We start from the raw sequence: 72089 nt of genomic DNA on the forward strand, positions 1-72089 counted from the left end.
GGAATTGATTTCTTTTAGAGAGAGTTTTTGAGAGGAAGAAGAATTACAGAGAAGAAAATAACGTACTGTCTCTTCTCAAAACTTTATGCAGAATTATGTGAAAGAGAAGGAGGGAGGAGTTATCCTCCACTATCATGATGAAATAACTCTCAAGGGAGTTATTCCTTAACTTAATTTAAAGAGTTACATTAATACTAACTTTAATGTAAAGAACTTTATATTAAATTAAAACTTTGTATTATACCATATATAATATAATCACCACAAGTTTAAATCATATTCAAACTATATTCTCTCACAAAACCTAGTTTTAATATGAATCATATTCATATTAATTTTAACCTTTAGTTTTATTTGAATCTCATTCATATAATTAGTATTTGAATCATATTCAAATATTTATCTCTCTCATTAAACTTTATATTATAAAGTATCCATATACATTATATTAATTGTATCTCATACAATTAATTCCCTTTAATTAATACGAATAATTCAAATTAATCCAAAATTAATTGATTATTATATAACTTTTATTGAGGTAGTAAGGGGACCTCATGAACCTAGAAATTAGAAGCTCCAACGATACGAGATTAATTAATTAAACCCTTTAATTAAATTAATCAAAATTCATTGACTGTGGTCACTTCATTAAAGATTGACAGTTGTACTCTTCACATTGTAGATATATTTTGGTGTCCATGGATATAACCAAGTAACAATAAATTGACCCTTCACAAATTGCTCGTAACTACAACTGGGTCAAATTATCGTTTTACCCCTGTAGTTACATTTAACTCTTTAAGTACCACTGATCCCTCTAATGAACAATTAATTATAGTCCAACTATAGACTATACCCCTCTCTGGCTAGTAAATAGTGAAGGCTTTCATTGTTCAAGATCCAGAATCAACCCTTAAGGGAGTAATTCATCTACTTTTCCTATGATTGAGAAGAAGTGAATTCCGCCTTGTGTAGCTGTGTTCCTAGTTCCCTACTCGAATAAATCTCCAAAATGGTAAGCATATTTATGTTGGCAAAGCTAGCCAGTCTCACCCATACAAATCAAAAGATTGCCTTTATAGGCAGAAGTTCACAACTCACTCAGGATTAAGGTTAAGTTACCTATGGTCATCATAATAAAATGTAAGTCTTTTCAAGTAATGGCGTTATAAAGAAAGACTAGTCATTTCATGGTCCAGTCTTATAGAAACTCTTTGTATAAAATACGTTGTACTCCTGAGAAGAGATTGTGTCGTTTGTGACTTGGAGAGGAAACATCATGAAGAGAGGTCTTCAAAGGTGAGTTCCTCATGATCTCTTATTTTTCTATCAGTAGTATACTTAAATTAGCATGTTTGTTATGTTTAATTTCTCTATATTTTATGTTTTTAAAATTGATCTCCAGATGCATGGTTCACACTTTTCTGCGAGGAATTCGATTCCCTCACTGTAGTATATGGATAAAGTTAAATGTCTTATCCTTGTGACACTACGGATGTGACCCACTTTGTAATTGTTACAATTATTGTAAAGTATTACAAACGAGATCTTAATTGCTCACGTGGAGACATGTGAGTGGGGGTATTCTGTACAAAGAGTTTGTATAAGACCGAACTGCAAAATGATTAATCTCTCTTTATAACACTATTGACTGAACAAATTAACATTTTATAGGATGACCATAGGTGACTCGACCTTAATTTTGGGTGAGTTATGAACTCTTGTCTATGAAGGCGATCCTTTGATTTGTATGTATGAGAGTGGCCATACTCACCGACTCAATATATCTACCATTTTGGGGATTTGTCCTTGTAGGGAGCTGGGAGCATAACTACACAAAATGGAATTCATTCATTCCCGTCTTTTGGGTAAGTAGACGAATTGCTCACTTGAATTCTGACTCCAAGTCTTGAACAATGGGACTTCTCCCTCTCACTAGGCTTGGAGAGTTTTGTTTGTGGTAGGACCATAAATAGGTTATTTATTAGAAGATCAATGGGACTTAAGAAGTTGATGTAATTACAGGAGTAAAACGATAATTTTGACTCGAGGATAATTTTGATCCAGTTGTAATTATGAGTGTTCGTGAAGGATCGACTTACTGACGATTGGTTATATTCCTAAATAACTAAGCAAAACAAGTGCATACCCACCCTAAATCACCCAAAACACATATAAAAATGATTTGGAGTTAGACATTTCAAGTTCGAAGTTAGAACTTGAAAGATAGTTCCGAGATGTTGTGAGATAAAAGCCAGTACCTAAAAAGCTAACTAAAACATGTGCATACTCACCTTAAGTCACATATAAAAATGATAGTATCTAAAAAGCTATTTAAATCATACGTAACCCCATCCCTAAATCACTTAAAGCACATAGAAAAATTATTTGTGACATATTTACGAGATGAAAACATGATTTCGACCTAAAAACAATATCTTCAAAAACTAGTTAAAACACGTTCATCCCCACTCTAAATCACCTAAAACATATATAAACATGATTTTGACCTCTCAAAGACCCCAAAAGTCTCTAACCCTTGAAATTTGTCTTATTTTTGGCAATTTTCTAATCAACAAGTGGATTGGAGAGAGGATAAAGCACAGCACACTCATGAACGGAAACGTCGAGATCTTCAACAATTTACCAAAAACATAACCAAATTTGGAAAAGAAAGAAGAAGAAGAAGGAAAAAAAGAAAAAAAAAACTTCCGTCCCACCTTTGTTTACCCCGAAAGCTTCTACATTCTTTCTCTCTTCCAATCCCTCACCCATGGCTGAACCGTTTCGATTGGAAGAAGATCTCTCCACAAAATGGATTATGGAATTGAAGACCAAAGTTGTTCATATTAAGATCGCCGCCTCCGATCTCAATGCTACATAATTTCTGATCCCTTTCTGATTTCTTATCCGATTCAACCACGCTGGATAATTCTCTAATCTTTTCTCGCCGTTGGATTTGCATCACACGGTGCCGGTGCCGCCGTCGCGGTCGTACTATACCCGACCCGAGAGTGGAGTAATATATATATATATATTGCCGCTGTTGAAAATTCCGGATGGTGTCTCTGTTTGTTTGACTAATGATCATGATGGAAGAGCGAGGAGAGGGAGCTAAGGTTAGGGTTTTGATCGAGAAGGCTACGAACTCCACGGATTCGGAGGTCCATCCTCGGCTTCTCAAGGCTATCAAATCGGTTGTTCGGAATTCCGATCCAGAGCTTCGAGTCGCCGCCCAAACTCTTATGGACCTTATGAAGCGCGACCATTCTCAGGTTTCTTGTCTAATTTTATTATTATTATTATTTTTTTTTTTTTTGAATTTTAGATTTTATGTTCATGAGTTACAATTATTTGATGCAGGCTTGTTTTATGGCATATACGGTTCATTAGATTTTACCTGAAGTTTGTATTCGTTCGTTTCGGAATTTTCTTTTTGGTTTTTGCGTTCATTAGGTTCTCTGCCTTGGAATTGGATTGAAGTTTAGCTTAATTGACATCTTGACTTATGTAAGGACTGTTCATAGATGGAATAAGAAAAGAAATATTTTAAGAGAATTGCGTTAATTAGGGTCCTGCGGGCCATCGTAAATCTCCTTCTAAGAAAGGGGTTTCTTCTTTACGTGTTTTTTCTCTAAGCAATATCTCAAAGCAATAGGCGTAGTTACTGCAATCGTTGTTTGATTACAGTGCTTGGATTTTCAAGCCTTTTCAATGCACCATTGCCCTGGAATGATGTGCTTTGGCAAAATTTTTAGCACTATAGTTCATAAATTAGTGAAGAATTGAGTTTTGATGTTCTTGTGAGTTGCCACCCAGCTTGTAGATTTTGTACTGCAGGCTGCTTCACTGTCGTTCCTCTCTAGTTTACATGTGTTGTAAAATTGTTTCTTGACTGACTGCAAATTTTAATTTTCAAAACTAGTAGAAAGTGGATGACAAAATCGAAGAAACTTATATGGTAGAAATAGTGTTTAATGTTTATTAGCCTAATTTTTTAAAACTAAAAATAAAAAATCAAATGTTATCAAATGCGCTCTGTTGCATAAATCTCAGTTATAGGATTGACTTGTTCATCAAGATAAGCTCACGACGAGGAGTTCAGTAATTTTTATTTTGTTTAGGAGATCAGAAGTATTAGAGGTTATTACGCATATTTATTTATTCTGTAGTATAACGCAATATCTTTTGCTTATTTTTTTTTCTCTCTCATTGACTGGGAAGGTAGTGGAACTTTGGAGGGACCGAAGTGGTATAAGTGCTTGAGTTTGTCTTATTCGAGGCGTCGAGTGTTATTATCTTGATATGTCTTCTTTTTACAGTAGTATAGGACAAATTATAGGACTCAGAAAGAACCAAATGTCCTCTTTGTTACCGTGGTCTCATTGTTTCATCTTTTTGAGCTGTTGCAAATCATTGTGAAGAGAATAGCAACAGAGATTAGCCTGATAGCAATGGTCGAATTACATGAATCTTTGATCCCTTTTCTTTTTTGGCAGGTCCGCTATCTTACACTTCTGGTAATTGATGAACTTTTCATGAGATCAAAGCTTTTCAGATCTCTTGTCGTTGAGAAATTAGATCAACTGTTGACATTAAGTGTTGGATTCAGAAGAAATATGCTACTTCCTGAACCAGCAGCTGTGGCATCTATTTTGCGTTCAAAGGCAATAGAGTTTTTGGAGAAGTGGAACGATTCTTTTGGTATTTACCACAGAAAGCTTAGATTAGGTTATGACTACCTGAGGAACACTCTTCGACTCCAGTTTCCAAATATACAAGCAAATGCAATGCGGCTACAGCAAGAGAGGATGGAAAGAGAAAGAAGGTCAAAAGAGATACTGCTTGGCAAGTTTGAAATGTTGAAAGGGAATTTTTCTTCTATCAAGGAAGAAATTCAGTCGACTTTAGACGAGATCAAGGAGTGTTTGGATATTGTTCATTCTAAAGAGGATACCATTGCCATGATTCCTTTGGACGATGGCACTACGGAAGAGTTTCGATCCGTTGAGCTGAGACAGATCCGTCTTGATGCACTGAAAGAAGGAGAAACGGTTCATGAGAATCATGATAATAAAGTGATTTTTGATGCATTAAGGGAGCTTTATAAGCTCATGTCAAAACATCTGGTTTCCATCCAAGAGTGGACCTCTGTTCTTGTTAGGGTTGACTCAACGGACATAAGATTCAGGGATTCAGCCTTAAGGGAGTTCATCGATATACGAAATAGTCTACGTGCAGTGAAGAAGAGATGTGAAGAATTGGGTTCTAACTTTGCAGAAAGTGCAAACCATGATGACGAAGACGAAGATTTCTGGGAAGAAGGTCCGGTCGGAGTGATGGAGAATGGAGGTTCAAGGAAAAATGAAGATCTTGTTGTCGCGCCCACATCCAATGTGATTAAAAATGCAGACACTAAAACCAGTAGAGAAGCACATGTTGGCAATGCGGTGCCAAATGGTGAAGTTTGTAGTAGTAATCCATCCTCCTTGAGGAACAAGCTCTTAGCTGATGCTCCAGTTATTGAATGGGGGTCTTTCTTAAATACTTGGGATTCAAAGACGGAGATTCTAGCTAACCAGCGAGGATTAGAGCTTGAAAGCCACTGGGGTCGAGTAGACTACGATGCAACTATTCCTGCCGAGAAAATTGCAGAACTGAATGTCCGGGCTACACTTTACAAGGAAGATCAACCCGAAATTCAACCATGTCGTGCTCCTTTAAGGAAAGGAGGACTTTGTCCGAGAAGGGATCTAAAAGTGTGCCCATTTCATGGACCTATTGTGCCACGTGATGATGAAGGACGACCTTTGAATGTGAGCTCTTCATTGGATGAAACAACTCCTGATCTGGATATTGGATCTGTTGAAAAGCTAGCGAGACAGGCTGTGAAAAATGTACGTGCCCGAGATAAAGAGGCAGCAGAGAAGAGAGAACGTGACAAAAAAACACTGAAACGAGCCAAACTTGCAAAAATTAGAGAGCACAATGAAGTTGTTTTGCGCGACGCTGCATTGGCATCGACGTCAAGATCTTCTGCTCTGGGCGAACATATGGAAACAACCAGTGAAGGGACCGGATCAGCTCGGAATGAGAAGAAAACACTTGCGTCGATGCTGCGTAAGAAAGCATCGACGAAAGATAGGTTATCACAGAGACTGTTGGGTGCAAGGTCCAGGGCTTTAACTAAGAGGGAGCTTACACTGAATGAAGAGGCAAACTATAGAGAAGCATTTCCAAATCAGTGGTAAACTCACTCTCCCTCTCTTGTGGGTAATTTTAAGGTTGATTGTCCATAAGATGAAATTGTTTATTGGATAAAATTTTGTGTATATTTATTTATTTATTTCCCTCTCCCATGAAGCATTTGAGTAGAGCAAAGATAAAAGAAAAATACATTTATTTGCATATATATATATATATACCAGCAAGAAACATGTATGATGATGACGTGGAATCTTGTAGTTTAAATTTCAAGTAAAAAAAGTGGTGAGTTCTACAATTTATAAATTTTATCGTTGAAGATTATTCCAAAACATTAAGAAAATATTTATTCAACAAACTCATAAATGGATGAAAAGAGGGAGTTTGATTTTGAAGAAATGATATTAATGAAATTTTGAAATATAATATGTTATTTTTCTAATTTTTATTTTTGAAAAAATAAACAAATAATGTTCTAATAATATAAGAAATAAATTTTAAATAAGCAAAATATAAACTTATATAAAATCATAAAATTTAAATAAAGAATTATCATTCCATAAATAATTAATACTATTCCAAATTTATAATTGAAACTAGGCCTCCTTTACTTCCCAACTAAGAAGTGGGATTCATTTGATTACCTTTGATTCGTAATTGTGGGTCTCTATTTGTAACTAATAAAGTTTGAAAATTATATGGGATCCACTATTAAAAGGGAAAAAAATTGAAGGATTTTTAAGATTTTGCCATGGTTATTAATTATTGTTTCTTATCGATTTTGTTGTGACCTTAAAATCGGTAACGAAACTTAAATAAAGGTCCTTTCGTCGTTCTCAGTAAATTGATTTCATTGTGACCGTGAATCGAAGAAACTTATAGGGTAGAAATAGGGTAGACCTTAGTTATTAAATTTGAAAATTTTCTATTACTTTCTTAAGCTTAGATGATTTTATGTATGTTAAACACACCTTAACTACATATGATATGGTTTGCTACTAGACAAAAATTAACTTCTTTACAATACAAATAATATAAAGAAGTGGACAATTGAAGTACTAAATAGAGTTTTTCCTTTTTTTTTTTTTTTGGAAAATAAGTACTAAAAGTTTCAAAGTGCTTAATCTTTTGTTATGAAGTCTAAATATTTTTTAGATTTTTCTATTTATAAGAATTTTTCTTATGAAATGGATATTTTTAAATATAAAAAATATTAAAAAAATATTTAATATATATGGTCGATTGAACAGTCAAACAAAATAATGTAATATGTGTTTCAACATATTTTCTTTTTGAAGTAATTATGAAATCCATTTTATAAAGCTTCGACCCTATTTAGTACTTATTTTCAAAAAAAAAAAGGGGGGGTAGCATACCATATCATATGTAGTTAAGGTGTGTTTAACATACATAAAATCATCTAAGCTTAAGAAAGTAATAGAAAATTTTCAAATTTAATAACTTTTCTCTGCCTCTAACAGACAGGGCTCAACAGTTCACATTGTTGATTGGTGGCAATTCAAGACCTTTGGGTTTCTTCCATGAGAAGTTAAGCACTTTTAAAACTTTTTACTATGAAGTGTAAATATTTTTTAATCTTTTTTATTCTTAAAAAGACCCCTTTTCATAATTTAACCAATAATATAGTGATATTGAATTAAAATTCAAAGTTTGTAGTCATTATTTTTAAAAGTTTAAAATAGACTACTACGAAGAAAAGAAGATAAAATACTATTTTGATTCTTATACTTTGAAAATTGTTTAATTTTAGTCCTTATACTTTTCAATTGTCAAATTTTAGTTTTCGTAATTTCAGTAAATCTTAAGTTTAGTCTCCAATATTCGTTTCTTGTTGATTTTTTAAAAAAACTTGTCATTTAATAGCATTTTAATTAAAAATATATTCATACATGATTTTTTTGCATGAAAATTATTATTATTATTTAATCAATTTCAGTAAAAATTAACTTTGTAGATTAATTTTAAAATTTATTGAAGTACGCAGATTAAAATTGGACAATTGAAAGTATATGAATTAAAATCAAAAAAATGAAATGAGGTAATATATATATTTTTTTAAAAAAAAATAATTGGATGAATTTAAAATTTGATTTATAATATATAATGGAAGAAGAAAAGCATTACTTGTGAAGTGAGAAATTATGTAAAGGCCAAACCATTAGAGTATCTCTCTAATCAATGACATTGTTTGCTTAACTCTTGGAGTAACTTTGGACTCAAGTGATACTTTGTGCCATTATATCAATTCCAAAACTTTCTTTTTAAATCATGATGATGGTCTCAAAATTTATTATTAATTCTCCCTATATTCTTACTCTTTTTTTTGTTTTCTTCACATCTCAACATTGAAAAATTCTTGATCACTAAAAGAAAAGAATTTTGTTAAGGCTTTGAATTTTTTTTCCCAATTTTTCTTGGAATATTCTTATTACTTCTTGAATTATTTCTAGTTATTTGTTTGTTAGTTTTTTTCCCCTAATTTTTAAAATGTTCTCATGAATATTTTGACTTTTTATCTCATACACATAGTAAATTATTTATGATAATTTATTCATTAGAATGAAAGTAATATTGGTTTGGAGAATGAATTGAAATCAAAGATAGATTTAGTATGGATCTAGGGGCTCGAGCCCCCCTCAACTCTATGCTCTTTATATATATATATATATTTGGCATAGTATTAAAATCCCAATGATGAATCTATCTGCTATCCCCTCTTAAATCCAGGTTCAAACCCCAATTACATTTATTTTTACTAAATTATATAAAATTTCTAGATCTTCCACTAAAATCTGTATATATTAAGATAGTTGTTTAAAAATATGTTTGATCTCTAAACTTTCGTAATAATTTAGTTTCTAAACTTTATTTGGTAACGATTTAGTTCAACTTTCAAATTTTAATATTTTAGTCTTTGAACTTTATTAAGTAATAATTTAGTTCCTATATTTTGAACTTATAGCAATTTAGTTCATTTCATAAAAAAAATCATCAAAACTAAATGTCAAATTTTATTACGTTACAACTTAGTCTTTAAAGTTTATAAATAAAATACATTTTTAATCAAGTTATCAATCAAAATATGTAAGAAATATCCCATTAAATCATAGTAATATTTTTTATAAAAGGGACTTATGAAGCACCTATACTTCATATTAGACAAAGAATCAGTATCAGACACGTATCGGATACCGATACTTCTAGATACTTCGCAGATACGTATCTGACACGCGATTTGACGTATCTATATTTTCAAATACTTTCCAGATACGTATCTGACACGCGATTTGACGTATCTATTTCTATGCGTATTTTTTCTTTAAGAAAAAAGGCAAGTAATTGATATAATTTTTCCCAATCTAAAATTACGCAACCTATTTACAAAGCTCACTACTCGAGTCCAAAACTAAAATAAAAATAAATAAATAACGGACCAAACCATAGACTAGAATCATCTAATCTTCATCTTCACATTTGAGTCCCCACAAAGTCTACCAAAATATAAACTATTTGGATGTTTTCAACAATAAATTCTTCGTTTATCTTCATACTTCTCTCTCTAATCTTTTCTTCTTCTTCTTTGCAATATGAGTCACTTTTCTATTGCATATTATTAACTATTGTACTTCAACATCTTAGATGTTGCTTTTTTTGTATTGTATTTCAATGTTTGTATTCTATTTTGTGCTATTGTTATTAACTTGTATGCTAAATTTATCTATATCCTAGATTTTTTTAAAGAAAAAAATGTATCTTCAACGTATCAATATCCTCGTTTTTTAAAAATATATATAAAAAAGTGACATATCCTTAGACGTATCCGTATCTTAGTTTTTTAGAAATTGACGAATCGCCGTATCCGATCGTAATCATATCTGTATATGTGCTTCATAGAAAGGGACTAAATTATTACTAATTAAAGTTCATGGACTAAATTGTTAATTATTTGAGAATACAATGATTAAATCATCACCAGTTAAAGTTTAGCAACTATGTTAATGAGAGACCAAAAGTTTTTTTTAACCATAATAGTTTAGTCCTTAAACTTTGATGTTTGTGTCAAAAAAGTTCATCAATCCATAAACTTTGAGGTTTGTCTTTGTGTCAAGAAAGTTCATCAATCCGTAAACTTTGAGGTTTGTCTTTGTGTCAAGAAAGTTCATCAACTTTAAAAGTAGAATAAGTCTTTCGTGAACTTGTAATTTTATATTTAATATGTCTGGAAGTGCGTGTAGTAAGCATCACTCAAAGTCTTAAGCTTCCACATTATTTTATTTTTTGATCTAATCATCTGTGGCAAACATCACATACATCGATGTGCAAATCTTCCTCTTTTGTAAGTCATATTTTTCTACTTAAACAAATTTATTATTGTTGTCATGTGAAAGATTAGCTAAGTTCATTTTATGTTCGAATTTTCACATCAACTTAAAATAAAAGACGACTAAATTATTTTAATGGATTATAATAAATAAGTTCGACTCAATATGACAAGGTAATTAGAATTGTCTCATTCAAGTCTTTGTAAACGGTCACTTTAATATCACACTACTTGTTGTCACACACTTCCAATAATAATATTGACATGTAATTAATTAATTAGTCTAAAATAAATAAGCATCTAATCAAAATCACACCATATTCATTAACACCTTTTTAGTCATGGACACCAAATTTTGATAAAACATTTAATAAAAGAACCCAAGTTATGGACATTGCACATCTTATACATATCACTCAATGTATTGTTCATAAAATTTTCTACTATTAAATGCACTACTTATGCATTTTAGTGGAAGTAGAACAAATAATAATAAGAATAAGAATAAAGTTTTGGGAAAAAAAAGTCAATTTATATTCTTAAATGAACTAATAATTATTATATAATTCAAATCTAGAACTTAAAAAAAAATGTATCAATATTGAACTTTTGTAACTATTTCAATTTCATAATTCGTTTAATTTTAGATTTTCTTATTAACATTCGGTGAATGTAACAATTTATACTCTGAACTTCAACAATTAATTTCAATTAACTTAATTGACCGATTTTAAAAAATAGGTGATAAATATCTCTTCTCAAAAGTTTTTTTTATCATATTAATTCAATAAGATATTAGTAACTTCTCTTAAACATTGTCAAAATGAACATAGTTCAACTAACATAATGCTTGTATCATTAACTTCGAAGTCAGAAGTTCAAACGTCTGATAATATATTTAAGTTCAACAGTAATTGACATGATCTTCATCTTTAGAAGTCGAAGATTCGATCCCTCGTATCCTAATGTGATTTACTAGAAAAGAAAAGGAAAAAAACATACTCACACATGAGCCTTGGAAGGTTCCTATGGGAATTTAAGAGCATGAAAGGCCACCAACAATAAACATACAATAGAGTCAGCTCCCATGCCTTTGACAATTATTGGCAATGAATTAGAGATTAATATCCCACCCACCACTCCCCCACATTATTCAGCTTTGGATCAAACATCAATTAATGGAACCCCACTATCCATCCAAAGGTATGTTTTGGCCTACATTATTGCCTACTTCCATTCTATTCTTCAATTATTTGTACCATATATATATATATCCTAACAAAATCTACTCTAATCTTTTCTACATTCATCTACCGTTTTAATCTATGTTCGGTCTGCTATATAACACGTGTTTGATTTTTCGTAAAAGAATGGAATTTTTTTTTTTCTTTTTTGAATTCAAAAATATAGTGGGAAGGAAAATTTTGAATCTCTCTCTTGGTCGAGAGTAAATATTTTATGCTAGTAAAACTATGTTCATATTGAAAAAGAAAATGATATGGTGAAGTTTATGTAGTTTGTGTTTTAGATTTATAATTTATTATAATTACTATGTTGCTTTAACCGATTTTTTAGTAAAACAACTAGAGTGAAAGATAGAATCTCCAATTTTAAAGGTTGAGTATATGCCAATTAAGATTAAGCTAATTATGTATAACTTGAAAAGATACCTTTTATAAATTTTGAGATATGTAATTATTTATTAGTCGTGAAATATTATTATACAAGTCATAATTAAATTTAGATACCAAATATGAGGAATAATTGTTGAGTTGACCATTTTTTTTTTTTTGGCAAAAAATAGAATCTACCCACTTTTTAAAACCTACTTTTTTTTTTTTTCTTTTTTTAACATTTTGCTTGCTTCATCATAGCGTTAAATTACCAAAATAACCTTAATGTGAGTGCGTGATCAACTCTCGACTCTCGTTCTTGCTACTATATAAATTGAATTTTGAAGTTTTCACTTTCAAAATGTTTATTAAATTATTAACTCTATTCATATTAATCATTTTTAAAAAATTGACCTCTTTTTATTGGTAAAAAATATTTAAAGTCTTTAATCATTTTTGGTTTTTTTCCTTCAAAAATATTTTTTAGAGAGACAAAAGATCCAACCTCTGATTTCAAGGGAGTGAGTGTATGTCAATTATCATTGAGTTAATTTCACTTCGACATCTTTTGTGCAATTTTCAATTTGGTTTGAATATCTAAAAAATAAGTCTCCTACTTATTCATCGACCTCTAGTACTTTATTCAAAAAAGAAAAAGAAAAATTATTCATGCATACGTAGTTCAAGTGAGGAATTCAACCTTTATATCTCTTGGGAAAGAATACATATTTTAGTTTGGAATTGTTGTAGCCTTATACCTCGACAAGTTAGTAAATAAATATTAAATTATTTTATTTTATATACAATAACTAAAATAAATCTACTATTAACATTTGCATCTTTTCTATGATATTTATAAGTTTTTTAAAAATATTAAATTTTGTTGATCTATATTAATGGTTAATTAATAAGAAAATAACTTTAATTTTTCTTTTAAAAAAATAGTTGTTTCCAAATTATGAAAAATTAAGTTCACATAATTTAGATTTTTTTAAAAGTTTAGGACTATGCTCCAAATGGCTGAAATTTGTGTTTGAAGAAAAAAGAAAGAAAGAAAGATGGGAATCTTAATATTATATTATTTGTCTAGCCAATTAGAAGTCTAACTTCTTAGGAAAACTAATTATTTCAAACAAAACAATTAAAAAATGAAATTCCATGTTGAAATTTATTCCAAAGTACAATAATTTGAGAGAGAAACTAATTATTGTTATTATAAATATATATTTTGGTCCTACTATTTAGTTTCTATTTCAATTTGGTCCTAATCTTTTGAAAGTTTCAAAATATATATATATAATATATATATATATATATATATATATATATAATATATATATATATCAATTTTGTCCTCATTTTTACAATAGGTTAAAATTAATTAACAAAATGGTGATAGAAATGGAATTTCAAAATGTCAAAATCAACTATTGGTTAATTAAATTTAAAATGCTCAATGTTTTAATTTGATGAAATATGTATATTTATTGCCCAACAAATTTGTACCTTGATACATAGGAACTTACTTGACTTGAAACTGTTGTTTGTTATAGAAAATTGGGTCAATAAAATATAAAATTTATCATTAATTATCAAGCTCAAGAAAATTACTATTATAGCTTCATAGATGGTAATTCTTTTGATATTTTGTGATTTTTTTAGTACAAAATGGATGAATGATTCAAATAATAGAACTATTGCTCGTTAACATCTACTGAGTTGAGTTATGTTCGTTTTGACATTAAAACTTTTAAAAGATTAGGAATATTTCTTTTAAGTACCCAAACAACAGAAATTGAAACATATATGTTTCATTTGGAAACCATTTGATTTTTTATTTTTATTTTTGAAATTTAAGCCTATTTTATCTACATTTCTATGGTGATTTGCATTTTTTTAAGTACAATGGTTGAATTCTTAGCTAAATTCCAAAAACAAAAATAACTTTTTGAAAACTACTTTTTTTTAGTTATCAAAATTTGACTTGTTTTTTAAATTATTGATAAAAAGTAGATAAAAAAAGGAACAAATTTGAAAGTAGAAATAGTATCTATAGACTTAATTTTCAAAAACAAAAATAAAAAATGAAATGATTACCGAACCAAACCATATTTAACTTCATTAGTATTAAATTAAATATATAACACAGATATCTAATCTGTAAGTCATTCTCAAATGGGTCGCTTAGTTTTTAAAATTTTTCCATTTTATCCTTATTGTATTGAATTTCAATTAGGTTCTTCCTTACAAAACAACAATTGCAAACAAATTATTATATATAATTATGTTTTTATTAAGACATGTCTAAAATTTACTTTTATTCCATGTAACATGTCTAGATGACATGCACACGTGTCAAAATATATTAGTATAACAATACTTTGTTGACATATTAACTTAATTTATATGGAATATTATTTGGTTTTTATTAAGAGGTAAAAAAAAAAAAAAAAGTAGCCATTTTTTTAAAAATTAACCATTTAAATGAAGATTTTCCAAAAAAAACAAATTATTTAGTTTTTTTTTCTTACAAATAAATGTAAAATAATTTTTCACGTAGAACCAATCCACAAATTTCTTGACAGGAATCTAGACACTGACCTTCTCATAATGACGAGGAATAAAATAGGGGGTGGGACTCATTTCCATTATGTGAACCTTTTTAATTTTGAGTCCATGTTACAATGAGGTAAGTTTAACTAGTTGAGTTGTACTAAAGCGCGCCCACTTCATTGAACATAATACGGGTGTTAAAGATCAAGAGGCACTAGTTTAAAATCTTTCCATCTCATATTGTACTAAAAAAACAAATTAGTTGAGCTATGCTAGGTAGAAAAACATTAGATATAGTTACTATTATTTATTTATTTATTATAGTATAATAGAGGAGTAGTGTGATTCGAACCTCCAACGAGATAGTGTTTGTCAATTACCTTTGAGTTATATTATGTTTTCAATGGATATAATTACTTCTAGGTTAAACTACCATTTTAGTCTATATACTTTGAGGTTTGTTTAATTTTAGTTATCATATTTTCAAGTATTCAATTTTAGTCTTGTACTTTAAATAAATATTAAGTTTTGGCTCTCAATTTTTTTTTTTTTTTTTTATCGAAATTGATTAAATAATAATCATTTTCATGTAAGAAAATGCAACATGTGAATATGTTTCCAAAAATTTATACATTTTAGATAACAGATTTTTTTTTTGTTTAATCAACAATAAACCAGTATTGAGAACTAACTTTAAAATTTTAAAAGTATAATTAAAATTAGATACTTAAGAATATAGAGATTAAAACGGAACATAATTTAAACTATATAACCAAAATGACATTTTAACTTTAATTTTAGGGTATTTTTGGATTGATCGGAAAGAAAAAACATTTTTCAAAAAAGTCATTTCTATTTAAACTCTTTTAATAAAATTGTTTAAAATGCATTTTGGAAATATTTACATCTATTTTTTTAAAAAATAACTTATTTTCAAATTAAATTTTTTTAAAAAAGAAAAAAAAAAAAAAAGAAAAGAAAAGAAAAGAAAAAGTGTGACAAGGAGAGGAACAGCTCACAAACAAGGAACTTTCTTCATTTATAACCGATCCACATCGACATCTCTGTCCTTCGTATTGACCCATCAGAAAATGGTAATGAAAAAGAAAAGAAAAAACTTCCATTATTAACTAATCTCTCATTTCATTCATTCTAAATCCCACCTTCGTTCTTCCTTCTCCTCATTTCTCTAATCTCAACCACCCAATTTCATCTCTCTGTTCATCCAATTTTTCAATCCCTTTCTTCCTTTTTTCTTCACATTTTCTCAATACCCTTTTCATTTCTTCCCCCAATTCGCCGATTTTAATGGCGGAATCCTCTTCCCCTTCAAAACCCATCATTACATTTTGATTCTCTTTCGATTTAATTAATACCCAGTTGCAGAGGTTTTGTTTATTGTAAGAAAAAATGGAGTTGGATGGCATCGAAGGTGTGCCATCCATGGATGTGATGGACGAGGAAGATAAGACCCTTCAACGTCACTGTCAGTTTCCTTCGATTTCCAAGCCTCGAATCCATAATAACGACAATCCCACAACCACAAGTGTCCATGAGCTTCTTGAATGTCCCGTTTGTACCAATTCTATGTATCCCCCAATTCATCAGGTTCCTTCCTTTTCCTTTTGTTGCATCACTGTTTTGATCTGTTTCTGCTTTCTGTTTTCTGATCTGTTTGATTCTTCTCAAATTGTGGGTCTGTTGTTAGAGGTTCTTGAGATTCATTTTCAAGTTGCTGATTGTTTAATGCCAATCTTTCTCTTCAATGGGGCCTTTGGTTTTGTCGATCGATTGGTTCTTGTAATGTTATTTGTTATTTTTATTATGATTATTTGCCTGCGGAGATTTCTAATCTTCCTTTCTTTTTTCTTTCTGGAATCTGTCTAAATTGTTAGCTAAAGCCCTGCTGTTCCATATACTCATAATACGCAAATTGAAGAGTCATTTTATTGTATATTAGAGATAAGTGTTGCTATCATTTGTTTGTGCTTTAGTCAACTTTGTTCAGAAACTGAAATCATGTTCCAATTGTGGCTCTTTTTGGGGTTAGTTTAATTAATACAAGGAGAGGGAATACAGGAATCTCTCTCTCATATCATCAATTGGGGAAGTGGGAATCCTCTGTGTGACCTCTAGAGCGACTATCTTAGCTGCAGGATCAGCCTTGCAAAGGACAGGTGAATGGAAGGGTGAAGGTGAAATTTGAAAAGAATGTACTTCAGCTTTACCTTCCTCGTTCCGATCTGAGTTCAGTGGTATTTGCAGGCTGAAGTGGCTAAGAATATAGGATTGTCTTGTACTCATTCAATGCCGAGATCATCTATTTCCTATAGCATCTCTTTCTTTATTTCATATTAGATTGAATATTGTCAGTGGTTTTGGATTAAACCAATTCTCAGAGCATCTCTTTTGCTTATGACATACGGTTTCTTAAGTGAGTTAAAAGGCTGAGGCACTTTGGATAGGCATTGGACATGGTGAATAGACGGTTTTTTGTTCTGCAAAACAACATTATAAAGTTGAGTATTTGATTTTATCTTCTGTTGAATTTCTTGTCCGTGTCGATCATGTGGCAGTATGCTATGATGTTAATTTTGCCCTGCATTAAGTTAATACAGACAACAGGTCTGTTCTTTGCTTGTTTGATGTAACCAATTTCTGAAAAATATTTTTTCTTAAGACACTTTCAATAAAAGTGGTTTTAAAATTAAGATGCTTATGTGTGTGGTTGCATTTTCTGTAAAGTTTTAGTCACACCACATCTAAAACTTTTCAAATGTAAAATTACCATAAAGTGATTTTAAAAGGATTTTCAGTCAATAACTTTAGAGTGCATTTTTGGATAGTCTACGTTAAGTGTTTCTTAAAAGAATGTTTTAAAATTATTTTGAATTTCTTAATTGTGATATTTATTTTCAACCAAAATCACTTAAGAAAAAGAAAAAAAAATAAAATAAAATCACTAAAGAAGTTATGTTAAAACTCAATCTTAGCAGTCATGGACAATGTTTGAATGCTCCCCTCATCGCTTTATAGCCTGGATATGTATATATATATATATTTTAAACACCAGAATATAGGACTGTCTTGTCTAATTTGGTGTTCATACCGTGATATATGTGGATTCGTCAAAAGGACAAAACAACTAATTCATCGGTCTTGTGAATCTCTTGCGTTAAAAGATATTGAGTCTCCATGAATGAATGTCAGGTAATGACTATCCAGTTTGGGATAGTTGAGAAGATATTGCTGAATGTTTTAAGCTTTTTTATTTGTTTGTGCAGTGTCCGAATGGGCATACCCTCTGTTCTTCATGTAAAACAAGGGTAGACAACCGTTGCCCGACTTGCAGACAAGAGCTCGGTGATATCAGATGTCTAGCATTAGAAAAAATAGCTGAATCACTTAAACTGGCTTGTAAATTCTGCACATTTGGGTGCCAGGAGATATTGCCTTACTACAGCAAACTCAAACACGAATCTGCCTGTTACTATAGACCATATATCTGTCCTTATGCTGGATCAGACTGCCCAGTTGATGGGGATATCCCTTTCCTTGTTTCTCATCTTCGGGACGATCACAAGGTTGACATGCATTCTGGATGCACGTTTAATCATCGTTATGTAAAGGCTAATCCGTGCGAAGTTGAAAACGCTACATGGATGCTAACCGTACGTGTCTATTGTTCATTCAGCTCAGTTATTTTACAAGTATCTGATCGAACCATCGTAGGAGACGATATTCAAGCTCAATTTTTACTTATATGAGCTCCTATTTATGCTCTCATTTCACCTTTGCTCAGGTCTTCCACTGTTTTGGCCAGTATTTCTGTCTTCATTTTGAAGCCTTTCAGCTGGGTATGGCACCAGTTTACATGGCATTTCTCCGATTCATGGGAGACGAAACAGATGCCCGAAACTACAGTTACAGCCTCGAGGTCGGTGGAAATGGCAGGAAGCTGATATGGGAGGGCAATCCTCGAAGCATTCGGGACAACCACAAGAAAGTCAGAGACAGCCACGACGGCCTCATTATACAACGAAACATGGCGCTCTTCTTTTCGGGAGGAGAAAGGAAAGAGCTGAAGCTGCGGATTACGGGACGGATTTGGAAAGAACAAAATAAACAGTAAAATTGTTAGAGATTCAACTCTTATGTATGTGACTGTTATGCTGCATAACATTTGCTTCAACCTTTATCCAGCAGAAGCCAATCTTGAATCAGTTCATATTTATTTTCAAACTAACAAGAAAAGGCCTTAAAACCATTTCCAAGTCCAACTTCTTGTAATTGAGATTAGCTTTTACAATGTCAAACATTAAGAGGCTTTGTTTGAAAACTGTTTTCAACATAATTTAGTTTTTTTTTTTCAATAAAAGTTGAGCTAAAACTTATTTACACATCTATTTTGTAGAAACAGTTCTCTTTTCCTGATTTGAAGAGATTTACGTCATGTATGACGACTAATGTTAATCCATATGGTTAATGTTTTTCTTAAAGTCATGATTTGTTTTTAAAACATGAATTATAATAAGAACAAAAAAAACTTTGATAATATATATTTCTTTTTGTCAAATTAAAAGTTTGGTACCTATAACTCGAAGGAAGTTAGAATTTAACTCATATGATTTTAAAGTTAGGATTTAATCCTTATAAATTGATAATACTTCATAAATAGTCCTTTGGGTTGAGATATCAAGCCATATAGACTATATTCCTATGATTCGACGAATCATAGGGACAAATTTGTAATTTAACCTATTTTTTTCAAATTAAGTAAATACTTCCACATTATCAAGACTAAATTTCTTAATTGGCATACGAGTTTATATTAACCACCGGTTCACATCCCCTACTTAGTTGAACTCAAAAAAAATTAAAAAGAAATAAAAAGAAAGACCTAAAATCTAAAATTTGGTGGAGGGCTTTGCAAAGGCAATTTAATACATTATATTTGAAATTGCCTTTGAAAAAGGCATCAACATTTTCACAAAGGAACAAAAATATGCTTATCAACATGCTCTGTTCAATCATTCATAATAAACACATTCAGGGAAATATATATTAAAAAAAAATCATAAAATATTTATTAAATTTCCATTGAAAATCCAAAGGAAAAAGACCTTAGGAGGGCAAATACAAACATAATAAATAAGAACAGCAATTCCAAAGAAATGCCATCGACAAAGCCGCCGACGATCCTTCTCAACGGCTATAACAAAGAACGAAGAAGCAGAACAGATATAGTCCTGTCGTTCGTACATGATAATAATAATAATTCATTAACATCATCATATTATATGCATTATCCACATATTTTAATAAATTAATTACACCTATTATTTAGTTACTAAAATGATCTTAGCTTTCCCCATCAGGACAATGAAGCAGCAATCTGATCAAGGCGGTGATCCATTATTTCATATACACTTTCAAGGAATGTTGCTTCACTCGTACCAGGAAGCAAAGAATCCATTGCTTCTTCCACGCACTCCTCGATCATTGATTTCTTCATCAAGGTTTCTCTACACATAAAGCTACCGATGTCGAATGGCGTGAGCCCTCTCTTTGCCCCTTTCTTCAACAGCATGGTTGAAATGCGAAGTGTACGAGCACATTCAAGAGGCAGGTCCCATCCATGGAACTTGAGAAGGGCGATATCTTCCTCTGCGTCCAGTGAATTTATGTAGTCTAATGTCTCAGCATCATATGGTTGCTGGGCTTGTGGCCAATAGAGCCAGTCAAATGTACAATCTTCAAACTGAAACAATAGAGAATATCGACTCAGATAAGTTTCAATTGAATACGAGATTCTGGTACTGCTAATTCAAAAATCTATATTGAAATCTCCCCGAGTAAATTAAGCTCCAGCCAACAAAATTCAGTATGAGAATTAGAGACTAATATCACAGTTCGATTCCTCAGCTCGTGAAAATTTAAAGGCTAAACTGCCCTTGAACTTTGCCCTTTGTTTCAAAAAATACCACTACACTTTAAAAAAATTGCATTTATTACCCTTAAACTTTCATAAATATTTCAAAATTACCCTTAGAATGTAATTCCTTCAAAATTTTGAAGAGAAATCGAGACTTAAAACTGTTTCAAAATTACCCTTAGAATGTAATTCCTTCAAAATTTCGAAGAGAAATCGAGACTTAAAACTGTGTGGCGATGACCTAAAAACGTTGTGTTGGTCTAAATTTTCATTTCAGGCCATTACAAAATCATTTCATGTCTCAATTTTCGTCCATAATTTTGAAGAATTTCTACTCAGAATATTTTTGAAACATTTGTTAAGTTCCAGGGCAATATTTTTACTATTTGAAGTGTAATGACAACATTAAAGGATGTTTTCTTATAATTCGACTAAATTTAAAACATGCAATGAACCAATTAAGAGTAAAGAAAACTTACACTTGTTGGCAAGCAGTATCCATGGTCGATTGGAATAAGCACAGTTTGACCCCCTTCTCTTTCTTTTCCCAATAGAATATTTCCAGCATGTCTATCTGCATTTGCCAATCTAATATCCAAAACAGAGATTTTGTGCACCTCCTTGGTAGGGAAAGCCCCAGCACCAAAGTCCTCACAACTACCATTATTTTCCATGAACATCTGCAAGGAACCAATTTTAACTGATTTATCACTAGGATGGTTGAAACCGTCATGAAGGCACTTGACCAATGCTGTAGGAGGAACACCGGCAAAGCCATTCTTGTCACCGAACATTGAACGGCGTCCACTTATTGGATGATCTAATAGGTAAGCTGCAACTTCTCTGAATGCTCCTTCTCCAACTTTGGTTCCTTTCTTTAACCCTTCACCGTCTAGTGACAATGGAAGTCCCCGTGGATTGTTCAAGGCCATTGGCTCCTCATCAATTGGCTTAAAAACAGACACATACTTCTTTCCTGATGGGTCTAACATAAGATATGCTCCACCGGTTCCCTCCAAAGACCTAACTGGAAAATGCCCACGGTCTAAGCCATCTACAGTAGCATTGACCATATCCCAAATGGGTATTGGCAATTCAATCTTAGGGTTAATGACAATGGGCTCCATAACACTACCTCCATTAGGAGAAGGCCTTCTTGGTCCAATTTCTTTGTCATATTCATACTTTGTCCTATAAGCTTCCTTATCCTCATTGTATTCCTTCTGATTATTTGTTCTAGAAAACTCAGATTTACACTGTTCTTTTAAATTTGATGCCACAATAGAGAGCTCAAAGTTTTTTTCGATAGGTCTGCCTCGTACTTTTGCAGACTTCCGAACAAACAAATGTATGACTGCATCCTGCCTATTACAAATATCGTCTACAAGGCTATGATCATCTAGCGGCTTTCCATCACACACTACTTCATGGTCATCAACGTCCACAAACTCCTTTACCTTTGTAGCAATCTTCTCTTTTACATATGCAATATCTCTGTCCCGCTCCACATGGAAGGTAAACTCTTTCCCACAATGAGTCTTGACATTAATAACCTGAAGATCTGATAGTCTAAGCACCAAATGCAACACATTTCCATCCGTAACACCATAATCCCGAACTAATGAATTATTTCGAGACAATTCTCGGCCACCACAAACTAACTTCTGTTTCTTCACCACAAATCCCTTGCAAGATTGGATCCTTAACTTCACAGATTCAATGGATTCCGATGCAAAGATGGGCATAGGACTCATAGAGCCCGAAACAGAAACATAAATCCAAATCGACTCATTGGATTCCAGAATGGATGGAGTAATTAAACGATTATGGGAAAATAAATGCTCATTATGAACTGGACAAAGAGCAGTAACACCCGTAGACGACATTTTGAATCAGGAATTAAATCAAACAGCCAAAATTAGGGCTTCAATACTCAAAAGAACAGAAGGGTCAAGAAATTACACCAACATAGCCATAGTTCTAGATTCAACGACCATCACAGAGCACAGAAGCAAGATGATCAAACCAATAGTAGTAGTAATAATAATAATAAGGGGACAAAGAAAAATGAAAAGGCTAGCGACCCATTTCCGCCTAAAGTGGATCAAAAAATTATAAAAATTACCAAAGAAACCAAGGGAAGTGAAAACTCCACACGAACCCTGGGAGAGGCTTCGGGGATCTGTCAGTGTCGTTGAGAAGAAGAAGAGATGAGTGGGGATTGATCGGAGGAGGAGAGGAAGAAGAAACCTAGAGGAATTTAAGAAGGGCAAAAAAGGGGGGTTTGGATTCTCACTGAACAGGAAGAACCAAAGGGAAAATGGAGAAGTGGGGAACTTTAAATTTTAGGTTCTAAAGATAGAAAATTGGTGTAAAATTCTGGTAATTGGCAAAGAAGGAAGAAACTGATGCAGAAAAATTAGGGATTTGATGAGACTGAGATGAACAACAAGACCGAGCGCTCAACGAACAAGAAGACGCGTGTACACATCGGAGATTTATACGCAGCGCGTTGGAAATTTTGACTTTTGACTTTTTAACTTTTTTTTTTTTATGGTTAAAATACAATTTTGCCCCTATATTTTCAAACATTTTCTTTCTTATAGAAAAAAAAAATATTTTTGGTAAGAGGTTTTGAGTTTTATTTTATTTCTATTTGGTTTCTAAATTTCAAAATGTTATACTATTTGTTCTTAATTTTTAGTTTGGTTTCAATTTAGTCTCTAAATTTTTCAAAATGTTATAATTTTACCTTTGAGATTTAAGTTTTGTTTCAATTTGGTTCTTATGTTTCAAGATGTAAATTTTTAACCTTGCTTTTTTTTTTTTTTTTTTTACCTAAATACTTACTTTAAGGCTTTGCATTAATGTGCATTAATTGATTTAGAATAACTATGAAGTGAATTTTAATTTTAATAGTGATGAAAAATATTGAAACTTAATCAATTATAGTTCTTTTAAATAAACTAATACATATTATTACTATATATGGATAGTGAGTATTTAATGAAAAATCTAAAAATGAATTTTGAAATTTATAGATCAAATTGAAACAAAACTAAAATCCTAATGGTGAAATTGTAATATTTTAAGATATAGAAACTGATTTGAAACCAAATTCAAAATTTAAGGTCTAAAAATATTTAATTTTTTAACCTAGAAAACTAAATTCAAAACTACGAGACCAAAAAAGTTTTTTTTTTCCTATTTTTTTTCCTTTTAATTCATTAAAATATAAAGGAAATGTCAAGGTCTTAATTTTAAAAAAAATGCCAGTATCAATAGATATTTATAAAAAATATTATGAAAACAAAAGACTCAAAGAAATATGTAAATTACTAAATAACAATTTCATGACTCTTCAACAAGTTAACATCTTTATTATTTACATCATATTTACATTATTTATATTTTGTTACTTTTTATGTTTTGTTATTATTTTTTTTTTTATGATTTAATGAAAATGTTGGTTCATCCTCATTTTGATGTTGAACCCACTAAAACGTAGAAATATCAATAAAAATATCAACATGTCAAAGAAAATATAATACCAAGAGTTCATGTACTTTTAATAAATTTAAAGTTTAGTCTCTCCAATTTTTATTTTATTTTTTTTGTTAAAAAGGTTTAAATAATAATAATTTTGATATAATAAAATATAATTTGTAGATATGATTTCAAAATTATTGTAAAAATATTAGTACATAATAAAAGAAAATCGAGTATATACTAATAGTAGGGACTAAATTAAAATTTATTGAGAGTAGAAATTAGAAATTGACATTTAGAAGTCTCGTTTCAAAATTGAACGAGTTGTTAATTAAGGGACAAAAATGGTATTTTAACTTTTTTTTTTCTTTAATTAAAAGGAACCATATTCGCCTATTGGCCCATTGAGCTGTTCCCCATTCTTTTTTCTTCTCCTTGATTGGCAGCTCTGTCAATTGTCCCCCAAGTCACCAGCCTCTCTCCTTCCTTTAATTTTTTTAAAAAATTTAATTTAATTTTTATCTAGTTTACCCCTTTTTTTTTTCCTTTAGAATATTCGATTTAACTTTTGAATTGGTAGATATAGTACAATTCTAGAATTTTCTTCTTCTTTGCTTAACACAACCATTAAAAAAAAAATGTAACTCTAACCTCTCAATTAATTGTCTTGACTAATTGAGTTATTTGAGTGGATAACTTTTCATATAATTATATATTTGATTTTTATTTTTTTATTTTTATTTTTATTTTTAAAAATTAAATTTATAATACTATTTTTACATATAAGTTTTTTTTTTATTATTATTATTCCCTTTTGTTAATATTTTAATTGAAACAAATTATGTCAAGTACATCGTTTTTAAAACTTATTTTTATTTTTAGAATTTGACTAGAGTTTACATGCTTTTCTTAGGAAATGTGAAAATAATCTTAGTAAAAAAAATTGGAAAGAAATAATATAAATTTAAAAAATAGAACATTAACAATGGAATTGTTATTAAGGGGATTTTTTTTTTAATTCAAAAGGAGTGGTTGAAATCGGTTACAGACTCGTGATCATATCAGTGGGTGGTGTTCTGCTACCATGCATCCTCCTCAATTGTGCAGTCAAGTTGTTCAGTCAGAGGTTTTTCTGCATTGTTCACAGTGGCATGGGGCCTCTATCAAGAGGAGTCAAGCTGGTTCTTCTCTTTGGACCTTTTTTTTTAGTTTTTCTTTTCTTTGTTCTCGTGTTCTTGTTTCTCTTAGTCACTTTAGTTTTGTGTTTGATTTGTTTGTGCCTTTTATACACATATATGTGATATTGACATATAAAGAATTAGAATATTCAAAGTATGAGCATTGTTATAATGCTTTTTTTTTTTCTTTATTGTATTTTCACAATCTTTAAAGTATTTTGAAATTCCAACTAAATGAGAATAACCTAGTTTAAGAATCAAAATACTTAAAAGTTCTTTTTCTTTTATTATCATTATTTATTTATATATAACTTTAAATTTAAGCTTGACGAATTTGTGAGACTCACTTTATTTTTTTAATAATACGAAAGGAATCAAACTTTTGACCACAAAATTGATTATACGTATTTTATGTCAATAAAGCTATGTTCATATCGGTCCTAATCCACGTGAGGATGAGAAAAGTATCACTATTCTAACACTTTATTCCAATTCTGAGTGGGTCTCACCAAAATCAAACTCATTGTATTTTTACCTCATTTTTCCTATTTTCCTCTCATCACAATTCTTTCTCTCTCTCTCATTCAAAATTATCTTTTTCTTTCTATTTTCCTTACTTCTTTAAATTATTATTATGTTTACTATGAACATATAAACAAGAAAATATTTATGCCAATCAAGTTTCCACAATTAAATTTTGTAAAAAAAAAATCTTAGTATTTTAGTTTGAGATGTCATATTATTGTTGAAATTGAAAATTATAATATAAATTAAATGTTAAAATACAATTTGATCCCTATACTTCGGGACTTATTCAATTGTAGTCCATGTATTTTCAAATATCAAATATTTGTGGTAGACGTTATATGTTGATAGTTGAAGAACTTTTGGGTCAGCCAAGTAGATGGAACTTACATCATAATTAAATTTATCCAGGATGTAATTTATTGACATGTGACGAAAAAGAAAAAGTCTTGAAAGGTGACATTCCAAGTGGTTCGACTCTTTATGATAGAGTAGGTTATAATTCTACAAAGTTGAGAATTATGATTTTCAATGAGACAATAGCATGATATTTTTCAAGTATTTACCAATGTGGAATTTGTAGAATTTTTGGCAATATATTAGAAAAAGTAGTTGTCCATACTAAAATTGTATAAAAAAGATCGGGATCCAAACATTATAAAATGAGTCAATACCGTTTGATTTCAAATCATCCAAATATGAAAACACTCCAAACTGGATATACTCATTCTAATTCTAATTAGAATAGTATAATGCTTTGATAGAGTATTTATTTATAACTAAAGTCAAGTGAGTGTGTGCGATCGTAATAATTATTTCACATATTGAAGTTTCTTTTAAGTTCGTGGTTTTCTTAAAAATAATGCAGTTTTTAAGAGTTCTAAAAGAAAAAAGAGATTTATTTGAAAAGGTTAATTCAAATATATTTAGTAGAAGAACCAAATATTTGACTTTTTGGTGATGATATATATTTTAACCAATTGAATTATATTTAAGTGGATAATAAAAACTCTATTTCATCCACAAAAATTATATTGCTATGAGAAAAGAGTATACAAAACTACAAGAGAAAAGAAACATTTTAAATTGGTAACAAATTTTTAGTTAAATCATAACAAATTGTTTTAAAACTTTTAGATATATATTAATAATGCTTTTAGACACATTAAAAAGTTATTTTAGCCAAAGCGAACAAAACTCAACTGACATATATGAATATGTTAGCCACCAAGAGGTGAAAGATTTTTTAGACCCAATCCAATTATTCAGGTAGTAAATTTTTTTAATCCAAATAACCCTTATTAAAAAAAATGAATCCAACCCAACCATCAAATATTTGGGTTGGGTTGGTTCAGGTTAATTGAGTCATTTATTTAAAATTTTGTTCTAAAAAGAAGCAAAACGTAAATATATAAAAATCTAATTTAATTATTTTCATATATTGAATTAAGATTAACAACTCAATTTCAATTTATATGGTAAAAATTTTCTTTCTAAAGTGCAAAGAAACTATTTTAAAGACTTGTTGAATAATAAATTATTCAAAAAATATTTAAATAAATAAAATTAAAATCTAATATATGTATAAAGAATTATGTTATAAGTAATAAAAAAAAAATATTTCAAAGTTAATAATAAATTCGAACCAAATTGTGTTATAAGTAATAAAAAATATATATTTCAAAGTTAATAATAAATTCGAGTTGGTTTGGATTGATTTGAGTTATATTAAGTGAATACATGAACCAACTCAACCAAGAAAATTTTCATTTATTTGAACTCAACCCAACCCAACCCAAATCGCACGGGTTGAATTGGGTTGATCGGTTTTTTTGGATCATTGAATTTTTTAACACCCCTATTCTCCTATTCCTATTAATTATATTTCTTAAAAAATTCTATTTTAATTGTTGAACTTTGAAATTATTCGAGAGATGATACTCTTTGAGATTTTTGTATTTAAATGAATGACATAAATTAATATGATAGTTGACGGTAAAACTCCAAAAATTGTGTACATAATATCATTTACAACTCAATTTTAACTATATTGAAAATTAAGATAATTTATTTTAACTTAAAAGATGCCGAAGACTTCATTTACAATGCTATTCACAAAATCAAAATTTTCATAACAATTATCACATTAATGTACATAAATTATATTGTAAATGATGTCATCATGCATTTTAATTCTTACACATAGGTAGTCGTGTCAATTTTCTTTATTTTTTTTATTGAAAAATAATCTAAATGGGTGCTTTGGAATAATAATTTCAAAAGGAAGGTTAAAATTAATATTTTTAAAGTTAAATGGCAAGTTTTTCTTTTATATCTATTTTGGTTGTCTAATTTTAAAAGTGTCTAATATATCTCTAAAATTTTCAATTTATATCTAATAAATTTTTAAACTTTAAAAATATCTAACAAACTCTATACCTTTCAATTTTATGTCAATAGATCGTTCATATATTTATTTATTTTTTTTAAAAAAACCAATTAATCTAATAGATATAAAATTAGATCTTATGTCAAGTGTAGCTATAAGTTTTCAACTTTGTGTCTAGTTTTCTAAATCAACAAAAAAAAAAATGTTAAACAAAACTTGATCACAAAACCGAAAATTTAAGAAACTATTGAAATTATCACTTTTTAGAATTTAGAATCTATTGGATGCAAATTTAAAAATTGAACGAGTTTTAGATAAATTTTAAAAAGTTTAAGAATCAAATAGATATAAAATTATCTAAACACGTAATTTAACATAAAATTGAAGTTTATGGATGTAATTAAAGTTCTCAAACCTACCTCATAGTTCAAGAATATTTAGCTATTAATTTGTTTGGCTAAATTATACAAAATACTCCTAAATTTTGGATTTGGTGTAAAAAAAATATTCTTAAACTTTCAAAAATTTCAAAATACCCTCAAACTTCTAAAAAAGAGTTCGAAAATATTCTTATTGTGAGTTTTGGATATTTTTGGACTCTTATTAAAAGTTTAAAGTATTTTTGAAACTTTTGAAAGTTTAAGAATATTTTGGATACAAGGTAACTCAAAAGTATATATATATATATATATATTTACAATTTCACATTTTTTTTTCTTTACGAAAATTTGAAACCTAGACCAAATAGTATTAAAAATATAATTTCTTATTTAGAAAGGAGTTTCTATACAATAACAAAATTTAATCATTTTAGATTTCTATCCATTTTTATCATAGATAAATTTCTATTAGTCTTTATCAATGATAGACTTCTATCAAATTCTATCACAGATAAATATCGATAGAATTCTATTAATGTTTATCAATATATATATATTTTGCTATTTTTAGAAATAGTTTGATATTTTTTCTATACATAGAAATTTCTTTTAGAAAAAGTAGGTGGCAATTATTTGGTGAGCTTTTTGAAAAATATTGAAAATGAAAAATGAAAAATTTCCCGTTTGTATCCGTTGGGTGAGTGTTGATGTCAGAGTCAGACCAACATTTGACTCCACGAAGCTTCCACTTTTTCAGCCTCCATGTCGTACAAAACTTTCAAAAATACTGTGAAAATTGATAGAAATTATCTGAATTTTTTTTAAATTATGAATAAAATACAGCTACTAAAAACGTAATTTCACTTAAAAAATGCAATTAATATTTATGCATAAATGTTACAATTTAGGAAAATATCATAGACATCAAAAGATTAATATATTAAAATTCCCTTTTTTTATAAAATATTTGATTTCTGTCCAAGTAACAAAATAAACTATTGTTTTTTTTAAACGTAATAAAATAAAATTAGTACGATAAATAACATAAATATACAGTATTTTTTTTGTTTTTTTTTTTGTTGTGAATATAGTTTTTTTTTTTTTTAATTTAAGCACATTAACATAATATAGTCATTTGATTTTTTTTTTCTAATTTTTAATTTAGTTATTTTTAAAACTTCAAAGAATATATTTTATTACAAATTAATCAGACTTTAGATAACTCATTTAATTGTTTAGTTAGAAAATTTAAAATCTTGAAGTTATGAAAAAAAATTATTACTTTAGTAAAATCTCAATGAAAACAATTCTATATTAAAAATAAAATAAAAATAAAAAATATTGGAATCAAATTATAACTTTACAGTACAGTAAACATTAAAAAAAAAAAACCAAAGAGAGGAAAATTATTTTGTTTATCTTAATCAAAATTGATACTTAAACAAAACTGTTCATAAAATAATATAGGCTAAATTATAAAAAGCACGTCAAAAGTATCTTTGAACTTTCAAAAGTTTCAAAATACACTTAATCTTTCCAAAAGAGTTAAAAAATATTAGTTTTGGATGAAAACCATTAAAATTTAGTTTCAAATGTATATTTGAACTTTAAAAAATTTCAAAATACCCTTAAACTTAATAAATAAATAAATAATAAATATCTCTACTGATAGTATATGAACAAAATCCGTTAATATCTCAATGTAAAAATGAGTCTAATTTTTTCTTTTTCTTTTTTTTTTTTTTAAAAAAAGAGTTTCAAAATATCCTCTTTTTTTTCCCCTTCATATGGATACTCTCATTTTTCTACTAATTTTTCAATTATTATGTCAATTTTCTTAGCAACTAAAAAAAAAAAAAATTAAGTTATAACATAAAATCCCATAAAATCTCACAAAATTCTAAAATTAATTTTTCCTTTAAAACGTAAAGGATTAATAGTCAATTAAATAATGTATTTGATCATTCACTCAACTAATAACGTACAACTTTGTTAAAATATTTAAGTCATAAAATTCCTTGATGTTTTCATGATTCTCTGTCTTATTATAGCTCACACTTTAAATGAAATGTGTAGTTTTATTTATTTTTATTATTATTATTTTTTAGATAACAGATGTCAAACAGTTAACAGAAAAGTAAATTCGGTATCAAAGAAGAGAGGGGAAGAAAAAAAGGAGGGAAAATACAGGAGTATAATGATATTAACAATTTTTGTTTATACAACCGTAACAATATTTTTGAAACTTTTGAAAGTTTAGGAATATTTTTTAAACTTTTGAAAGTGTAGGAGTATTTTTAACACAAAACACTAAAGGGGTATTTTTTAACTCATTTGGTAAGTTTAAGGATATTTTTGAAATTTTTGAAAATTCAAGGATATTTTTGATACAAGGTACAAAGTTTAGGTATATTTTGTATAATTTAACCGATATGTAATTTAAAATCTCAATTTTAAGATTGCCGAGAACAAACCTATACTAATTAAATGTTGAAAAGATCATTGGAATCTAACTCTAATGGTAACTCTAAAGATCCTTGGTTATATATATATATATATATGATCAATTTCATAAGTTTGGTTTAAACCATTCTGAATCCCAAACATACCACCAAAGAAACTGGCTTTGTTAGCTAAAGGAATTACAGTCCTTTTGTCATTAAAACAACATATGACACTTGAAAGAAAATGTCAGGAAAACAAGGTAATAAAATGCTCACTTATTTCAAGCACAACTTGGAGTTCCTTGTAACAAATGCATCCACAAATAGCTTAACATACATATCATTTTCCTAACTAAAAACGCATGTGTTTCTTGAGGTAGAATTGAGAACATCAACAACGGGTCAGTCAGCAAATGGCTCAGAAAACAAAATGTGCCTTCATCCTTATGTCTCTGAATTTTTAGCATTAGCTTCAGATAGCAAAGGTTCGAGTTCTCCTTTTCGGTATAGTTTCACAGTATCTGCATCACAATAGCAACCACGAAACCGATAATCGATATAAGTGAAGCCATCTACATTTCCTTTGAATGATTCAACGCTTTGATAAAAGAAATTATGCCATAAAAATGTACCTGTACAACCACCTATGTGTTTGCCCCCTGGCCACAGAGAGATATTTGAGTTTAAACAATAATCAGTAAACATCCATGAATAAAACAATAATCATAAACATCCATGAAGAAAATGGTAGTAGCTATTTGAAACAACACCAAAGGGCAGTATTTCCAAAAACCAATTTCACAGTTGGTAAATATATAATAGCATCATGTTTTGATGTCGCACACTATTTTGGGTGGCAGGATTAAGTCTGATACATCAGGCACTACAATCAGAAGAATGAAGAGTAGACACAATTGAGGGGAAAGAAACATAGGGCCCGTTTAGATTGACCAGATAAAGAAAAAGTTTTTCAAAAAAGTCATTTTTATTTAAACTCTTTTGACAAAGACGGTTTAAAATAAACCTTAAAAGTGTTTCAAAAACTATTTTGGATGGTTGCCAACCACTTCAATTTTTTCCAAAATGACTTATTTTCAAAATTAAACACCTGACAAGTTAAACCAAACACACGCCTAATAAACTTCTTTTAGCTTTCAACACATGATTATGTGCTTTTAGAAAACGGAAAGGGAAAAGGAAAGGGAAAGGAAACTTTCTTTGGTCACGTTCCTATGGGCTGAACATGACTTTTGGGGACTCCTACGTTAATAGTTCAGCCTGAGAGTTTTGGTCCATGTATCTTCTGGGCATTTCAAGTCAACATTTGTTGTAACTAATATTATTCTTCTTCTTTTAACTTCATATTTTTCGTGCTCTCCTTGTTACTTGTAAAATTAAGAAACAAAAAAGAGTAGTTGGAAATTGATGGAACTCACTCCTTCTCAGATAGGGAAAGTAGATGAGTTTGTTCTTTCAAGTGTTGATTTCATTACTTGGGCAATGGGACCCAATCCTCTACTGGCTCGAGAATAACTTTGTTTTTTGCTGGATCATATCTAGATGGTTCCTTAGAACATCAGTGGTACTTAAGGTACAAGATGCAATTACAGAGATAAAACAGACTTTTTGACCCAACTGTAATTACAAACAACTCGTGAAGAATTGACTTGCACGTTATAGTTATATCCATGGACATAACTTGTCCTATATTTTATGAGAGTGCAACCCTAGGTCTGTAATGGAGCGTAGAGTTGATGAATGAAAGTTAATTGATTAAAATATGTTTAATTAATTAATTTTGAATCATTGAAGCTTATAATCTATAGGCCCTTGAAGTCTCCTTGTCGGCTCATAAGAATAATAAGGGATCAAATTAGTATTTAATATATAAGATATATTATATAAGGGATCAAATTAGTATTTAATATATAAGATATATTATATAAGGGAAACATATTAATTGTATTTGATATATACATATATATATATATATATATATACACACGCATGTATGCATGCATGCATGCATGTGTATGTAAATTTGATATTATAATATTTTCATTTGGCAAATAGTCTTTGCCCATAGGTATACATAGGACCTAAGGGTAGAGCGAAACTCACAAACTTTTCACAAAGAAATCCCTCCAAAGTTTGGCTCTTCTCCACTCCCTTGGGGTTCTCTATTAGAAGATTCCCACAAACCTTGATCATATTTTTGAGCCACAGCAAGAAAGCCATTATGGAAATTCATCAAAGGTATGAAAATTTAATTCCTTTTTACCGTTTAATTTTACTGTACTCTGGCCACCTTGTTGTGGTGTAGTCTTTGCTCTCAAATTCCCTAATATTATTCCATTACTACAAAGAAAGGGGCCTCCATTGCTGATTGTTGGGATTGCGAATGTCATGCATGGGACCTGGGATTTAGAAGATCCATCTTTAATAGAGAATTGGGGAATTCGGTCAATCTGAGAGTTCCTAAATGATTGGGATAGAATAAGGTGGAAGAAAGAAGATCGACTCACCTGATTCTTTTACTGAAAACTTCACCTTTTTGAAGGTAACCAACTGGGAGACGAATTTGACCTACCCAATGGTGAACCCAATCTGGAACTTCAAGGTCCCAAAAAGGATAAAGCCTTTCTTTGATCATTGGCTTATAGGAGTTTGAATGCTCGTGAAAAACTCCAAAGGAAACTCCGAAACTGGGTGATGTCCCCTTATGTGTGTTGTAAATGTTTGTATACGGAGGAATCCCTTAACCACTTATCCCTTCCAGTGCCCTTTTGTGGCTAAAAGGTGGCATACGCTAATTACGGAATTCGGAGTCATATTCTGCCTCCCTAAGAAGATTGATGGTCGGCTATTGGAGATGCTTGATGGAAGGATCATCGATGGTAGGGGAAAAGTCCTTTTGGCTTTGTGCAGTGTGTTCTCTTCTCTAGGGCCTCTAGAGGAAAAGGAACAACCGGGTATTTGAAGATAAATCCTCCTTTTGAGTCTTTTTGGCTTTTCGTACAACAGAATACCTCTTGGTGGTGTACAAATCATACTAATTCTTTTTGTTTTTTTGTTTTTCGATAACTGGGAGTCAGAGCTTCGCTCCCCTATACTTGAGGGCACCCATGCTTGCCCAAGGCCTAGACCTGAGAGACATTAAGAGTTTTTGGTATTAATTGGTATTAAGCTCATCCGAAGGTTTGAACTTAGGACCTCCAACTCAGTATGACTAAGAGATCCCGAACCCTAGCCAATGGAGCAGACTCAACCCTTATTGGCATACTACTTTTGTAATCACAGTTTTAAAATTGTTATTAACAATTTGAAGGCTCTCCTTTGCTAGTTTGGGGTTGGGGGGAGGTAATCTCTACCCTTGCTCTTAGGTTATCTATTTTGTCACTTTTTTCCGAATATTGTTTCCTATAAAAAATGAATGGATTGGAAGGATGAATACCACCATTTATCAGACCCACACATTAACCATAACGACAGTTAAGTGGATCAGGCAAGGATCATGGCTGCATGGGCTGAGGTTGAGGGAGGGTATTTGTAGGGTTTTGAGGGGACCTTTGGAAGGTAAGCGAGTAGCAAGGTTGTGGAGTCTAAGAGTAGAGGGAACCCACTCTCTCTCAATAGAGTGCAAGGGATATTTCCTTTTTCATCGTAGGAGAGCAACCCTAGTTTTTCCTAATTTAAATTCATAACATACTGTATATTGAAGAACTCTCAATACAACAGTATAGCTATTTGATCCTTTTTCTGAGTTGTTTGGTTGTTTATTGTGTGTTTTGTTTGTTTTTCTGAGGAGGGAACCAGAAAGCTAATAGAGCTAAAGGGAGGGATAAATGCAAAGATCTTCACTAAGGAAGAATTGAAAATGTGACGAACAAACAAGGCTTTTGATAAAATATGAGCTCATTTCAAGAAAAAAGAAAAAGAAAAGAGGAAACAAATTGATTAGGGCTGGAGCTCGCCCTAAAAGAATAGAAAAGCTGATGAGCTCAAAGTATAAGCTCATCTGCCGTATTTGGATTATTGATTAGTCGATCTTTTTCTTTTGCAAACTTTGAATACTTCATTGAATTTTTGCATCCCCTTTTCCCATTCTGTCCTTTCCTAAGCTTTGGAGGGTAAGAATTCGGATAAATATAAGGTATTTCATGTGGCTAGTTGCTCTTGAAAGGCACAACATAGAATTCTTTTAAAGACCTGTGCGCAAACATCAATAGTACTTTCTTCGTGAGAAAACAATGGAAGATTTGAACCATTTACGATGTGTATGCATTTTTTCTATTGAGGTCCTGTGCAGTTTTTGGATGGTTTTATCCCCAACTCTTTATTGTCGTGTCCCAACTTGCATTTTTGAAAGAGGGGTAGCTTTCAGTTGCAAGTAAATTTCTTTACAGTAAAGCATTTGGTTGAAAAGAAACAGAAGCGTGTTTTCAGCCCGGTGTTTACAAAGAGGTTCTCTTAGGCATTTTTTTTCAGCTCATTCATGGAACATTTACCAGAGGTAAAGCTAGAGTTTTGTGGTTTAACTCGGTGGAGGGCGAAAAACCCTCCACGATCTCCTAATTTCTAAAACAGAAACATGTGGAAGAGAAGGAAGAAACTTAGCCCATAGTAGTGACTGGTTTCTACAACTAACTTGGTAAGCTAGAGCGGTGGGTAGTTAGTTCATTGAGGCTCTTCACAACTACATAGTGGGGATGATGTGAGGCTGAGGCGCACGCAAGAGAATATGAGTAAAGGACTTTAATTAACCACTATAATTTTAAGGTACAGAAGATTACAGTCTAGCTAGACATGCAAGACGTCTTACACAATCCCAGTTTCAAACTTCACAAAAAAAAACCACTTGCTTCCTGCCCAAGAAAACAAACTATATATAGATATCAATTTATACCTCTAAACTTGGGGGGTCGTATCAATCTAAACCTTAAACTAATGGTTGTATCAACAATTTAAACCCCAAACTAATAATTGTATCAATTTAAACCCTGAACTTTTATAAGTATATCAATCTAAACCCTAAACTTTCACAAGTGTATCCAAATAAAACATAATGGAGGGTTTAAATTGATACATCTATGAAACTTCCAGATTTTAACTGTTACATTTGTGAAAGTTCAAGATTTAAATTGATATAATTATTAGTCTGGGGTTTAAATTGATACAATTATGAAAGATCAAGGCTTAGATTGATACAATTATTAGTTTAGAGTTTAAATTGATACAACCCTAAAAGTTCATGGGTGTAAATTGATAATTGCCCTATGGAAAAACTACAAAGCATGGATATGGACATAACATAACATGGAAATGACTACACACTTTACTGCAAGGATATGTTTATTAAATTTATATTTTAAAAATACATATCATTAGTATAGAAAAGAAAATTCAGAGTTGTGCATTTAAATGTTTTGCTTAAAAGCGAGTATGATGTATTTCACTTTCATTTTTCATCATATATCACTATTTATGTTTTTATTATGTTATACAAATGCCAGAATGGCCTAACAAGTGCTAAGACTCATATTTACTTTATACAACATTACAACTAGTGTATCACACATGCCTGCTGTGCTAAAAAGTATCCATCATATGTCCATCAGGTGTCGAAGTGCCTAACATGTGTTGGATATAGACAAATTACTCAAACTAAATGTCTTTGTTTCTTTACAAGCAGCATCCATTCATGCAAGAGGGGGAGCACCAGCCACCTACATCCTTTTGAGTGTGCCACACCATATATGATCTGATCTTGGCTCATGCAAGGCACATAGAGCCAAATCAGGTTTCCCCGGATCGAGGGTCTAACACATTGTTCTCTAATCATTTACTGAGACCTAAAATCCTAAACCCCTCTATATGCTTCTGTTCTCAGCCTATAGACAACCATTATTATTTCTAGATGAATATACTGAACAAAGGGATTTGATTGGGAACATGACTAAAGGTACTCAATGGAGATAAACAAAAAGTTCTATTAAAAACAAAATTTTGCACGTATCAAATGATCATTTATTACAGGAGAGGAGATAATATTTTGAAGGAGAATCTTTGCAAATTAAGCCTACAAATACTACTACCACCTCATTAATCTATTTATTTTGTTGTTTAGATTTTAAAAGTGTTTTCAAAATCCAAGCCAAGTTTTGAAAACTAAAAAGTAGTTTTCCAAAACTCGTTGTTGTTTTTAGAATCGGTTAACAATTCAAAAGTTTACTAAGGAACATGAAAACATGATCAAGAAATTGTGAGAAAAGAAGCACAAATTTCAAAAATCATGATTATCAAACGGAAGCTAAAAGTTCCGGATACAGTACTAACCGATGAAAACATTTGGTACCGTATGTTGTCCAGTAAGCCTCTCAAGTACCTTTTGCAATTGTGGCCCTTGGGGACCTGAAGGAAAAAAAAATTGTGGGCTTACATATTTCATAAAAGGATTAAAAAAAAGAAACAAAATAATAAGAAAAATTCATGCTGGTTTAAAACGAAGCAAATAGCTCCATATTAATCCACCACTAATTACTAAACCTAAATGTTATATCACTCCGAGGTGTAGCTTAAAGCAATAGTTTAAGATATATTTAATCTTCTATCCATATTCTTAACACCAAAAGTTTATGCCGATTAGTCAATATGGGGCCGTATATCAATTTGATTCACATGAACTATTAAGTATTAACATCAGCAATTTGGGAGAAAATAACATTGTGGGGATCGAATTAACCTGGTATCATATTAACTTACCACTTAATCCGAAATTTTAAGTTGATAGTCAGAACATATGACAGGAATGGGAGTTTATCATTATAGAGGGATATTGAAGTGATTTCAGAACTCAGATTACCGGCAAGTGTAAAAAGAGGCGAAGAGAAAGTACCTAATTCATCCAATTCAATGACCAATGGCTGCACTCCAAGCCTCTGGAACAACGCCTTAACCTCAGAAGAATACCTTCAAAAGAGGAACGATCTGATTTCAAAATGTTTCCAACAAACTAAAGAAAACCCAAATCAGGAAAAAGGGCATAAAGTAAATCTTAAAAAAAAAAAAAAAGCATTACAAATATAAAGATGAGATGGATGAGATTTGAACTCACGAACACCATGTCTTGGAGTAGACAACAACTGGGTTCTGGGTAATTGTAGTTTTGACACTCTCCTCGAGTCTAGAACCAAAGGAGGAAGAAGAAGATGATGATGATGAAGAAGAAACGGCTTTAATCGACATGGGTCTGGTTCTTGTGGAGGCATTGAGTGCATTGTGTTTTGAGATGGAAATGGATTTGGAAGTGCAGGAATTGTAGAAGGGAAGGGAATAAACGGAAGCTTTGAAGAAGAAGGAAAGAGAACGAGGAGAATTTAGACGAGGAGAAGTGAAATTGGAAGGAACTGCCATTGATTTCAAGTTCAAGCTCACTTCTTCCTCGTCTCAATTTGTTGTAACCTATCACAAAGTCGCTCCCACTTTTACTTTTGAGCTCCTAAAAAGCAAACATTATAAGCCTGAAAAAAAAAAACCTTTTTATTTGTTTTTCAAACAACCACACAGTGCAAAATGGTAGTCTGTCTATAGTAATTTATCGCGATTGTAGTTCATTTTTTTATATTTAAAAATAATTTTTTTATCACTTTTTACCATTAATTTTAAATTTTGCAAGTGAGTGAGCAAGCTATTTACTTGACAAAAATTGAGATATAATTCTTCTTACTCACAATATTTCAATAAAACAGTTTAATATCTGCAATTAGATTGAAATTTATTATGATAACTTTGACATAAATAATCTTAAGTGCTATAATGATATCTTAAAGTGCTCACACAAATGGTTGATAAGAAGGTTTGAGATTTATGCACAACACTAATTCCCCAAAAGTTGTCATGGTTTGTGTAGTTTGTATTTGACTTCCTCTATAAAACTTGTTGAATGTGTCTATTAATAGACTAAGTAGGGGGTCCAAAATGGGTGAGCAAGGGTCAATTGAACATATACTGAATTAGAGGCAAATTAGTTAGATCACTAGAAAAAAATATATATGAATATACCCTATCAAGACTCCAAAAGGTCTCTATCATAAAGTTATGAAGGATCAGCTATAATATAGCCATGTTTGTTTCACAATTTTTCCATGAAATTTCATGTTAGACGTATTTAAATAATAATATGTATAATTGAAATATGGACTATGTATGTGGATTAATATTTTGGGTTATTTTATTAGATTAAGCCCTATGTGATCTAATTAATTAAGGCCCTAGATTCTAATTGAGTATGGACTTAATGGGTAGAAGCACATTCCTAATTAATTAGAGTTCAATGGGAACTCTAATTGAACTAGTATATAATGGACCTTAGAGATCCTACTACGGGCATTCAAAATTTTAATTAAGGAAAACTATAGTCATCTAAATTTGATTGATGACATTTGGTGATATTCATATGTTTATATTATGTTTATGTTGCTTTAATTGTACTATGTGTAAACAATTATTGGGTGAATTTTGGTAAAGACTATATGGTGTTCTTCTTCTATTATTCTTATACAATAATATTATTATATTATTGTCTTATATTTTGGATTGAATTCGTCAAAATAATATGTTACCAAAGTAGTCTCTCTTATCTAGAGTAATTTAATTATAAAATATAAGATGTGAATATTCATGAATTTATGCGGATAATTATAGGCCCAAAGGAAGACAATTATTTGGCCAAAACTGTGGGTATGCATGTGGTAATGAGTATGTGACAATTATAAGGATTGCTCAGTTGAAAAATAATCGATCCAAAGAAAGACTATTTTTTGACAGAGTTTATTGTCAGTACTTTGATTACTAGATTGAGAGTACCATTTACAGTTGGTGTCTTTGCCCAAAGGCTAGACATTAATGTTGTGCTTGGTATCTTTTAAGGGGCTCACCACATATGTAAAATCATTTATCATATTTTAATAGTGAGTATATGATTTATTGTTTATTGTTTCAGTTGGTCTTACTCAAATATCTGGAAATTTGAGTTCAATCCCTAAGTTGAATGGATCCAACTTCAAGATTTGGAACGAAAGCCTAGAGATATTTCTCGGGTGTATGGATTTGAACCTTGCACTAAGTACCAATAAACCTATTTCTATTGAGGAACAACCAAATACGGCTGATATAAAGAAGTGAAAACGGTCAAATCACATGTGTCTGATGATCTTTAGGCACTTCATTTTGGAGTCTTTTCGGGGCTCTATCACGGAAAGTGAAAATGGCAATAAGTTCTTTGCTCAAATTGAGAAATATTTTGCTAAAAATGAAAACAAGTAGTCTTTTAACTTCTTTAACTTCCATGAGGTATAAGGGCAATGAAAACATAAGGGAGTATATTATGGAAATATCCAATCTCGCAGGTAAATTAAGGCATTTGATATCGAGATAAATGAAAATTTTATTCATACATTTGGTACTTATCTCTCTTTCTACACAATCCACTCAGTTTAAGATAAGTTAGGATAAATGAAGTATTAATGAACTTATCTCACTATCTATGCAAGAAGAAGATATGATTAAGAAAGAAAGGACAGAAAGTACTCATTTGGCAACTGACTCTCATGTTAAGAAGAAAAGGAAATCTATGGGTGTCGCAGAAGGGATATCTCAACAAAATAAAAGAGAGAAACAAGTAATTGAAAATCCTTGTTTTTTCTGTAAAAAGGAATGTCACTTCAAAAAAGATTGTCCTAAATACGCCAAGTGGTGTGTAAATAAGGGTAAACTTTTTACTTTAGTTTGTTTTGAAGTTAATTTAGCTTCTGTACATACAGATACTTAGTGGGTAGATTCTAGTGCTACTACTCATATAAGTATATCAATGTAGGGTTGCCTATGGAGCTAGCCACCAAATGATGCTGAAAAATTCATCTATGTGGGCGATGGCAAAGTAGTTCCAGTTGAAGCTATTGGGAATTTTAGATTATGTTTAAAATACTGGTTGTTATTTGGATTTGAATGAGACTTTTGTTGTACTGTCATTTAGATGGAATTTAGTTTATATTTCCAGTTTGGACAAATTTTGTTTTTCTTGTTCTTTTGGAAATAATAAAGTTAGTCTTTCTTAAGATTCCAAGCTTATTGGTACCGGTTCTTTAATTGATAATTTATATATGATTCATTCTTTTGCTTCATTTAACAATATCCTGCTATATAATTCATGTGGTCAAAGCGCAAATTAAATGAGAATTCCGCTATGTTATGGTACAAGCGTTTAGGTCACATCTCTAAATAGAGAATTCAGAAACTTTTGTCAGATGGAATTCTTTATTCCCTTGATTGAAGTAACTTTGACGTTTTTATGGAATGTATTAAGGAAAAATAGACGAACATAAAAAAAAAATTAGGTGCCAACAGATGCTTAGACGTCTTAGAACTAATACATATAGACATTTATGGTCTATTCCCTGTGGCTTCTTGAAAAGAACAACAATATTTTATTATGTTCATAGATGACTATTCAAGATATGGGTACCTATATTTAATTCATGAAAAGTCTCAATCTTTGGATGTTTTCAAGTCTTTCAAAGCTGAGGTTGAACTTCAACTTGGAAAGAAAATTAAAGTTGTTAAACTTGATCATGGTGGTGAATACTACAGTTGTCACACCCCCTCCCAGTATCACTTCTTTCTCTAGGAGGAAGATGTGAGGACAGCAAATGCCAACCCTCTTATGACATCTACTGCCAATTGAACCTGCTAAACTAACATCTTATGAACCTGTTTTGCTTATGCTTTACCCCGTGAACCTATATGTCAGTAAGTCTATCACAGAATACAACTTAACTCATTTCCACATTACTCTATTAACAACATCACCATCAGAATATAACTAATTACAGACCAGGCCTTGACTCTACCTCCGTAGAGGTTATTTAATTATACACCAAACCCAAGTAAACACCCGACTAACAAATATTTAACCACAGTGGCAGATTGAACCTTCTTTGTCAAGCAACTCACAATCCTGGAACAAAACATTGAAAAGAGTGAGTTGGAAAGCCCAGTGAGTAACATGTTAATAAGAACATAAGCTATAACTTTGGAAATGCATTCAAGCTTTAGCTTTAGAAAGCCTTAGAACACCTAGCCATCATAAACATCATAGTTATAAAATATCTCAGTGAAAACCACATATTAACTTTTTATAAAACTAGAGGGTTCCTCCCACCTAAGTTTTTGTAAAATCAAGAATATCATTTAACTAAAACATCTTAGTTTAAAAAACCCGACCTTTCATTCATTAAATATTTATATTAAATTCATAACATACTTTTTAGCATAGTTCCAGTAAAATCCAGGGAAATTACATTATTAAATATCTCAATAAATCCAAAGGTTACATTTACTAAATTCCAATAAAACCAGGAACACATACTTAGCTTATAGAAAATTGTCATTCATCAACTTCATCTCCTTGACTGAGGAAGGCCATGCTCATAAAACGTTCAAACTAAAAGATGAGAATAGTATAACATTATATCTCAGTAAATCCATAGATTAAACTCATTTTCTCTTTTTAAAACCAGAAAACATACTTTAAATCTGAAAAAATATTGGTTATCATCAGTTTCCTCTCTTCGACTGATGATAACTAATCTTACTGGTTCTGTACCCAGTCATATCTCATCCCCACGTGCACATATAGTCAATTCCCAGCTACACATACTATAGTACTTTGACAATTCCCATCAGTGTACATTGACAATTCCTATCAAACGTCTCTGACATATGCTAGCAATCCAGGGTACATAGCCAGTGGTTGGATAATCATAAAACCTCAATTATTGGTCATAAATAATCTTTAGCCCTTTTGCTAGAAAATCATGAAAAGTCATGCTGGACTAAACATTCATGAAAAGTTCATACTAAAATGTATTTGAAAATATTGGAGTATCTAGCTCAAATAAAACCCATTGTACTTAAACATACTTTGAGATATTGAAGCACATAGCTCATGAAAGGCTAACTCATTGTTTAGTATACTTTAAAAACATTGAACTCACATAAACTCGACCCTTGCGTTGACATAATTTAGCACTAAGCCACGCGTTTGAGTAAAACATTTATTTAGCCATGTTAAGAAATTCATGCTTTAGCTTTCTTTTTAAAACATGGATGCCTTAGATAAAACATGAGTTTAACACTTAGTTTCCATGGAACCTTTTATGCATCCACCGCTAACTTTTAAGAAAACTTAACATAGTTGAGTAACTAACTCATCTAAAGCTTGCTCTGAGCTCATTTATGAAACATATTATACTTAGGAATTTTTCAAACATGCTTAACTTTGAAACTAGTAAAAGCATATACTTTGAAATACTTTTAGAGTTAGAAGTCATTCATACTTAGTTAGCTCCCTTCCTAGCCCTTTAAGCCTTAAGAATCCCTTAAGCCAACACACACTCCTTCATCATGTTGAGATTTGTGTCATAAATCTCTTATATTCTCGTAGTTTGTAAACATTATATAAACAAATTGTTATTAATAAAATAATTGTTATTTTATGAGCATACACTCAATCCAATAAACTAAGATCCTATGTTATTTTATGTAATTTAAACAAGTATGTAGAGACATATGGATGGATCTTGTTTAAATAATAACCTAAACGGTCTGTAATAGATGGATAAAGCTAGGTACCTTATCCTAGTGACACTACGGATATGATCTGCTTTGTAGATGTTACAATTGTTGTAAAGTGCTACAAATAATCTGATCCTGATCATTCATGTGGAGACATGTGAATGGAGGTATCCTATACAAAAAGTTTGTATAAGACCGGACCACAAAATGATTAGTCTCATTATATAACATCGTTAATAATAGAGACTTACATTTCACCAGGATGACCATAGGTGACATGACCTAAATCTTAGTGAGTTATGAACTCCTGCTCATGAAGGCGGTCCTTTGATTTGTATGGGTGAGAGTGGTCAGATTGTCAACTCAATATGCCTACCATTTTGGGAATTCGTCTTATTGGGGAGCTGGGAACACAACTACATAAGACGAAATTCACTCCTTCCCTAATGTCAGGGTAAGTAGATAAATTGCTCCCTTAAGGGATGATTTCGAGGCTTGAACAATGTGGCCACACCCTTTTTTGGCCCGAGAGGGACTTGGTCATAATTGGACTATGACTTATTGTTCATTAGAGGAATTAGTGGTACTTAAGGAGTTAGATGTAACTACAGGGACAAAATGGTATTTTTGGCCCAACTGTACTTATGAGCAATTTGTGAAGGGTTATCACACTGTTGACTGGTTATATCCAATAGACAAGAAATATATCTGTAGTACGAAGAGTGCAGTTGTCGGTCTTTAGTGGAATGACTGACAGTTAATGGAAGTTGGGTAATTTAATTAATTATCCAAGTACCATTGGACCTTCAGTCTACAGGTCCATAAAGTCCCCTTTGTAGATCAATATGATTTTTAATTGAGAATTAATTTTTTGGATTAGCTTGAATTGTTTAAATTAATTGAGTGAATTAATTATATGATATAATTAGTATAATGTATTTGATATATTATAATATAAAGTATTTTGAGAGGAATTTGAATATGTTTCTAATATAAATTATATGAATGAGATTATATAATTAAATTTAATATAAACACAATTTATATTAAATACCATAAATAATTGAAAGGAATTAAATATTTGAATATAATTCAAAAGATGAGATTCATATAATTGAATTTAATATAAATATGATTTATATTAAGTGTTATGCATTATCGAGAGAAAATAAAACTATAGGTTATATTGTATTTACTACATTGAAACTATAGGTTATGTGTTATATTTGATATAACATATAGTATATATATATATATAATTTAAATTAAATTAAGTTTTAATTTAATTTAATTAAAGGGAGGTAGTTACAATTCTCTCCCCCTAATTTCTCTAAACATTACCTGCAGTGGATTCGGTTTTAATGTACTCTCCATCTTTCCTGTGGATAACAGAGAATAGTTTTCTGGGAAAATCCTTCTCCTTTCTCTTTTCCCTTTTCCAAGAATTCAAGTAAAGCCCACAACTCTTGCTTGAATTCTTAAATCCTAAAGAGAATACTAGAGGGTTTTCAAGTGGTGGTGCCCAATTGGTAATTTCGAATTGGAAACTAAAGAGATCGTCATCAAGAGGAAATAAATGAAGAAAATTGGCTTCATGGGTATATCGTTTTCTTCCCTAATTTATTCCAAATAGCATGTTGTAATTTATGTTTGATAATGCATAACTGTTTTTTCTTAAATTTAAAGTTCTGTAAAAAAATTAAAATTGGGAACGATCCCTGCTTCTGCACAGGGACCTTCATCGGTTTCTTTCAATTGGTATCAGAGTTAGATTGTATAAGTTTTGATCCCAATTTTTACTATTTCCAGAATTTAATTACAAGTGGTGGGTTGCATTCTGTAAACTTTTCATGGTTGATAAATGTTTATTGAATGGTTAGTAATTATGATGTTTTCGGGGTTGGATTTCTGTGTTTCCTGCTTTGTTTTTACGAATTCGATTTGTAAAGGGCCCATTGTTTTGGGCAGTAAATGTTATCGAGTCTTTAATTCTTAAGTTTTGAGTCACTCGTGCTATTCCCGTGTCTCTTGGAAGAAAAAAAAAGCAATGCTACGAGGAGGAAGATCTTGTTACTAGGCGATCACTTGGTTTGTACTAGGCAATCACTGAGTGTTTACTAGGCGATTGCTGGGTGCTTGATAGGCGATCATTTGATGATAGTTGGGTGATCGTTAGGTGTGGCGCTGGGCAATCGTTGCTAGGCATGTCGCTGGGTGATCTTTGTTATAGATACCACTAGGCTATCGATACTATGTGATAGCATTGGGTGATCATTGCTAAGCGATGGCACTAAGCGCTAGGTGTTGACATTGGACATTCATTGTTGAGAGTTCATTGCTAGGTGGTTCAGGTCGAGCGGTTCAAGACCCGATTCACTTGTTTTGAACTGGTTGAGCCTTTTATTAATGTAATAGGTAGTTTTGATTAATTAAGTTAATATAAATATTATATTAATTTAATTTATGCTTTAGAAGTCCAATCCCGATCCATAATTGCTATTTAAATTATGCATATGATGTATGGTTTAATTTTGTTATATATGTCATAACGTATGTCATAGAGTAAAATCTCACCATAGGTAATGCATTATCCATGCATCATTTATATTATAAATGTTATATTATATAGTTGCATGATTTAATTTTATAGCATGCTAATGCATCATATTATATAAATGTTATACTATATGTTTGCATGCATTAATTACATAGTAATGCATTATTTATATTATAAGTGTGATAATATATAGTTATATGTATGGATGGATGGATGTTATTAATTGTTTCATTACTTTATTATATAAATGTTATATATGGTTTGTAATAGAATGGGAATTGCATGATGCATGATGTTACTTTAGATAATTTATAAACGTTATAATTTTATAAAGCATGTCATTCGATGCAATATTTGATTTTAATTTGTTTCATTTTTTTTATAAGAGTTATAACTAAATGAATTAGAAATTAAAATCAACAATTCAGAATTGCATGCTAACTTAGGCAAAATCATTTTTTAAAATATTTTTAAAATTTGATTCACGTAGACCTAAGATCACAAATTTCTAATGAGATTAGAAATTAGATTAATCTTTTTAATCAGTTTAATATGATTAAATTGGTTCTAATAAAAGATTAAAATTGTAGTAAACGTATCTATAAGGGACCTTTTGTCTAAGGCTATTTTTGTCTAAGCTGGGATATTTAAGCTGACGAAAACGAAACACCCCTACCTGGGAACTGACCTGGAAAGGTGAATTAGATAAATTTTCTACAAGCATGTAATTGTTAATTAAGGTTTGTTAAAGTATTTAACGAACATTAATCAAAATTGTTTAACTATCCAATGTAAGTGTTACTTTTGGGCAAACTTAAACAATCATTTAGTAAAAATAATTAGTCATATTTTCCCTAAGTAAAATAAACCCTAGGTTATTAAAATACTCAGTAGGAGGAAAAATATGTATATGATACATCAATTTTCACTCACGTTTCTCCTTTTATGTTCACGCCATGAGACTCATGCTTGGCCTTGAGGCACTTTGGGAGCGTCCCCTTCGGATGGTGTTTGCATGAGTCAATATCAAGGTGAATGGAGAGAGTATTTATAGTAAGTGGGGGAGAGATATGTGTCAACATATCCTAAGGTCTCTTTCATTGGTTTGCACCGTGAGATATTCTTGCAGGGCCTCGAGGCGCCCTAGGAGTGTCCCCCTTCGGATGGTTTGTGCAGTAGGTTAATATCAAGGTGAACTCCAGAAATGGATAGGATCGCTTTAGTTTTTGCCCCAATCGATTTTTCCTTTCGGTTGGTTCATTGAGATGAAACTTTAGGGTCTAAAATGGAAGATCACACTTACAAGAAATTGTTAAGCTAGTTAATGATTTCTTGGCCAAATAAATTATGACTGATTGTTATAGGAAGAAGAGTTATTCTGGAGTAATAATTGGTTGAGAGTGTCTCGGTTTAGTGAAAGGGCAATTGATTACCCTTCGGTGGCTTTTGTCCTAATTCACTGAAGCATCATTGCAAAATTAGATGTAAATAGGGTTCATCTAGTTTTTGCTAAATTTGATTGGCTATTTTAGAAAATGAGGGACTACATGCTTGTGTATGGTTATAAGAATTTGATCCTTACAAGATACATGGACTCTGATTTTCAGACTAATAAGGATTCTAAAAAATCCACTTCAGGATCGGTGTTCACTCTTAACGGAGGGGCTGTAGTTTAAAGGAGCACTAAGTAGGGGTGCATTTTTTACTCCACTATGGAGGTTGAGTATATAGCAGCTTGTGAAGCTGCCAAGGAAGCTGTGTGGCTCAGGAAATTCCTGACTGGTTTGGAAGTGGTTCCAGACATGTCAAAGTCCATCACTCTTTATTGTGATAATAGTGGTATCGTAGCTAATTTTTGAAAGCCTAGGAGTAACAAACATGGGAAGCACATAGAGCGGAAGTATCATTTCATTCGAAAGATTGTGCATCGAGGGGACGTGATCGTCACGTGGATAACTTCGGCACACAACGTTGCTGATCTATTTACGAAGGCCCTCATGACTAAGGTGTTTGAAAGTTACCTGCAGAATATGGGTCTACGGGACATGTCACATCTAGTCTAGGGCAAGTGGAAGATTTGTACTCGACACATATTATGCCCTAGATTCTTGTTTTGTGTACTTTTGTATTTGTATGACTTTTATGATGTACACTCCATTAACTTTAGGACAAGTGAGAGATTGTTAGGGTTGATGCCCTAAATCTCGTGGGTCTTGTAATTTGTAAGTGTATTGTGCATATAGATTATTTATTTAATAAAATCTAAGGTATTTTATCTGACATTTAGTAGCATTAACCCACAAAATCAATAAACAAACATCCAAGGTTATCTTATGAAACTTGAACATGTATGTAAAGACATACAGGTGAATTGTGTTTAGGTGATAACCTGAAGGGTCAGTAGTAGATGGATAATGTTTGGTACCTTATCCTAGGGACACTACGAATACGGCCCGCTTTATAGATGTTACAATTGTTGTAAAATTCTACAAATGATCTGATCCTGATCATTCATGTAGACACATGTGAGTAAAGGTGTTTTATACAAAAAAGTTTGTATAAGACTGGACCACGAAATAAATAGTCTCATTATATAATACCATTAATAGTAGAGACTTACATATCACCAGGATGACCATAGGTAACATGACCTGAATCCTGAGTGAGTTATGAACTCCTGCCTATGAAAGCGGTCATTTGATTTGCATGGTTGAGAGTGACCAGTTCACCGACTCAATATGTTTACTATTTTGGGGATTCATCTGATTGGGGAGCTGGGAACACAACTACATAAGATGAAATTCACTCCTTCCTTAATGTCAGGTTAAATAGATAAATTGCTCCCTTAAAAGCTAATTTCGAGGCTTGAAAAATGTGGCGCCACATTCTTTTTTGGTCGAGAGGGGTTTGGTCATAGTTGGACTATGACTTATTGTTCATTAGAGGGATTAGTCGTACTTAAGAAGTTAGATGTAACTATAGGGGCAAAACGATAATTTTGGTCCAATTGTACTTACGAGTCATTTGTGAAATGTCATCGCATTGTTGACTGGTTATATCCAATGGACATAGAAATATATCTGTAGTGCAAAGAGTGCAGTTGTCGGTCTTTAGTGGAGTGACCGACAGTTAATGGAAGTTGGGTAATTTAATTACGAGAGTTTAATTAATTATCCAAGTATCATTGGAGCTTCATTCTACAAGTCCATAAGGTTCCCTTTATAACTCAACAGAGATTATTTAGAATTAGTTTTGGATTAATTATATATGATATAATTAATTTAAATTAATTATATGTGATATAATTAATATAATGTATTTGATACATTATAATATAAAGTTTATTTGAGAGGATATAAATATTTGAATATGATTCAAATATTAATTATATGAATTGGATTCATATATTTAATATAAATTTTATTTATATTAAATTTCATATATTATTGAGAGAATTCGAACTATAGGTTATATGTATTTGATATAATGTAAACTATAGGTTATATGTTATATTAGACATAACATATAGTATAATATATATGTTATATATTAAGGTGGTTAATGTATAATTATATATTAAATAAATTAAAATTAGTTTTAATTTTTTTTAATTTTAAATTATTTGAAATCTAAATGGAGGGAATTATTTCTAACTTCCTTTCTATTTTTCTCTTAATGAAGATCGTGATGGGAATTGGTTTTCAGAACATTCTTCTTCTTCTCCCAAAATATAAAAGGTCTGTGGAAAAAAAAGGAGACCAATATTCTCACGAAAGTTGCTTCCTTTCTTTTAATTTTTTTCCCTCTCCCCAAAAATTATTAGAGAAGCCCACAACTCTCTCTGTAATTTTCAACCTTTAAGGAGAGTACAAAAGGTTCTTTTGTGGTGGTGGCCATTTTGGGTGTTGCTATTTCTATTCGTAATCCAAGAAGATTGAAGTGTTCATGACCAATTGGAAGGGAATGCATGAAGATTTGTGACTTCAAGGGTTAGTAAATCTACATTCTATTTTCTTCCTATTTATTGCGTTCTTGTGCATGTTGTAATTTATCTTTGTAGAATGCATAATAGGATGAATTTTATTTTCTATGTAAATTTGAAATTGGGAAACAATCTCGCTTCCGTCTAGGGGTTTTACAAACCTTCAAGTAGTTCATAGTAAGTGGGAGAAGGAAGTGTGTCAACACATCCTACGATCTCCTCCATTACGTTGGACTGTGAGATTCCTATGTTGTGCCTGCTGTTGTTTTTAGGCAACATTAGCTAATAATCTTTTCAACGACTATCCCCTCGGAGGGCTGTAACATGGGATTCGAAACAACTCGAACTCCAGAAATGGATAGGATCTCTTAGGTCAATTCCCAACTTTGACTCTCCAATTTAGTAGCATTGTTGGGCTGACCTCTGAGGTCTGAAAATGGAGGGTTATACTTATAAGAGTTACTAAGTGTTAGTAAACTCTTGACCGAAAACGGTAACTAAATGACTATAGGAATAAAGAGTTATTCTAGTATTAGTATTTAGTCAAGAACGTCTTGCTTCAATAGAGAAGTATTTGACTACCCCTTGGTAGCATCTATTCTAACTCACTAAAGTATCGTTGCAAATAAATAATGAAAGTTGGGTATATTATTACTTTTGCTAAAATTTAATTGGGTTTAAAAGAAATTTTCTAATAGAATTTGTTTATCTTTTTTCAACATGTCGAACTCTTCTACAAAAATATTCGCTTCCAATTTGTTTAACAATTATAATTATTCAACATGAAAATTAAACACAAATGCAATACTAGCAGTTGATGGTTTAGATTTGTTTTAACAGAGGAATGTCCTCTAACTCCAACTCACATGCAAACCAAAAAGTTTGGATTTCTTATGACAAATGGATTAAGGAAAATGATAAGGCCCGAATCTATATCTTAGCAAGCATATCCAATATACTAGCTAAGAAATTCGAGAACATGATTTCCATTAAAGAGATCATGGATTCATTATAGACGTTATTTGGACAATAATTTTTATGACTACAACATAAAGGATAGAACCTCTGTTAGAGAACATATTCCAGATATGTTGAAAGTAAACAATATTGTCATAGATGAGAAAGTTGAGAAAGCACAACAAAGTGTTGGAATACAGAAACATGCAACGAAAGAAAACAGGATCATTAAGCATTCTAATTCCCCAACTTTGACATCAAAATAAACATGTTCACAAAGAATTAAGAGAGTTTCAATACATACCTTTGAAGATCCTCTTCTTCAACGAAATACAACTACAATCTTCTCCAATTCAGGTCATGAACCACCACTATATCTTCCCTACTATTCTCTATGAGCCTTAGAAAAAGGTTTGGGACTCAAAACAAGTTTGAACATAGGGAATTGGAGGAGAGGTTTTCTTGTTCTTTAGCTTGTTGAAGAACAACTTCTCCAACCTTCAAAAACTCAACAATTCAGTAATTGCATCGACTTTTCCACTCAATCAATAGTGGTTTTAATACATGACTCTCATGCAAAACTGATCATTTCAAGTGATACCAGCTACTCCTTGAATTTGGTGGTGGAATTGTGTGTAACCTTGCTTGAAAGTGAGAAAATCTCATACCAAATTTCCTTTTAAAAAAAAAAATTGATTTTCAAAATCAAAACTTTTCCAATTTTAATTCTTAACTAAAATTGAAATTTTATTAGTTTTACAAAAAACTAATTCAATAATCAATTTTCTAATAAAATTAATAATTAAACAATTTAATTAATTCTATTAATTTAATATCAAATATTAAAATAAATTTTCACCAAATCTATTACCATGAATCCCTATTCATGAAATTAATATTTAAATCATATTTATATATAAATTGGTTATCTAATTACGTTTAATTCCAAAATTAAACGTGTAATTATATCACACATAATTACTAATTCCCTTAATTCGAATTTGAACGTTTCAAATCAACTTATCACGCTATTTTAAGGCTAATTTATTTTTGAGCTAGTAGGGGACCTAACGGACCTACAGATCATGTGCTCCAATGACCCGTGATTAATTAGCTAAACTCTTTACATTGAATTAACCTTCATTCATTAACTACCAGGTCATTTCACCAAAACTCAGTAGTTGCACTCTCCTCAACGTAGATATATTGTGTCCACTGATATAACTATAATTAGTAAGTTAATTATTCATAGGTTGTTCGTAATAACGACTAGGTCAAAAGGTTGTTTTACCCCAGAGATTACCTTTTGTTCTTTAAGTCCCACTAATCATTTAATGAACAATTGCTTTGTGATTCGATTATAAAACCGAGTCCCTCTTGGGCCAATGAGAGGGTGAGGCCCCTTGTTCAAGACCTGAAATCAGCACTTAAGGGAATAACCTCTCTATTATCTTTGAAAGCGGGTAGGAGTGAATTCCATCTTACACCCTATGTCCCCAGCTATCTACTCTGTCTTACCCCTGAAATGGGAGGCCTATTGAATGGGAGGTTGAGCCAACCCTCACCTATGCAAATTTAAGGATAATCCTGAATAAACAGAAGTTCATAGTTAGCTCAGGATCAAGATTAAGTTACCTAGGTCATCGTTTTGAAATAGTTAGTCTTAAATAGTAAACGACGTTATAAAGTAAGAGCGACTTATTTCTTGGTTCGATCTTATGCAAACTCATTGCACAGAACCCCCCCCCCCCACTCCATGTCACCACATGAACGAACCAGGATCACTTCGTTTATAGCACTTTACAACTTCTTGTAACAACTACAGAGTGGGTCACATCCAATAGTATTACCAGAATAAGGCACCCAATCTTATTCGCATACTATAGATCATTTTAACTATTTACTCGAACCTGATCCACTTTTATGTCTCCACATAAAGTTCAAGAACTCATGTAATAGTCATGGATCTTTTATTTATTGGATTTATTTCTAAAACGAAATAAGCAATTCATATATTCAATAACAACTTATATTTATAGAATGAGTTTATTGTTTACAAACCATGTGTTTTATGACATAAAACCCAACACAAAGTAAATATGATTTACTCGTTGCTGAAACATGTTTAGTGAAAAATGATAAATTAACCTGGATATTAGATTCAGAAGCCGCTAATCATATTTGTACTTTTGCTCAGGAAACTAGTTCTTGGAGGCAGTTTACAGAAGGCGAGACAACTTTCAGTGTTGGGATCAAGGAGGTTATCTCAGCCAAAGTAGTGAGAGACATGAAGTTGTTTGTTGAAAATATATTCATTTTGCTTGAAAATGTATTTTATGATCCTGCTATGAGGAGGAATTTAATATCCATCTCATGTTTGCTAGAACAAGAGTATAAAGCTTCATTTAAAGTTAATGAAGTGTTCATTATTTCAAAGGAATTAAAATATATTATGCAAAACTAGAAAACAACTTATATGTGTTAAAACCAACTAAGGCAAAAGTTGTTTTGAATATAGAGATGTTTAAAACCGCTAAAACTTAAAATAAGAGGCATAAAGTTTCATCTAATGTATACCTTTGGCATTTAAGACTTAGTCATATAAATCTCAATGTGATTGGGAGATTGGTTAAGAGTGGACTCCTAAATCAGTTAGAAGACAACTCTTTACCTCTGCGTGAATCTTGTCTTGAGGGTAAGATGGCCAAAAGATCTTTTACGGGAAAAGGTCTTAGAGCCAAAGAACCCTTAGAGCTCGTGCATTCAGACCTCTGTGGTTCAATGAATGTCAAGGCACGAGGTGGGTATGAATATTTCATCAGTTTTATTGATGATTATTCTAGATATGGATATACTTACCTAATTCATCATAAGTCTGAAACCCTTGAAAAGTTCAAAAAGTATAAGGAAAAGGTTGAGAACTAGTTAGCTAAAAGGATTAAAATACTTCGATCAGATCGAGGTGGAGAGTATATGAACTTGAAATTCCAGGAATATTTGATAGAACATGAAATTCAATCTCAACTCACAACACCCAGTACACCTCAACAGAATGGTATAGTGGAAAGGAGAAATAGAACCTTGTTGGACATGGTTCGTTTGATGATGAGTTATGATCAGTTGCCTAATTCATTTTGAGGACATGCAGTAGAGACTACTGTTTATATTTTGAACATGGTTCCCTCAAAAAAAGGTTTCTAAAATATCTTATGAGTTATGGAGAGGATGTAAAGGTAGTTTACATCACTTTAGGATTTGAAGATGCCAGGCACATGTATTGGTGCAGAACCCAAAGAAACAGAAACGTCGTTCAAAAGTATGCCTATTTGTAGGATACCTCAAAGAAAAAAAGTGGTATATTTTATGATCTCAAGATGACAAAGTATTTGTATCGAAAAATGCTACATTCTTAGAGGAGGACCACATAAGAAATCAGCAACCTCGCAGTAAGCGAGTATTTAGTGAAATGTCTACAAAAGCTACAGAAAAATCAATAAGAATTGTTGATCAGGCTAGTCCTTCAACAAAAGTTGTTGATGAATGGTACATCTAGTCAGTCACATCCTTCTCAAGAGTTGAAAGTGCTTCGACGTAGTGGGAAGGTTGTTCAACAGCCTGACCGTTACATGAGTTTCAAAGAAACTCAGGTTGTCATACCTGATAATGGCTTAGAGGATCCATTGACCTTCAAACAGGAAATAGAATATATGGATCAAGACTGGTGGATAAAATCCATGAACCTCGAAATTGAGTCTATGTACTTCAATTATGTCTGGAAACTTGTAGATCAACCAGATGGGATAAAACTTATTGGTTGTAAATAGATCTACAAAAGGAAACGAGACCAAATCGGTAAGGTACAAACCTATAAAGCTCAACTCGTGGTACAAAGGTTTACCCAAAGAGAAGGGGTAAATTATGAAGAAACCTTCTCTTCAATTGCCATGATTAAATCAATTAGAATACTCTTGTCCATTGTTGCCTTTTATGATTATAAAATATGGTAAATAGATGTCAAGAAAACCTTTATGAATGGCTATCTTTATGAGAATAAACCAGAGGGATTTATTAAACAGGGTCAAGAGAAAAATATTTTCAAGCTAAAACGATCCATTTATGGAGTGAAACAAACATCTATATCCTGGAATATAAGGTTTGATACTACGATCAAATCTTTTGGCTTTGAACATAACGTTGACGAACCTTGTGTTTACAAGAAGAATGTCAACAAAACTGTAGCTTTTCTGGTTTTATATGTTGATGATATTCTATTTTATTGGGAATGAGGTAGATTTTTTGGCTAACGTTAATAGATGGTTAACATCACAGTTTCATATGAAATATTTGGGAGATGCACAGTATGTTCTTGGAATCCAAATTGTTTGGAATCGCAAGAATAGAATGGTAGCATTATCTCAAGCATCTTATATAGACAAGATTTTGTCTAAATACAAAATGCAAAATTGCAAGAGAGGTTTGTTACCTTTCAGACATGAAATACATTTGTCTATGGAACAATGTCCTAAAACACCTCAAGAGGTTGAGGTTATGAAACGAATTCCTTATACATCGGCAGTTGGTAGTTTAATGTATGCCATGTTGTACAAATGACCAGAAATATGCTATGTAGTTGGAACAATCAGTAGGTTTCAGTCTAATCCTAGATATGATCATTGGACTGTCGTTAAGAACATCCTCAAGCATCTTCAAAGAACGAGGGACTACTCGCTTTTTGTATGGTGCTAAGGATCTGATCCTTACTGGATATAATAACTCTAATTTTCAGACAAATATTGATTCGAGGAAATCAACTTCGAAATCAGTGTTCACTCTGAATGGAGGAGTATAAAGCAAAGTTGAATTGTTGACTCCACCATGGAAGCAAAATATGTAGTTGCATGTGAAGTAACAAAAGAAGTATTATGGCTTAGGAAGTTCTTGACCAATTTGGAAATGGTTCCAAATATGCATCTGCCTATCACTCTCTTGAAGGGATTAAATCCCAAGCGAAAGCATGTGAATGCCTTACATTTCAATTTTTTAGTTTAATAAAACAAAATACAACAACAAACATAATAAAACAGAGATAAACATATTTAATTCAACATGCTTTTGAAGAGAATAAAAGAGAAGGAAGAACAATTTCTTACCTTTGTAGATTTCTTTTATCTTCACGAAAATATCAAGCTTTTCCCCTGCAACGAATCTCCAACGAACAATGAACACCACCGTAAGTGAGACCTCGTTATTCTCTAGGAACCAAGGGGAGAAGAACGGTTTCTCACACCTTGTGAGGAAGAAGAATAGAGAATATGAGAAGAGAAATTTTGAGAGGAAAATGATTTCGATGCTAGGGTTTCATTAAATAAAATCCCAATTTCTAATTTGGGAAAAATGATGAATATATATTGAGACTTTCTCGATAGCTTTCCTGTTGGGATTGGTGTCCTAAGGAGCCTCGTAGTTTGTAAACTTTGTACACATTTTTATTAATAAAATAAAAGTTATTTTATTTGCATCTACTCATATCCAATAAACAAAGGTACGTAGTTATAAGCATGTATATGAGATATACAAGATCATGCCTTAAGTAATAACATAAAAGGTCTGTAGTATAAGGATAAAGAAGGGATACCTTATCCTAGTGACACTACGGATACGACCCGCTTTGTAGAGGTTTACAAGTGTTGTGAACTACTATAGATAGTCTGATCCTGACCATTCATGTGGAGACATGTGAACGGGGGTGTCCTATATAAAGAGTTTGTATAAGACCGGACCACGAGATGACTAGTCTCTTTATTTAACGCCGTTGATAATTGAGACTTAACGCCGTTGATAATTGAGAATTACATCTCACTATAACGACCATAGGTGACATGACCTTAATCCTGAGTGTTTTGGGAACTCCTGCCTTTGAGAATGGTTCTTTGATTAGTATGGGTGAGAATGGCCAGATTGTCAACTCAACAAGCCTACCTTTTTGGGAATTTGTCTGATTAGGGAGCTGAGAACTTAGTTACATAAGACGGAATTCACTCATTCCCCGAAGCAGGAGTAAGTAGATAGATTGCTCCTTTAAGGGTTGATTCCGGGCCTTGAACATATTGGTCACATCCTCTATTTGGAAGAGAGGACCCAGTCATAGTAGGACTATGACTTATTGTTCATTAGAGGAATCAGTGGTACCTAAGGAGTTAGATGTAACTACAGGGACAAAACGATAAATTGGCCGAGTTGTACTTACGAGCGATCTATGATGGGTTATCGCACTATTGATTAGTTGATATGGACACAAAAATATATCTGTAGTGAGAAGAGTGCAGTTGTCGATCTTTAGTAGAGTGCCCGACAGTTAACGAATAGAAGATCCTGTGATTAAAGAGTTTAGTCAGTTATTCACCTACTGTTGGAACTTCAAGCTACAGGTCCATAAGGTCCCCTTGGTAGCTCAATAGATTCAAGTTGAGAATCAGTTTTTGGGATTAGTTTGAAGTGTTCAAATTAACAAGAGAAAATTCAATTATATATAATATAATTAGTGTGATGTATGAGATACGTCAAGTGGAGGATTAATGTAAATATAATTTAAATAAGTACCATAAAATAGAAAAATAACCATGGTTTGTATATTTCATGAGATGAAATATCAAAACTATAGGTTATAAATATAATATGGTAAGTTAGTTATCATATTTATTTATAATATATTAATTATATGATCATTAATTTCTTTTTCTATAATAATCGATTGAGTGGAAAGTTGTTGGTGTTTTTATGGTAACTGTGAGATAAAAAGGAAAAATGTTTTCCTAAAATTAGAGAGTTATTTCATTCGAAAAGTGACTCACGGATAAGCTATCAAGTGAAAGTGTTTCACTAAGCGATAGAAATTAGAGACTAAATGATCATGCAACTTTGACTATACAATAGTCATTCAACTAATCGTAGCTAAACAATCAAGTGGCATAGTCTATACGATAGGATGACCTTTATTACACGATTGGGCACTTGTCTATACGATAGACAACATCTTATTATAAAAAGGAAAAATGTTTGTCCAAAAATTAGAGAGTTACTTCATTTGGAAAGTGACTCACGGATAAGCTATCAAGTGAAAGTGTTTCACTAAGCGATAGCAATCAGAGACTACATGATCGTGCAGCTTTGACTATACGATAGTCATCCAACTTTTCATAGCTAAACGATCGAGTGGCATAGTCTATACGATAGGCTGCCATTTACTACACGATCGGGCACTTCGTCTATACGATAGCCAACATCTTATCTTCTACTTGCTTGATCTTCTACACGATCGTAGTCCTCCAGTCTCATCCTTAAGCCAAGATCATACAGAACTCACAACTTCTGGATTCTCACACTGATAATACCAAGGTAACCATTGTAATGGTGTCCTCACTCAGTTCGTGAATCAAGTAAGACTCAATTGGTTCGAGGAGCTGTTGGTCGTTCGTTGTGTTCGTGCTGTTGGTAGCATTCTGTTCGTTGCGTTTGTGTTGCTATTGTTGGACGCATTGGACTGATCGAGGGATTCATGAAGAATGTTTCTTCAAAGGTAGGCATACTCTATCCCTTGATATTCTTGTTAGCATGCTGTAATTTTGTGTTGTGCATGACTTGTTAGTTTCCATTTTAGACTGTATTTGTTTGTGTTCAATTCGAATGGAATTTGGAACGATCTTTTCTACTACTCATGAAAATCCTCATGTTTAGAGATGTCCAATTTTCCATGGGGAATGGGGGAAAAAAATTCCCCGTGAACTAAACAGGGACGGGGACGGGGATGGGAAATGCATTCCCCGTCCCCACCCCCGGCCCTGCCCCGTTCCCCGTCCCCGCCCCGATTAGCTTTTATATATTTATTTAGTATAGTTATCTAATGTTATGTTATTATTATTATTATATAAATATTACATTTAAATTTCAAATTTTATTATTTATTGGAAAATATAATGAATATGTTTAAATTGAATGTTTAAATTTAGATTATATATGTGAATAATTTGATTTATATTTATTTCTTTCTACTAAAAAAAATTAATTAGCTTTTTTAGGCCAAAATTTGCGTAATTTATCTTTAAACTCAAATTGTCATTTAAAACTAATCATAATAAACAATTTAGTGATAAAGTTAATTATTTAATTAAAATTTTCTCATATTAGTGATTTAAAGTAATTGACTTTTTACAAAAAAAAAAATAATAATAATGGGAAAAAATTCCCCGTGGGGAATTCGATCCCTGCAAATTCCCCACGGGGAATCCCCGCCCCAATCCCCTTAGAAAATTTCATGGGGATGGGGAATGAAATGGGGCACGGGAACGGGGATGGGGAATGGCATCTCCGACCCCACCCCGCCCCGCCCCTGGACATCTCTACTCATGTTTGATTTCCTTTAATTGGTATCAGAGACAGGTTGTTCTGTTATTCCAAATACCATTTATGTTTCTAACTTTTTTTACAGTTGTGGTGGGTTTTAAGGTTCTGCATTGCGTTTAAGAGTTAAATGCGTTTGTGGATGTGTTGATGAATCTTACGGGATAGTTGCCTCTGTTTAAAGCTTTTATTTTGATTACAAAGTGTTAATTTATAAGGGACCCTGCGTTTTGGGGCATAATTAACAAGTAATCGAGTCTGTAATTCAAAGTGTTTAAGTTTGTTGAGTCGTTCGTGATGAAGTTTCGAAGCATAGAGATGTGGTTCTCATCGAGGAAGAAGACCAAAGGTTGGTCATATCGTGAAGCCTAAGGTAAATGATCGTTGAGATTTGGCTAAACGATCATGTAGAAAAGTTATGTGCGATCGTGTAGTATTTACTAAACGATCATTTAGCTAATGCTAAACGATGGGGTAAAAAGTTTTCTCTATCGCGTAGCGTTGGTTGCTCGATCGCGTGGATGTTGGAGGCAAACGATCGTGTAGAGCATTTGATGCTCATCATTTAATAAAAGGCGCCTGCACTAAATGATCATGTAATTAGCATGCTTCATCGCATAGTCATTGACTGCACGATCACTCGGTATACAATACCTTGATGCTTGCTCCGCGATCGTTTAGACGATTATGCTTCACCATATCGTTGTCATTTAGTCGATCGCTTAAGGCTTGCAATGCACGATCGCATGCCTTCATGCATCATTGCATAGTCAAAAGTAGACGATCGTTGCTAAACAATCGTTTATGCTCACACAGCGTTGAACGATTGAGTAAAGTGTTTACTCTTTCGTGTAGGCGATCACAAGGGATTTAGTACATGATCAAGGAGATGCGTTTCTTCGCTCGGACGGTTCAAGACCCGGTTCGCCTGTTTGAATCGGAGACTCATTGTGCTTTGTAATAGTTAGCTTAGTTTTTTTTTAGTATTTTGAGGTTAATTATCTCGGTTCATCAACTTTTGTTTAATGTACATGAGATGTATATTGGTTTATATGTCATAGTGTATAACATATAGATTTAGAACCCACCTTAGGTTATGCATTTTACTCATGCGTCATATATTATAAGTGTGATAATATACTTATTGGCATGATGAAATTACAAGAGAGCATGAGCATGCGCATGCATAATGAAATATAAGAGTTATATTTATGCATGCAGTAAGCATATTCATGCATCATCTTTATATTATAAGAGTTATAGTATAAGGGTGTATGGAAGCATGTATGCTTGGTTTAGTGCTTGGTTGTATAAGTGTTATATAAAAGTAGCAATGAATGAACAATGCATGGAGCATGACACTTAGGCTAATTTATAAGCATTATGAATGCCTTGTATGTGTAGCTTTGCATTGTGTTGGTTTCAGTTGTTTCCTGTTATAAGCATTATAATGGAAATTAGAACTAAAATCGATAAGAAAGAGTTGCATGAGAACTTAGGTGAACTCATGTTTTAAAAGGGTTTTAAAATTGTATTGAGATAGACCTAAGTTCAAGGTTCTAATGAGATTAGATACCTAAATTTAATCTTGTAAATTGGTTTAATAGGATTAAATTGATTGGCATAAAAGATTAAATTTGTATTAAATCTATCTATAAGGAACCTTTTGTCTAAGGCAGGTTCTGTCTAGGCTGGGGTACTTAAGCTGACAAAAACGGAACACCCCTAACTGAGAACCAACCTAGAAAGATGAATTAGATAGATTTGCTACAAGTATGTGATAATTGATCAAAGACTTCGTTAAAGAGTTTAATGAATAATGATCAAAAGTTGTTCAACTTTCCAAAGTAAATGTTACTTTTGGACAAACCTAAAAAGTCACTTAGTTAAAATTCTTAGTCGTATTTTTTCTAAGTAAACTAAACCCTAGGTTATAAAATACTCAATGGGAGGAAGAGATATATATGATATGTCAATGATTCCACTCACATTTCTCCCTGAATGTTCACGCCGTGAGATTCATGCTTGGCCTCGTGATGCTCTGGGAGCATCCCCCTTCGGATGGTGTTTGCATGAGTCAATATCAAGGTGGACGGAAATAGTATTTATAGTAAGTGGGTGAAGGGTGTGTGTCAACACGTCCTGCGATTTCCTTCATTGGTTCGCACTGTGAGATCTTCTTGCACTCTCTCGTGGCACCTTGGGAGCACCCCCCTTTGGGTGGTTTTGTGCAGTTAGTCAATGTCAAGGTGAACTCTAGAAATGGATAGGGTCACTTTAGTTTTTGCCCTAATCAGATTTTTTCCCTTCGGGTTGGCTGCTTGTGGCAGAACTCTAGGGCCTAAAATGACGGGTCACACTTATGGGAAATTGTTAAGTAAGTTAATGATTTCTTGACCAAATCAATGATGGCTAGTCGTTATAGGAGTAAGAGTTGTTCTGGTATTAATAGTTGATTTAGAATGTCTCAATTCAAAGGAGGGATAAATTGACTACCCTTTGATGGCTTTTGTCCTAAGCCTTTGAAGCGTCATTGTGAAACTAGATGTCACATGAGGTTCATTTGAGTTTTGCTAAACCATAAGGAATGTTGTTTTTTCAACGAGTATTTTCTTAAAACCTAATGTAGGTCAATGTGTTTCTTTTTCAGGATCATGAATTATTTTTCGTTAGTTGCCTAGTTTGACCGATTACATACATTGGAAAGAGTTCGTTAAAACATATTTCGTGGTAAACGACCTCGAGTTTTTCATGGTTGAGGAGTGTCCTCAAGTCCTAACCCTTGATGCACTGCGAAATGTTTGTAATGCATATGAGGTGTGGATGAAGGCTAATTCATTAGCCCGACTTCACATATTGGTTAGCATACCTGATGCTTTGGCCACAAGGCTTAAGAATATAGTCATTGCATGTGAGATCATGGACTCATTACAAGAATTGTTTGAACATCAATTCTTACTTGTTTTAGCACAAAGGGATGGATGACAAAGGAACTAGTAGTGTCAGTTCCCAAAATAATCTCCAGTCTTTCTTGAATGTCAAGGGAGTAGAAGAGACAGCAAATGTTGCTGACTCTGATGTAGTTCATCGATGAGAAGTGTTCTCTGAAATTGAACTTGGAGCTTATTTAGGTTCTAATACTGATCTCACTACTCTCCAGAAGCGGAAGAAGTTTAAAGACAGTAAATGTGATTTATTGGTCTTGGAGACGTGTTTGGTAGAGAATGATGATTCTGCCTGGATAATTGATTCAGGTGTTACTAACCAAGGATTTAGTTCCTGGCAAACGTTGCCAAAAGGAGAGTTGACTCTTCGAGTTAGTACTGGTGAGGTTGTTTCAGTTGTTGTTGTAGGGAGGTTGAAGTTATTTTTTGACAAGAAACGTTATTTGTTGCTGGATAATGTTTTTGTAGTTGTTTTTGTAGTTCCTTATATCAAGAGGAACTTAATTTCGATTTCTTGTCTCATTGAACAAGGTTATACCGTCTCCTTTTCTGAGAGTAAAGTGTTTATTTTCAAGAATGGTATGGAGATTGGTTTTGGTTCAATGGAAAATAACTTATATGTACTAAGGCCGTTAGTCATAAAAGTCTTGCTTAATACTGAAATGTTCAGTACGACGACAACTGCAAAAAGACCAAAGGTTTCACCTAAAGAAAATATCCATATTTGGCATCTAAGGTTAGGTCACATCAACCTCAATAGGATTGAGCAGTTGGTGAAATGTGGACTTCTAAAGAGTTTAGAAGAAAACTCCTTGCCGGTGTGTGAATCATGCCTTGAAGGCAAGATGACCAAATAACCTTTTACTGGAAAAGGTTACAGAGCCAAGGAAACCTTGGAGCTTATACATTCAGACCTTTATGGTATGATGAGTGTTAGAGCTTGAGGTGGGTATAAATATTTCGTCTCTCATAGATGATTATTCGAGGTACGGGTATTTATACCTAATGCAACGTAAGTCTGAAGCTCTTGACAAGTTCAAGGAGTATAAGGCTAAAATTGAAAGCTTGTTGGTAAGAAGATAAAAATACTACAATCTGATCGTGGTGGAGAGTATATGGACCTCTAATTCCAAAAGTATATGATAGAACACGAAATTACGTCCCAACTCTCAGCCCCAAGTACACCTCAGCAGAATGGTGTATCAGAAAGGAGAAATGGAACCCTGTTGGACGTGGTTCGGTTGATGATGGGCAGAAAAGTATGTCATATAGGCTTTTTATTTAGAATTATGAGGGTTGTTAAGTAGAATTTGCATGATTGTACTAAGAATTCATGAGAAAACGATCTTGCGTCGATCGACATTAAAAATCTCGGCTAACCCACTATTATGCGTTACTTTGCGTCCAATTGTCTATTTTTGTAGCAAACGCAGGAATTGAACGCATGCGGTGAATCTCGCCATCACAGAGGCCTCACATACGCTTGACGCATGGATGTTGCGGCTATTAACAGCATGCGTCCATCGCATAGAGGTTACGGCTATAAAGTATAACCATAATAGAGGATGACCGCAAGGGTGGTGGAATGCGATGATACTTTGGCAAACCAAACATGAACGCATACCTTGGGAGTATCAAAAAGTAATATTGACATTTCACCTACCACGCCATTAGCAGCAGAGATTCAGAGCAGGTTCATCATGTCGTTAGCTATAAAATTTCAGAGAAGGACTATTAATGTTGTCGGCGATCAAACTATATAAATAGAAGCCTTATAGCACAACTTCATATATCCGAGCTTCTGCCTTTGGGCAGATCCTTGTGATCCAGACGAAAGCGTGAGAAAATAGTCTTGAGAGTTCTTCATTCTTCCTACCATTCCGAGTGACGATCAGAGCTCCGCCGAAGATAGATCTCGAGAAAGACTATTCCACCGCCCATCCATGGCACCACCGGCAGCCTTGACACACAACTGATGGTTGCAAGACATTGCCCATCTGGCCCTCCATATCTCTTCTATCTCTGTATTGTATTACATTGTGGCTTAAGAGATTAATACATTTTGCGATCAATGCATTTCTCTATTTCCTTCGATTCCATCTTCTTTTTCTCCTCATCCTTTACTTTCACTGCAAAGACTAAGTAAGATTGCTAAGAGTATCGCATACTCAATCTTGTGTCATAGACATATGAAACAAGTAGCAAACCACCGAGAGGTGTACGTTTCGCAAGTGTTGTGAGAAAATCCTATTTGCTTAGTATGATGTTGTAGCAATGCTTGTCTATGAGCTGATTAGCGGTAGCTAACTGCTCGAAAGAGTAAGTGGTGGAACACATTAAGCAAAATAAGCAGTGTTCCTAGAGATAGGAATAATCTTACGTCAACCATGTTTATGTGATTACCTTGTCTTATGAGCACATCATTCATTATTTAGGCATACATGAGAGAGTAGTCTAAAGACCAAATATAGGCTTGAGAGAGTCAGATTGGATCGCATAGGAAGGAATAGAGGCTTAGAGATAAGCTCTATTTGCTATCTCACAATATGCACCCTATAGGTAGGATATGGTAGTATGCGGGCATCTTGTTTATGTGTGGGAGCACGTGAGCAAGAATAGAGACATAGACATAAGGCCTTTCGACACTATCGCATAGCTTGCGCTGGCTGGGGTTACCCTTGCGATCAAGCTTAGTATTGCAGTGAAGTCATCCTCGCCATTTTATCTATTTTCCCATGCATTTTATTACGCATTAATAGTTTCCGTGTCTCTATCTCTCATTGTCATACTTCCACTGCTTAATCTGTTAGGAGTAGGAGTAGCGCATAGCCCATAACCTTCAATATTCTTTTATTCTTCGCCGCAACACTTTACTTCATAACATTTAGCTACAAGTCCCTGAGTTCGACCTCGGATCACCCGAGAAACTTGCGATCTCGTTATACTTGGCGGGAGAGCAAGAAAACTTGTGGCAGGAACAGAACGCATGGTCATCGCATAGGTTCTTAAACACATTTTGCATATCCCTTAGATCAACGCATGACCAGCGACGCATGGAGAACGAACAATGAACGCATATTTATTTACTCCATTTTTCAAGCATCATCGATCTATGATGAGTTATGCTCATCTTCTAGACTCGTTTTAGGAATTTGCAGTGGAGACTTCCTGTTATATTTTGAACAACATTCCCTTGAAAAGTGTTTCTGAAACACCTTTTGAGATGTGGAGAGGCCGTAAAGGTAGTTTACACCACTTCAGGATTTGAAGATGTCCAGTCCACGTGCTTGTGGCTAACTTAAAGAAGTTGGAACCGTGTTCGAAAGTTTGCCTCTTTGTAGGTTACCCCAGGGAAACGAGGGGTGGATACTTCTATGATTCGAGTGAGAATAAGGTGTTGTGTTGACAAATGCTATTTTCTTGGAAGAAGACCACATCCGGGATCATAAACCACGAAGTAAGCTTGTTTTACATGAGATTTCTAGTGAGACTACTAAGGGTTCAACAAGAATTGTTGAATAGACTGATAGATCAACAAAAGTTTTTGATGTCGGTACATCTAGTCAACCATCTCAAGAGTTGAGACTGCCTCGACGTAATTGGAGGGTTATGAACATGTCGGATCGCTATATGGATTTGACTAAAGCCCAAAAAATCACATCTGATGATGGGGTTGAGGATCCATTGTCTTATAAGCAAGCAATGGAGGATGTTGACAAAGATGAGTGGATTAAAGCCATGGATCAGAAAATGGAGTCTATGTACTTCAATAATATCTGGGAACTTGTGGATTGACCTGATCGCGTAAAACCTATAGGGTATAAGTGGATCTCAAGTGAAAACGAGGTGTAGATGAAATGTGCAAACCTTTAAGGCTAGACTCGTGGCAAAGGGTTATACCTAGGTTAAGGGAGTGGACTATGAGGAAATTTTCTCACCTGTTGTCATGTTGAAGTCTATCAGGATACTCCTGTCCATAGCCACATTTTATGATTATGATATATGGCAAATGGACGTCAAAACTGCCTTTCTTAATGGTAATATTGAGGAGACCATCTACATGGCTCAACCAGAAGAGTTCATTGTTCCGGATCAAGAGCAAAGAGTTTGCAAGCTTAATAGGTCCATTTATAGGCTGAAACAAGTGTCTAGATCGTGGAACATTAGGTTTGATAGTGCGATCAAATCATTTGGTTTTGATCAAAACGTTGATGAGCCTTGTGTCTATAAGAAAATCACCAACAGCTTAGTAGCTTTCCTGGTACTATATGTGGATGAGATATCCTACTCATTAGGAATGATGTAGGCTTTTTGACTGACATTAAGAAGTGGCTAGTCGCCCAATTCCAAATATATTTGGGAGAGGCGCAATATGTTCTAGGGATCTAATTCATTCTGGATCGTAAGAACAAGAGGTTGTGTGAAACTCGGATTTCAATTTCCTTACGTAAGCAGGAAATTAAGGGAATTAACTAAGTGAAAGTTAAATCCTATGTTAAAGAGAAGGAAATTTCTAAGTGTTGAATAGATTTTCCTTGAGTAGCTTTGAGATAAGTCTTAACTAATGAAAATTTGGTTGTGTAAAGTCAAAAGAAACCATGTGTTTAGTGTTAACGCATGAGATGAGGCTGAGTAGACGTTAGAAGAGTTAAACATTGAAGCTAAGGGCAACCATGCATTTGTGAGGTTGGACGCATGTTGGCCAAAGTTGGTAAGAGGTGTTGCTAAGGGTTGCTCATGCGTTGAGGATATGTGAGTGAGAGAGGAGAGAACGAGATAATGAGCGTAAGGCACTGAGTGAACGATCATATAGCTATGTACGGGTGCTGAGTGATGCGCTAGACGATTATGTAGCTTCAAGTGGTGCTAAACGATGTGAAGTGATGCGCTAGACGACGGAGTTACACGATAGACATGGCACAATACGATCAGTGTAGGCGCTAGACGATAAATGTAGAAGCTAGATGATGGCACTAGATGATAGCGTTAAGCGATGAGCGGGTGCTAGACGATAAGCTTAGATGCTAGAAGGTGTGTTAGGCGCGAGCGCTGGGTGAAAGAAATAAGCACTACATGATAGGCAAAATGCTAGATGATGGCCGTTGCGCAATAGACGCAGACGTTGGGCGATGGACACTACACGATAAGTAGACGTGTTAGACAATAAGGCATCAATGCTACATGATGAAGCTAAACGATAGGTGCAGAAGCTATGTGATAGGCCATGCACTGAACGATGAGCATCAACGAGATCGTTGAGAGCGAGATATCACTAAACAATTGAGCTACACGATGGGGCATAAGTGCTAAGCGATGGGATGCAAACACTAGACGATTGGCAACAACGAGAGGGCTGAATGTTAAGCGACAGTGAGAGATTCGTTAGACGATGAAGCTAAGCGATGATGTGCAAGAGCTACACGATGGACTAAACGATGGAGCGATGCAGAGGCTTGCATTACGCAAGGCTGATGAGCTCACTCGAAAAAATGGTTGTACCGAAAGAAGATTGAGCTTGAGTTAGTAGGAGCTGGACAAATAGAGTTTCATGCAAAGAGAGTCTTATGCATGAGGAAGACAACTCAAACAGGTGAGTGGCATAAAAGTAGATGAATGACAAGGAAGAAGGTGGTGGATAGCATAGTGCAACCATTCTAAAGTAAAAGTTGTCTTGTATTGAAGCTTAGTAAAGATGAGAAGGATCGGTTCTTTTAGCCTATAAATACCACCACAAGATGTCTCTTCAATTGATAAGCCAAATACTCTTCAAAGAACGTAAAGAAGAGTGCTAGAGGTATATTTGAAGGAGACTATGCATTGATCATGAAGGGCATGCATTGGTAGCAAGACCGTGCGTTGATCATGAAGTTCCAAGAGGAGGAGATGCTGTCGAACAGTGAAGTCTGGAAGTAGCATCAACTTGGGACGAGGATTTCCCCCAAAATAATCATGCGTTTTGAGTGATTTCAAAGCCATCTGAAAGCTATAAGAGACTAGTTTTCAAGTTAGGGCTGTCGTAGAAGAATATCCAAGGAATCAGACTGTAGAGTGAAGGAAAGGCAGAAGGGTTTAGCTGTCGAGTAAGCTTGAGCCAATCTTGATGTTTTGAGGATTTTAGCCAAACCACGAGGATTTCGGAGCTAATAGTTTAAGATAAGTTTTCTGAGACATTTTAGAGCATATTTGTAGAAGTAAGTATCTTGAAATAAGGCTTATAACTATGAGTAATCTGAGCTTTATGTTGAATCTGGAATTTATGGTTCAAAAGGGAGCCGAGGTAATCAAGGAACTTCTGGAGAGAGAGGTTCCTATCTTACCAAGGTAAGTGGTAATTTCCTTTAAGTATTAAAGCATATCTTTTAGAGTATATTTATATGCTTATGTTATGAATGAGTAATTAGCATGAGAATGAGATTATATGATTGGGATGGTCAGAGGGTCAATTGACCTAGTTCCAGAACCCGAAGTAGAACCTCACAGGATAGTCAGGGGATCGAGAGGTCTAGTTATTGAGCCTATGGGAGGAACCTCGTATGGGATGGTCAAAGGTCGGGCAGGCCTAGCTTCTGAGCCCATAAGCGGGGAGCTATGTGCACATAGGAAACAAAGGGGAACGCAAAAGAGTAAACGTTTATGATTAGTAACAGTTAACTATCTACCGTATGTGTAGGTAGAGATTAGACTCATTCAAGGCTGAGATTTGAGTATTAACCTCGTATATATGATATACTTGTTATTTATAAGTTGAAATGGACTCTAGACGTTGTTTACACTCACTGAACTTTTTGAAGCTCATTCTTTTCTTTCATGTTTTTTCTTCCCAGATAGCAAAAGATGAGGAGTTTCAGGGTGATGCTAAGGTCAAGTTCTACCAAAAGCCACAGTCACGCTTTCGGGGTTTTAGAGTTGTTGATGTAAAATTTATAGACAAGTCTTGGAGTTATATAAACATTACATTGTTGTAATAAATTGGGCCTAATTAAACCAGTTGTTGTTTATTCCTTGACTTAAAATTTACTAAGAGTAAATAGGTTTTAGTTGGGCAGTAGGTATCACAAAAGGGTGATATCTGCAGTCCTTCAGGCCTCTCCTCGGGCTTGGGTGGGGTGTGACAGGTTGGACTTGTCTCATGCATCGTACATTGATCAAATGTTGATCAGGTATAGAATGCAGGATTCCAAGAGAGGTTTATTACCCTTTAGGCATGGAATTGTTTTGTTTAAGGATCAATGTCCTAAGACACCTCAAGAGGTTGAGGGGATGGGACGGATTCCCTATGCTTCAGCTGTAGGAAGCTTAATATATGCAATGTTGTGTACCAGACTCGACATTTGCTATGCAGAAGGGATTGTCAGTCGGTATCAATCCAATCGGGAATTTGATCACTGGACGACGGTCAAGACAATCCTCAAGTATCTTCGGAGAACAAGGGACTACATGCTCGTGTATGGAGATAATGATTTGATCTTTACAGGATACACAAACTCTGACTTTCAAACTGATAGAGATTCTCAGAAATTGACATCATGGTCAGTGTTCACTCTGAATGGAGGGGTTGTAGTTTGGTGAAGCATCAAGCAAGGATGCATCGTGAACTCCACTATAGAAGTCGAATACGTAGCCGCTTGTGAAGCTGCTAAAGAGGTTATTTGGCTTAAGAAGTTCCTTACAGATTTGGAAGTTGTTCCAAATATGTCTTTACCAATCACTCTCTATTGTGATAACAGCGGGGTTGTGGCAAATTCAAAGGAACCACAGAGTCATCATAGAGGCAAGCATATTGAACGAAAATATCATTTGATCAGGGAGATTGTGCATCGCGGTGATGTGATAGTCACGAAGATCACATCGGAGCAAAATGTTGTTGATCCGTTTACAAAGGCCCTCACGGCTAAAGTGTTCGAGATCATTTGGAGAGTTTGGGTCTCCGGAACATGCGACATCTTGTCTAGGGCAAGTGGGAGATGATACTAGGGTATAGAGTTATTAGGATTAGTGTCATAACTCTCCTGGAGTCTCGTTGTTTGTAATTATACACATTATTTTATGAATAAAATAACTATTATTTCATTCTAGCATTTACTCATATCCAATAAACAAAACTCCATGGTTATCTTATGTAAACTTAAGCATGTATATGTGATATACAAATGGATCATGCCTTAAGTGATAACCTAAATAGGTTTGTAGTATAAGGATTAAGGTGGGACACCGGATCTTGGTGACATTACAGATATGACCCGCTTTGTAGAGGTTTGCAAGTGTTGTAAACTACTACAGATGGTAGATCCTGCCATTCATGTGGAGACATGCGAGCGGGGGTGTCTTGTACAAAGAGTTTGTATAAGACCGGACCACGAGATTTCTAGACTCTGTATATAACGGCGTTGATACTGGAGACTTATAACTCACCTAAACAACCATAGGTGACATAACCTCAATCCTGAGTGTTTTAGGAACTTCTGCCTTTGAGGGCAGTCCTTTGATTAGTATGGGTGAGAGTGGCCAGATTGCCAACTTAACATACCTACCTTTTTAGGGACTTGTCTGATTTAGGAGCTGGGAACTCAATTACACAAGATGGAGTGATCCCCAAAGCAAGGGTAAGTAGATAGATTTCTCCCTTAAGGGTTGATTCCAGAGCTTGAACATAGTGGCCACAACTTCTCTTTGGAAGAGAGGACTCAGTCATAGTAGAACTATGACTTATGTTCATTAGAGGGATCAGTAGTTCTTAAGGAGTTAGATGCAACTACAGGGGCATAACAGTTATTGGCCGAGCTGTACTTACGAGCGATCTGTGAAGAGTTGTTGCACTGTTGATTGGTTAAGATGGACACATAATATATTTATGGTAAGGAGAGTTCAGCTGACGGTTTTTAGTGAGGTGCTTGGCAGTTAACGGATGGTGGATCCCATGACTAAAGAGTTTAGTCAGTTATTCACGTACTTTTGGAGCTTTGAGCTACAAGTCCATAAGGTCCCCTTAATAGCTCAATGGATTCAAGTTGAGGATCAGTTCTTGGCGTTGATTTGAAATGTTCAAATTGACAATAGGTAATTAGATTAAATATGATATGATCGGTGTGGTGTATGAGATACATCAAGTGGAGGGGTAATGTAAATGAGATTTACATTAAGAGCCATGGAATAGAAAAAGAGCTATGGTTTGTTTGTTTCATGAAATGAAATATTAAAACTATAGGTTAGAAATATATTATGATAAGTTAGTTATCATTTATATTTATAATAATATTAATTATTGGATAGTTATCTCTTTTTCTCTAACCAATTGAGTGAAAGGTTATTGGTGGTTTATAGTAACCATGAGATAAAAGGAAAGGATTTTACAATTTTTTTTTTTTTTTAGATTTCTAATCTCGAAAAATTCTCGCGATGAAGTTGTCAAGTAAATTAGATTTATTAAGCGACAGCTTGAAGTTAGCTAAACGATCATGGAGTGTTCTTACGCGATAGACATTCAACTAAGCGATGAGCTAAACGATAGCATAGCTTTTTCTAGACGATCACATAGCTTTTCCAAAACGATTCATCGACCTATA

General features: G+C 32.8%; 4 protein-coding genes across 4 annotated transcripts; 2 read left to right on the top strand and 2 right to left on the bottom strand.

Annotated features, from left to right (window-relative positions):
* Nucleotides 1-2398: 2398 nt before the first annotated feature.
* On the top strand, nucleotides 2399-6513 carry LOC120067138 (ENTH/VHS protein). Its single transcript, XM_039018577.2, has 2 exons — nucleotides 2399-3278; nucleotides 4503-6513. Exons 1-2 carry the CDS (start codon nucleotides 3087-3089, stop codon nucleotides 6252-6254), a joined length of 1944 nt encoding a protein of 647 aa, XP_038874505.1. The 5' UTR covers nucleotides 2399-3086; the 3' UTR covers nucleotides 6255-6513.
* Nucleotides 6514-15767: 9254 nt separating this feature from the next.
* LOC120068389 (E3 ubiquitin-protein ligase SINAT3-like) lies at nucleotides 15768-18982 on the top strand. Its single transcript, XM_039020140.2, has 3 exons — nucleotides 15768-16323; nucleotides 18000-18386; nucleotides 18518-18982. The coding sequence occupies exons 1-3, from the start codon at nucleotides 16126-16128 to the stop codon at nucleotides 18845-18847; spliced, it is 915 nt and encodes a 304-aa protein (XP_038876068.1). The 5' UTR covers nucleotides 15768-16125; the 3' UTR covers nucleotides 18848-18982.
* A 797-nt stretch (nucleotides 18983-19779) lies between these two features.
* Nucleotides 19780-23152, bottom strand: LOC120067114 (phosphoinositide 4-kinase gamma 4). The gene is made up of 2 exons (XM_039018534.2): nucleotides 21130-23152; nucleotides 19780-20476 (listed from the first exon to the last, which is right to left on the bottom strand). Exons 1-2 carry the CDS (start codon nucleotides 22534-22536, stop codon nucleotides 20090-20092), a joined length of 1794 nt encoding a protein of 597 aa, XP_038874462.1. The 5' UTR covers nucleotides 22537-23152; the 3' UTR covers nucleotides 19780-20089.
* Nucleotides 23153-31217: 8065 nt separating this feature from the next.
* Nucleotides 31218-38616, bottom strand: LOC120067357 (monothiol glutaredoxin-S10-like). Its single transcript, XM_039018930.2, has 5 exons — nucleotides 38170-38616; nucleotides 37951-38024; nucleotides 37392-37466; nucleotides 31688-31714; nucleotides 31218-31576 (listed from the first exon to the last, which is right to left on the bottom strand). The coding sequence occupies exons 1-5, from the start codon at nucleotides 38466-38468 to the stop codon at nucleotides 31500-31502; spliced, it is 552 nt and encodes a 183-aa protein (XP_038874858.1). The 5' UTR covers nucleotides 38469-38616; the 3' UTR covers nucleotides 31218-31499.
* Between the last annotated feature and the right edge of the window lie 33473 nt (nucleotides 38617-72089).

Source organism: Benincasa hispida, chromosome 12, assembly GCF_027475165.1.
Source record: "Benincasa hispida cultivar pf3 chromosome 12, pf3_genome.v1.1, whole genome shotgun sequence".
Taxonomy (NCBI): Eukaryota; Viridiplantae; Streptophyta; class Magnoliopsida; order Cucurbitales; family Cucurbitaceae; genus Benincasa; species Benincasa hispida.

Coding starts and splice junctions, on each gene's coding strand:
- LOC120067114 (XM_039018534.2), bottom strand. CDS start 22,536: ATGTCGTCTACGGGTGTTACTGCTCTTTGTCCAGTTCATAATGAGCAT. Junction 20,477..21,129: donor GATACTGCTTGCCAACAAGT/GTAAGTTTTCTT, acceptor CTATTGTTTCAG/TTTGAAGATTGTACATTTGA.
- LOC120067357 (XM_039018930.2), bottom strand. CDS start 38,468: ATGGCAGTTCCTTCCAATTTCACTTCTCCTCGTCTAAATTCTCCTCGT. Junction 38,025..38,169: donor TACTCCAAGACATGGTGTTC/GTGAGTTCAAAT, acceptor CCTCTTTTGAAG/GTATTCTTCTGAGGTTAAGG. Junction 31,715..37,391: donor GGTACCAAATGTTTTCATCG/GTTAGTACTGTA, acceptor CTCTGTGGCCAG/GGGGCAAACACATAGGTGGT.
- LOC120068389 (XM_039020140.2), top strand. CDS start 16,126: ATGGAGTTGGATGGCATCGAAGGTGTGCCATCCATGGATGTGATGGAC. Junction 16,324..17,999: donor TGTATCCCCCAATTCATCAG/GTTCCTTCCTTT, acceptor TTGTTTGTGCAG/TGTCCGAATGGGCATACCCT. Junction 18,387..18,517: donor ACGCTACATGGATGCTAACC/GTACGTGTCTAT, acceptor ACCTTTGCTCAG/GTCTTCCACTGTTTTGGCCA.
- LOC120067138 (XM_039018577.2), top strand. CDS start 3,087: ATGATCATGATGGAAGAGCGAGGAGAGGGAGCTAAGGTTAGGGTTTTG. Junction 3,279..4,502: donor TGAAGCGCGACCATTCTCAG/GTTTCTTGTCTA, acceptor CTTTTTTGGCAG/GTCCGCTATCTTACACTTCT.